This window comes from Bubalus kerabau, chromosome 9, assembly GCF_029407905.1.
Source record: "Bubalus kerabau isolate K-KA32 ecotype Philippines breed swamp buffalo chromosome 9, PCC_UOA_SB_1v2, whole genome shotgun sequence".
In the NCBI taxonomy this organism is placed as follows: domain Eukaryota; kingdom Metazoa; phylum Chordata; class Mammalia; order Artiodactyla; family Bovidae; genus Bubalus; species Bubalus kerabau.
The window spans coordinates 81287849-81359937 of NC_073632.1; the positions used below are offsets into that span (position 1 = coordinate 81287849).

Genomic DNA, 72089 nt, shown 5'->3' on the forward strand with positions numbered 1-72089 from the left:
GGGCAATAATCATCTAGCAAAAGGGCCTGTCCTTTCTGCAAGCTCATGGCCTTGCCGAGTGCAATAAAAACAAACGGGAGAAACATTGTCAGGTGTGTAAAGGTAAAATGGGAGACTTAAGCATTTTGGGAAAAAACAATATTAAAGACTGGAAGCATCTTTCAAGCTCTCTTTTGCAATCTCTGCCTTTTGAAGGTTTAGAATTTGGGGTTCATAAAAGTTGCCAACTGCCATACATTTGCTGAACCTGCCTTGCCCACTTTGTCATTTCATTACTCCAAGAAGCCCCTAAGCATTATTGTTGTTGTTTTGGTTACAATTTCTGTTGATAAAAGCTTGCTATTTTGTTGAGTGACTCTGAAAGCTGCTATTTTACATTTGTTACACATGTGGGAGAAGTATGGAAAAGAAGCAAGAATAGATGTGAGAAGAGATGGGAGAAAAATTACTTCTGTAAACTGGTTTGAAGGACTTTTCCCCAAAAGCTTTGAAAACGTAGGACTGTCACTTGGGGAAAAGTTAGTGATTCCATAGAGCAGATTTTTCCAAAGCAAAAAGAGGTGAGGCCTTTGTCTTTTCAACAGTGATTTTCAATCATTTCATTCAGTACCTAGGAGCAGGGCACAAAAACAACGTAGAGTCCCTAACCAGGATGTGTTTAGAATAGAATGGAATAGTATAAATAGAATAATTCATTGATCCAAAATGTTTGAAAGTCACTTCCTAATAAATATTTTTCTCTCAAAGTAAAGGAAAACCTTTCAAAATCAGTTGACAAAAAACAGAATTCTATTATAAAAGAAGAAAACACAAAAACATTTATTTATATGTATATATATATCTAGAAACCTTCTTTACTTCCCAACAGGTCTCTCCCCCAGGTCCTACACTGAGTCTCAACCTCATCTTCCAACCTCTTAAATATTCTTTGAAGACTTTTCCTTCCTGTCTATACAACCACCTATTAGTAAAGGCAGGCTATAGCACAATTATTGTCTTCATGCATATAACTCTTAAATATGGCATTCATCCAGTGTTGCCCTGGTAAACATTTAACAACCAGTTTTCCAAGGTAGGGGGAAATCCCTTATTTGTATTTGCCACTTTTTGTGGGGCAATACTCCAACCAGAGCCAATTTCAAGCTGCTTACATGACTTAACTGAACACAAAATTGGAAAGATATGTACATTCACATACATTACAAAGTATTTCCGTGATGCAGATATAATAAAGATAAATAACCTCAAGAGCACACCCAACAGTGAAATGAGGTAAAACAATTAGGAAATGATGAGTTTTGAATATTTATTACCTTTTAAAATCTATTTAATTGTAGGCTTATATAATCCAGGGTTTGATAGTGTCTCTGTCTAACAGCAGGCTCCCAGTTTCCTCCCAGCACACCACTGTCCCAGCTCAACCTCTCTCCTTCAGGCACAGATACCACACACCTGCTCAACAGTCCTACCCGGATCTCTTCCATAAGAAACCACAAACTTAACATACTGAAATCTAAACTCACTTTCCTCTTTGAATCTCCTTAGTGCACACTTCTCTTCCCCTCTTGACTTCCCTATTTCTATTAATGGTGCCTCCAATAGCCATCCAATCAGTTGCTAAGTCTCGAAGGTTCTGCCTCTCAATGTTCTTCAAATCCATCCCCCTCCTTTCCATTCCAAATAGGGTTACTGTCCTAATCCAGCCCAATTAACTGGCCTCTCCCCCTACTCTTTCTTCTCTCTCCAATCTATCTGGGATACTGTTAGGTTAATCTTCCAAATGCACCTCTCCGATAATGTAGATCTTCCATTCAAAACACATACATTCTGATCTGGCCTTCAGAGCTCTCCTTGCTCCAGGAAATCTGGCCAACTCCTTATTTCCTGTGCTTGGAATACATCTTGTGGTTCACAATCGTGGGCTTTTGCTCACACCTTTACATTCCTCTGGAATATCCTTATTTAATCACACACAAAAACCCCTCACACCTTTTATTCAGTCCTCAGTTCAAATGACAATGAAAATATGCAGGTTGGTTGTCATGGGAATACATATATGAGTTTATGAGAATCTAGAGGCTGAAAACAAACAGGAAATGCCAAACCCAGGAATCATTTAACAATAAAAATTTTCTGGTGGCCATCCTATATGGAGGCTCTATGAAACATATTACATTAAGCACTTGCCCCATTGTTATTCCTAAAAGGTTTGTTGTGAACCAACATGAGATTTATCTCAAACCTATGGATTTCAATTATACATGCTACAGCTGTCATTCATTAGCTGAAATGATCAAGAATTGTCTGTACTTTACCATTTGGTGTTTACTGTAATTATTTCCCTCTTAATGCTCTGAACCAAATTGGGTTGAGGGGGTGGGAGAAGGTGGGTGGTTAGAGACATTGGGCCCCTGGGGCCTGGTCTGTCACCACCCTTGATAATCCTCATTCATCTTTGGGACACTGTTCACAAGTACTAAAGATCTACCATGTGCCCAGAGTTTCTCAGCAGTCAGAGCAAAAATGCTAGAATATACATCTTTCTTCTGTCAGCCCTTCTCCAACGTTTAGCATAAAATAAAATGCTTTAAGGGTTGGCTTTCTGGAGGTAGAGAATCATGATGATGATCAGTAAGCAATCAAGAGATTCCTTTTCTTGCAAGTTGCAAATATGAGGCTGAAGTTTAATAGCAAAGGAAGAAAGAATAGGATGCCACAGCCCAGCAGTCACTGGCACCAACGTTTCCATGGACCTAAGTCGTCTAAGGTTTTCGAGAGTCTTGATTTCTTAGCCCAGGAGAGGTGAAAGAGAATGAGATAGAGGAAGGCCATGAGAGGCAATGGGCTGGGGGCTGGAGCGGGGGTGCTGGGGGAAAAGTGTTTCGAACCAGCCTGCTCTCGCTCTGATATTAAAATTGTCAATGACTGATCCAGAGACAGCTTCCATGAAAACAAAAAACAAACAAAAAAACCCTTTGGATGCTTGTTTAAAATGCAGCTTCCTGGGCCCTGTCTCAAACTTACTGAATCATCTAGTCTCTAGAGGGATGGCCTGGGACAGTGCGTTTTTCATGGGTACACACAGTGATTCGGATTCTAAAGACTGAGGATCACTGGATTAGAATTGGCCAACTATGGTCTGTAGACTGGATATGGCCTTCAGGCTAAAAATGGTTTTTACATTTTTAAAGAGTTGTTAAAAAAAAAACAAAACAGGAAAGTAGAAGAATAAGCAACACAACCAACAAAGTCTAGAACATTTATTATCTGGGCCTTTACAGAAAAGTTTGCTGACCCCTGTCTTCTTATTGTTTAGTCACTAAGTTCTGTCTGACTATGCAACCCCATGGACTGTAGCCCACTACGCTCCTCTGTCCATAGGATTCTCCAGGCAAGAATATTGGAGTGGGTGGCCATGCCCTTTTCCAGGGGATCTTCCCTACTCAGGGATTGAACCCACTCCTGCTACATGGGCAGGTGAATTCTTAAGCCACCAAGGAAGCTCAACTCTTCTTTAGTACATTGCAAAAAAAGTCTGCATCTGAATTTTTAGCTCTCACCCAGGCCTGCCACACTAAAACCACTGATGCAGCACAACTTAAGAAAAACAAAGACTTTGATACTAATGAAATATGCTCTCATCTAAAAATGCATTTGTAATAATTATAAGTGAAGGAAGGAAATGTACAAATATAATTATAGTAAAAATTCTGCAATGTCTTTGAAAATATATTTTCATCCATACAAGAACTTATAACTCCATCTGAGTCCATCCTTTTATATACTTATCAGGTGGCAATATATCCCAAATTAGCCTAGTAAAATCATTGTGTGCATACTTTTTGTCAGACTATACTTGTCCCCATACATATTTTTGTCACACATATGAGGGAAAAAATGTAAACTTCAAAATGTCTGGGAAATGAAAATATTATAAATTCTCAAAACAACATTTAGGAAAATGATGCACAAAAGGAATAAAGGAAATAAAATTGAATTTGGTGTTTTCCTACTTAAGAGGAGTTAAAGAATCATAGAGCACTTCCGTCTCCTAAGATGGAAAAGAGACTATGAGCTGACTTCCAGAAGGGTTCAGACACTCTTACTGTGCCAAAGAGCATTTGGGAATCATGCCAGTTAAATTCATAAAGTAATCCCAAAGACAGATGCAATTACTTTAAGGGTGGTATCTAGAAGTTTGTTCTAGATTTTTTTAAATTGTTTATTTTTGATATGGAGAAAGAAATTTATTATAGAATCTAGAAATGAATATTGTCTTCAAAAATATATTAACTTGTCTTTCAAGATTGTGACCTGAAGTATCTCACAATGATGTTGTTTCAGTGGTTTTTTTTTTTCCCCCTCATGGAGAAAGGAATGCTAAAATCTAACTAGAAACTAATACTTTTTGATAAGGTTTTAAACTATATTACAATGTTAAGAAACAATGTGTAAACTACCAGATAAAGTCTTAAAACCAAGCACGCTAACCATTTAATAAAATTATGACTCATATCAGTAAGAAAATGCTTTTTTAGTGAAAAAAAATGCTTTCTGAGCTAAGTTTGAACTGCCAGGGCACACGGGGCACCCACAAAACCCAGTCAGTAGAAGTCTCAAACTCCTATAAGATTAAAGGAAAAATAAATTAGTGTGTACAGAGAATGAGAAAAAAAAAAAAAAAAAGTCCCCAATGGTACAAGTGTATAAACGGAAGTAAAACTAAAACTCCCCTAAAATCCCCCAATCATCGATCCTTATAAATTCAGCATTTATCTTCTCCCTTTAATTGTTTGGGAGCCTCTAGTTAAGTGAACACAAGTCTTTTCGTGATTTTAATCTGGTAAAACAAGAGTCCTAAACTACCCTAAACGCGGGTGCCAATCTCCGTATCACAAACTGTTGAACTTTTAAAACCATGCAAGCACACGTGGGGCTTCCTGAGTTCTGCTGGGGGCTGCTGGGCTGTTTGGAACCCTGTGGATTTTGCAGGTGTGTAGTTCAGGGCGCGCGCAGCATTCTGCATGGACAGAGGTGTGTGGTGGGCACCGCCTGGGCCGGGCAGGGTGGGTGGGGCCGGGCGTGTGCCCGGGTGAGACTGAAGGCATGTGACAATGCGAAGGTGGCGTGTCGGCTCCAGGAGCTGGGTGGAGAGTGAAAACTCCGCTGGGGTGCCCCATGTGTGAACGATGATAGCTCCAACCCCACTCGTACGTAAGTGTCTCTTGTTATCAAGTTAGAGATGTTCTTTAAAAACAGAGCAGAACAACAAAAACAAACTCCAAGCAGCTAGCCAAATATCCTATGCAAACGTATGCTCCCATCCCCTACTACCGACCCCCCAACCCAACTCTCGCCCATCTCCAGGGAGCTGAGTTTTACACCCTGTCTAAATCCAATCTCGAATGCTGGAGTTCCCCTCCCCCCCACGTCCCCGTTCCTTGCCGCCCCCGCGACAATCAGGCAGAGCCTGGAGAGCTCATTTCTGGGGCCCTGGGGCAAGCCGAGTGGGGCGACGATAGTGCGGCCACCAAGAAGGGGAGGCAGCATCAGTGGGACGCGGCGCGAGCCCGCGCAGCCAGTACCAGGGAGCGGGGTTTGCTCAGGAAAAGGCGCCGCCGCGGCCCCCGGTCGCCCCTCCCTGGCCCCGGGCTCTCCGCCCGCGCGCCGCCCCGGCCTCGCAGCGCGCCAGGAGCCGCGCAGCGGCGCGAGAGTCGGAGGGGAGCCGCGGCCCCGCGGGCCAGGCAGCCGGGAGGGCGGCAGCCAAGGCGACCGCGGAGGCGGCGGACAGGGCGCGTGCGCACTGCAGGGGCGCCAGATTTGGCGGGAGGGGGAGTGTCCAAAGCTCTTTGTTTGATGGCATCTCTGTTTACAGAGTTTACACTTTAATATCAACCTGTTTCCTCCTCCTCCTTCTCCTCCTCCTCCGAGACCTCCTCCTCCTCCTCCTCCTTTTTCTCCTGAGAAACTTCGCCCCGGCGGTGCGGAGCGCCACTGCGCAGCCGGGGAGGGACGCAGGCGGGCAGCGGGAGGCGCAGCCCCGTGCGGTTCCCGCGGCTCCCAGCGGAGCCCGGCGCCCGCCGCGCCATGGCCCGGAGACCCCGGCACAGGTAATGGGGATCCCCGGTGGGCGGCCGTGGGCGGGGGCGCGCTGGGCTCCAGGAGCTTGGGAGCAGATGGGAATTCGTTCCCGGATCTTCTGCGGGGCTGTCATACTGCGAGGACCCGGAGCCCCTGCCTCGGCAGCAGAAGCCACTCGAGGGACGGATGAATGAAGAGTCGGTGCTGGAAATCCATTAGGACGTTGGGAAGCACGCCCTGAAGCTCATTTTGCAAGTTGCACTGGGTACCTTCTCTCTAGGGGGGGAAATAGCAGCACGCTCCAGCCAGGGGCAAAGCGGTGCCCACCAGCCCCGGGGAGCCCACTACGTTCCTGGCTTGATGCCGCGGGTGTCGGCGATCGAGTCGCAGCGTAATTGCTGGATGCATTGCGATATGTTTGGACTTGGAAGTGCAGAGCTAATGGCTGATATAGGGGAAATGCCGAACTGTTTAGTGGCTGCAGGTAGTTCATTTAAATTTCATTCATTCTTTATGGAGGCGAAGAAGAGTGTCAGCTGACAGGCTGCTGGAAAGAAGCTTGTAGGGGACGAAAGGGTCTCTACCTTTGCAGATTGTTTTAAGCTCTGGTTTTGAATGTTCGAATCCATATTCTCTGGGAGGCTTTTATTTCTAAAGCAAACATTGTACATCCACCCCCACGCGCCCGCGCCGCACATGTCAAGTGCACTTGGGGAGGCTCGCCGGGTGTCGGGAGTGAAGTGCTGTTACATTTTGGCGGATCGGAGGGAAACGGGGAGAGGAGAGGGGAGAGACTGGTCCGAACTGTCACTTGCTGGAGCTCCTGCTTCGACCAGTCTGTGGACTTCCCGGACTGGACGCGGCGGCGCTCCCATTGAGTGGCCGGGTGTGGGGGCTCGCTCGGCCGCCGCCACGGTTGCAGCTCAACGGAAAGGGACGGAGGCGGGCGGCACCCAACGCCGCTACCGCGCAACAGGGACGCAATCCCCGCGGGCGCTTCCCGTGTGCAGGAGGCCCCGGCGCGGCGCGCGCACGTGGACGCGGCCAAGGTCGCCGCTCCTCCCGGCGCCCTGCTCGCGCAGCCTTCGGTCGCCCCGGGCGGAGAAGGGGACGCGGGGACAGACCTTGGCCGAGACTTGCTGGGGGGAAAAGTCCCTGGAGGCAAAGCAAACCCACGCTTTTTTCCTCGGGTTGTTTGATTTTCTTTTACTTATTCGTTTTTGCATCGGAGGTCGCCTATCCTCTCGCAGAGCTAGGAAGTTGCAAAGAGCGTGGGTGTGGGCCCTGCAGCAGCACCCTCGGCCGGGCCTGGCCGGGCCGGGGAGCGGCGCCCAGGCAAGGCCAGGTGCTGGAGAAAAAAAGGGAGACGACTTGGGGCTGCCGCTGGTTCCCTCTGCCTCTCCCGGGTCCGGGCGCGCGGAGCGAGGGTGTTGCCTCTTGAGTGGTTTCACCTTCGCCTTTGGGACTTAACTGTAGAGCAGCCGGGGTCATCTTTTTTTTTTTTTTTTTTTCGGGAGCAGAAACTAGGAGGAAGAGGAGGAAGAGAAGGAGGGAGCTGGGAAGCGGTGCTGGGAGGAGGTGCGGAGGCAGGCTCCGCGCGCCCCGATCTTGACCGTCCCCGCGGGGCGGGGCCGCGCAGGTTCCCGGCGGCTCCCAGGTAGCGGCGAGGGGAGGTGGCCGGGACGGGCGGGAGCCTTGAACCTGCCTCAGGGGGAAGAGAAACCCGGCTGTGGGCTCGAAGCCGTTTCTTGCAAGGCGAGCATCGACTCGGCAGGGATTATTAACCAGGTCAGCGAAATGAGTCTGAACCCTTTTTCTAGAATCACAGTAGCGGCCACAAGGCACTTCCTCCCGCTCCCCTCCCTTTTTCCCAACCCCCAACACTTTTTTTCTTTTTCGTTTCTTTGCACGGTTTGTTTCCTTGACAGAATGTAACATTCATAGTCGTACTCTTGTAACCACACCAGGTCTAGCAGGTGGGGAGCCGGGGTGCATCAAGCTTGAAATCAGCCTTTGAAAGTCTTCTGACTGTTGGGTCTGAGATCTTGTCAGAGCAGATAAAGGAAAAGTTATTTCAGGTCCTTAGTAGAAATTAATCATCCTACTTAGACGACCGGGACCGTTCAGAGCGAGGAAATCGCATGCAAAGCTCAAAGGCAAGACCCGTGCCTCGCGTGCTAATGGACCCTGGAGCTGATAGTTTGACCAGCCCTGGGCTAGTAGCCCCGCTCCCCTCTTCAGTGGCCTCTTCAGGACTTGCGGAAGTCACACACCAAGTTTCCCCCAAGACTTTGCTTGTGCACATCTCTGATTTTGCACGTTTCTGCTTGATTTTTAGACTCAACGAAAGATCTTGAATTATCCTTTATTAGCACTGGAAAGTACCTTAGAAGTAGAATCCAAGCCCTTCTGTATAGGCGAGGAACTGAGGTCGTGAGAGAGGGGAAGTGATTTGTCCAAGTCACGCCGCTAGGTTGAGGCAAAACTGGGACTGGCACCTTTACCTCCAGAAGCCTAGTCCTATTTAGTGTCTATGCTCTCTCTCCTGATGTAGGCTGCCCCCTATGGGCGGCCGAATTTGCTGCTTATTCCTGAGTGTTCAGCTGTTGCCAAGACAGTGGTGTCGGATTACTGGTTTGGAACGAGTAGTTCTCAGTTCTGAAAACGTGATCTCCAGATCTAGCGAGACCCCCAAAGTTAAATTCAGCTGAACCTGTGACTCCACTTGCAGATGACTCAGGCTTTCTTGGTATCTCGGATACTTCACAAGGGTGCCACTTCATCTGGGGGGCTTTCCAAGGAGTTCTCTATGAACCTTTCAAAATTCCTGGGATTATAACATTTTTTTCACCTTATGATGCTTGTGTTTTTTATTAAAGGAAAGCTACTGTAATTATTAATCAGAAGTTGTTTAGAACCCTTTGTTGATAGTGTGAAACGGGATCAGGCTCTCCTTTAAAAGGATAGCCCCTAAATGAAAGATGGTTATAGATTATAAATATAGTTCAGTGGTCTTTTTTTTTGTGATGGCGTTTTAAATTTGGATCACATCCTGCTTGCTCACCATGAATCCTGGACCTTCGCGTTGTTTCCCAGAATAATAGTTTTAAATTATAAGAACCTCAAATTCAGGATTTGGGGGAAGTAATTTTGCTGGTTTGTAAGGGATGGGTAATATATACTTGTAAGTTGCTTCTGGAAGACCAGATATGAATATACATTTTATTTTTTATAATAATGATTTGCATATTACTTTATACAATTATTTTTATTGTTCTTAATTTGATGGAATTCTCAATATTGCAATGATAAATTTTTAGTAACCCTTTAAAGATAGTATAATTTTTCCTTGTAACTTAAGTTTTATATAAGTAAAATAATAACTAAAAGTAAACTGGCTGTAAAATGACTCATCTATTATAGGGATACATTCATCATTATATGATTAATAAATATTAAGTATAGAGTTAGTTCAAAAGACATCAAAATTTATAGTTTTGGTCAAGTAGGTAAAAGAAAAAGTTCTTTTGAAAACAGTAATGAGTTCCTTTTAAACTCATCTGGGGAAATCCCTCAGTTTTGAATTAGGTACATTTTAAGATCTTTCAAATACCATTCAGTCTGAGGTAGAAAAAACATGAGTAAGTAAGATTCTGACTACCATGTGGCCTAAATTATTCACTTGGTTACTCTGGAAACTGAGGATTGTAAACATGGCCACAAGTTGGATCGACCTGGTCTGGAGTTTTTAACTGTTTGATATAAATGTTATTTACAATGCAGTTTGATCACTTGATCCCTTATCCTTTCTCAGGTTTTTTAATCCTTTCCCTGTTAGATTCTCTTAATCTTCTAATCTTTAAGAGATGACTATAATTGTATTGTTGGGTATATTACTTCTTGAATTTTTTCCTCCTAATAAAACACCAGCCCCATTAAGATAACACAATTGAGTTGTTTATTGTATTTGGGAAATATTATTTAAACAATGTGACGTATGCCAAAGATTTTGAGTGTACTTATATAAAGGATGTGAGCTCTCGTTCTTTTTATTGTCTTTAACATTAAGTTTTAAACCTAAACCTTCATTGGTTGGAAGGTTGCCAATTGTGTAATTTGTCACTGGTCTAACATTAACAGCAGGTTTAAACATGCAGTGCAATAGAAAGTGCCAGGTCCTTTGCCGTATCTGTGGATACCAATAACAGCAAAACTCGTTTACAATCCCAGAGCAACAAAGTGCCAAAAACACTCTTGTTGTGCAACTTTTCCAAGTTTTATCTTTGTAGCCTTTGAAGAGATTGTTGAGGAGTTTTGGTGTGAGTTTTGCTTGCTGTAGTTTGGATCCTCTTTTTTCAGTCCACATCTGCCCACTTTTTATTTCTGCAGCATCTACAGTAGTGACGAGGATGATGAAGACATTGAGATGTGTGACCATGATTATGATGGATTGCTTCCCAAGTCTGGAAAGCGTCACTTGGGGAAAACTAGGTGGACCAGGGAAGAGGTAACTAATTATGTAATCAAAACATGAGGAAAAAGCATGGAGTGCTTCTATTTGTGAAAAACAAAATTTCAGCTAAACTACAGGTGTTCAAACTTACTAGCAGGCTCTCTGATTTCTTACCCTAGCCTGCCTGTGCAGTGTGCTTACCCCTCACCACTCCCCTACATGGACACCGTACCATCCTTTTTCAAACTTTTTGCAGCTGTTTGAATGTTCTTGTCTTCTCACTTTATCGTTTTTTCCTCTGCCTATTCTGTTCTTGTCATTTTACTCCACAACTACTTCTTCATCATTTGTGAGACATTGCTTCTTCTGTGACGCCATCCCTGGTTTCCCTAGACACGTTGGATGCATCCTCCAACCACTGGGTACACTTTCGTATTTATTGTTGCTGTAACATATATGCCTCTGCCTGTAGACTGTGAGTCTGCTGAGGGCAGGGCTAAATATCTATTCATTTTTGTGTTCTGAACCCAGAATTGATCACCACAAAGTGGAATATTAATAAATGTTCCCTGAACCAATGAATGAATTGCTATTTCCAAAAACAAAACAAAAGAATAAAGCAACACCCATAAAACTTGTTGTAACAGGTTCATTTAACATTCTTGGCATATAATGTTACACAGAGAAATATACCTGGGTGTCTGTTCTGAAAGTGTTAGTCGCTCAGTCTGCTCTGAGAGCGTTCAGAAATGGATGGAGATTTGTCTGCTTCTCACCTCTCTTTTTCTGCGAGCTTATCAAAAGCTTGATCTTTGTAGGAATGGAAAAATGCTTAGGGGGCAAAATTATTAATGTAAGAGAAAAGTTGCTTTTTTCTTTTAAGTCCTCCAAATTTGCAACTGATTGTAGAGGATTTTGTGTTAGAATAAATGATATTGACTCTTCTTCAGTTTCATTCTGCCCTCCTTTACTTAAACCAGATCTCTCATTGACAGGCAGGCAGGATTTCCAATGAGGTCCATGGGAAATGTATATTTTACCTGTGGAACTTGTGCACATGGATTATTCTTAGAGATTCAGAAGTTCTGATGGTAACCCTGGTTTCCTAATTCCTGTGTCTATGTTGTACCATGGGAGTCACATCATGTGTGAAAGTTACCTTGGCAGCAACATGGGGGTTCTCTTTTGCTTGAATATATTTAGAAAAACAGTTGTGAACTGAGAGATTTCACCCTGATGTTTAGTGTCTTCTGTGTTCTAATAAATTTGGTCTCATTTAAATTGTGAATATATTGATACAAAAACTAAATGATTTTCTTACATCATACCTTCAAGTTTAATTAAGAAAAGTGATCCTCCACTTTTTTAAATGAAGATATTGAACTTAGTAAATATTAGAGTAGAACTTGAACTGTTTCTTATTGAGATCCTGTCTAATGCCATAATTCAATGTCTGTTAAATCAAACAGTGGAGTTCGTATTTTTCCCATGAAGTAGAACTTTTAAAAGTCACCAAGTGTTAAACATTTTGTATCAGACATTATGCTAAATGTTTTGCATAATTAACTCATATAATTCTCAAATAATCCTGTTGACAGACACTATCATTCCCATTGTACAGATGACAATATTAAGGCCCAGAAAAGCTAAATGATGTACCCAAGCTTATAAAACTCATCAGTAGTTGAATCAAGATTCAAACTCTGATCTGAGTTTACAATAAATGACTAATATCCTAGGATTACCTTTAAATATCTTAGGATGAAAAACTAAAGAAGCTGGTGGAACAGAATGGAACAGATGACTGGAAAGTTATTGCTAATTATCTCCCGGTAAGTTAGTAATTTTTTCTTTCTGTAAAAGGAAATCCTCTCCCAAAGATTTAAATAAGATATCCTAGGAGATGATATTAAAACATTACACATGTGCTTTTATGTAAGAAGTAAGGGAGAAATGCCTATCCATAACTTATATTTCTATTGTAATGCATATAATTAAATTTCTAAAGATACTATTAATGGATTTTTTATAGCATATCTTAAATGCTTCCTTCTTTATCTTTTCATTTTTAGGATAATATATATTAGCAATTTGATTAAATTTGTTGTATGGTAGATGACTAAACTCATGATATTTCCCCCAAGTCTGCTTTTCTTCAATTTCGTATCTTTTCAATAGCCATAATTTTGGTATCCTGGTTTAGAATTTTGGAGCTCCTTTAGACTTACCCGCCCCCCACTCCCACCCCGTCCCCTACACAAAGCCAGGATTAAGGAATCTGGGATGCCTTTGTTCATTCTCCTCACTGTTTTACATGTTTGGCCCCTTTCCCTCTTCTCTGGACAACTGCATTGCCTTCATAACTGGTTTTCCAGCTTGTAGCTTTTCACTTTCTCACATGTCCCAGACACCATTGGTAGATGGAGCTTCATAAAATGCAGCTTTACCTTACTTCTCAAAACTAGCAACAGTGACTTCAAGTCTCACACATCAAGTAAACTGCCTAGACCTGGCACATGGAGGCTCTTCCATATGCCTCGACTTAATAGCCCCAGTTCTGTTTCCTACTTCCTCTCTGTAAGCAGGTTTGGTTGAATTCATTTCTGCTTTCCCTCCTGAGAACTTGTGTCCCTGGTGATGCCACCTCTTAAAATGTTGCATCCATCCTTCATAGTCTATGCCAAGACCTTTTCCAGACTATTTCTAAGGAAACATCATTTCTCCTTCTCAGGAGACACTCCTTTTTTCCACCCCAATATCATTTTGCTGTGGTCTCTTCTTGCCTATGAATCAAATTTCACCTTCTTAGTTAACTATATGTTCGTCTTTTACTACTTACATGATTATAAGCTCTTATAAAATAGGGCCCATTTTTTTTTTCATCTTTGTTTTTTCTGCAATATTAACATTTTGGTCCTAAATTGAAGCACATCTCTTAGCATGAATGAGAATCAAACTTATGTCATTTAGAGTGGTCCAACATCAACATAAAGGTCCAACATCAATATAAAATCTCTAAGAAGTCTTAATCCATGTGGGTACTTCCAAAGCAACACACTGAGATTAAGGTTAAGTTAAATTGACAGCCAAGTATGCTGTATGACGATCCTTTAGATCACGTAGCAGGACTATTTCCCTCAGGATGGAGAACTTCTAATTTTAGATACAACTTTGATGTATTCTTTTGTATGTTCTTTAGCTATAAGAAATGGGCTTTCCAAACATACCCTAAAATGTTCTTGAATGTTTTCATGGTATATTGCCCACATGTGATTTATATGACAACAGTATTCATGTGTTATCACATCATGTCTTATGTGACAGTGCTTGCTTCATCTTATTTGCCTAGAATCGAACAGATGTCCAGTGCCAGCACCGATGGCAAAAAGTACTAAACCCTGAGCTCATCAAGGGTCCTTGGACCAAAGAGGAAGATCAGAGAGTAAGTTCTTTATTCGTTGGTGTGTGAATCACAATTACGAATAGCCCCCAACATTGTTGAATATTTCCCAGCTTGAAGAAACAGGTAAAGTGTACAAACAGGAAGTTGAGGTCTCTATTCCCATATTTCCCATGAATGAAAGAAGATTTTTAGAAATTTTCTAAAGATAACATGAAGAATGATTACACTGACTCATTACATAACATTAAAACATAGGTTATTTTTGTGTGTTTATCTGAAGGTGATAGAGCTTGTACAGAAATACGGTCCGAAACGTTGGTCTGTTATTGCCAAGCACTTAAAGGGGAGAATTGGAAAACAATGTAGGGAGAGGTGGCATAACCACTTGAATCCAGAAGTTAAGAAAACCTCCTGGACAGAAGAGGAAGACAGAATTATTTACCAGGCACACAAGAGACTGGGGAACAGATGGGCAGAAATCGCAAAGCTACTGCCTGGACGGTAATAATATGTCAAAAAATATATTGATTGGGAAGAATGAGGGAACGGGTATGGAACATTCTGTTTTAAAATGTATGGTGAGTGAATTACGTTTTGTTGATGGTGTATGTTTCATTAGATAAACCAGATCCATAGCTTTTAAAAACTGGAAGAGACTTTAGAGGTTATCTGGTTCAGGACTTCCAGAATCCACCCAACGGTGAGCTTGAGCCAACTTTCCTCAGCCTCAATTGCCGCATTTGCAAAACGGGTTATAACCTACTTCTCAGGGCCAATGTTAGTACCAAATAAAATATATTGGAGCACTCTGTAAGCTTCAAAACTCTAAACATGTAGAAGGAAACCAAGGATTAATAGTTTGGTCTGAGTTCATACAGCTAGTTGTGACCAGAAGGAGTTCAAGTACCATTTTCCTGATACCATGTTCATTTCATTATACCACTTGGCTTCATTTTTTTCTTTTGAATAAAGAAAGGCTGTATCTCTAGAATTATCATACTGCTTCCAGGTTTTTAAATAATGTTGTTGTTATGCTTTCTTTTTCATGAACAAGGCATGAAAATGACCTCATTTTGAGGGATATCTTTGGAAGCTCATTTTTGTCCCACTTTCCCCATTTAAACAGTTTATAACAGATGTTTAATTGGGGAGATACTATTTATTATAAATCTTCATAAAAATATCATAAGATAGGAAATATTTTAAATACTTTTATTCTTCAGCTTCATGACCCAAAGTGGAGAAAGGGTCATTTCAAAGAAGGCCGTGACTCTGATGGTCTATTCAGTATTCCCTTGTGATGTTCTGAAGCATTTCCTCTCTCTTGGTCCAGTACAAGCTCAGAGAATTCAAGAGGTTGATAAAGGGAGCCCTTTTCTCCCATATGATCTGAGAGGATATGTTGTTGATTCTTTTAAAGTTTTAAGGGGCGATTGAACTTCCTCTTTCTTTAGCACGCATTCCCCCACCCCCACAGAAATAGTAAAAGAGAGGCTTAAAACGGTTTTGTTCTTTTTTTTTGAATTGAGAAACTGTTTTCCTGAGAATTGAAAAACTTTAGTAAAAATGCTTTGCAGTTTAAGAATATATTGGGAGTTAGCCTCTTTCCTTTCTGGATGCCATTTTACATTTTCATCTCTGCCCACTTTGGAACAATTTTAGGTGGTTTCTGAAATGTGGGAGGATTTTTTTACTCAAAATCTCTAGCTAGTACTGTTCTAGATAAAGAGTAGATACTGAGGCAGCAGCAACATCATTATTGCTCATCAGACTTCAGTGAGTGCCTAATGTTATGTGTATGTCGGTCCACAACTCAAAGGAGTAATTTTCTAGAACAACCAGGACTTTAAGTTGTATTAGAGTCTTGTACCACAGTCAGAATAAACATTGTATTGAAATTGTATTGTATTGAAAATACACTTAACAAGGAAAGACAAACGTCTAAAAGATTTCAAAATTTGTATAAAACTATATAATTTCCATATTATGTAGTTTAGAGAAATCTATGGATTTTTAATTAACTAATTGGGGTAGCATGCTTTTAAGGAGGTAGAGAAGACAGAAGCAAAAAAAAAACACTAGTACTGGACCAAAAGAAAAGTCTCTGTTAGAAACAGTTTTCTGTCAATTAACTGTAATCTGAGTTGAAATTGTTGTTTGTAAAATGAATATGTGATATATTTCTGTGCAGAACTGATAATGCTATCAAGAACCACTGGAATTCTACAATGCGTCGTAAGGTCGAGCAGGAAGGTTATCTGCAGGAGTCTTCTAAAGCCAGCCAGCCACCAGTGACCACAAGCTTTCAGAAGAACAGCCATTTGATGGGCTTTACGCATGCTCCACCTTCAGCTCAACTCCCTCCAGCTGGCCAACCCTCCGTTAACAGTGACTATCCCTATTACCACATTTCTGAAACACAAAACGTAAGCTGTTCCTGAGCATTCAGTTTAATGAAAGAGATGGTTATTTTATTACTAGTTCCAGGTAATAATGATAATTTCTAGTGAATACTTAGTTTTCACAGACATGATCATGATCAACTGAGAAGGGTAGGTGGTGTTATCCCTAATATGAATCCAGAAATGAGGATGTTAAGTGATTTGTCCAGGGTTACACAGCTCATAGAGATTGTCCAGACTAGAATCCAGGTTGTTTGGTTTTAACTTGCTGCTTCAAATCTAATTTGAAGTTAGCTTTTGAATGTAAATTTACTTAACAAGGTATTGCTGAAGAAGAATGAGGGCATGGAGGTGCAGTTGTATCTAGTACTTTTCTCTGCCAAAATAAAAAGTGAGTGTAATATTACATTTACAGGGAAATAGTTTGACACTGAAATTTAACAGGTGATTGTAAGTTCAGCTTTGGTAGTGATCTAGCTGAAAGGTCTTAATTTATTCATTCACTAAGTAAGTGTTTACCTTCTTACTGAGAAACAAGAGCAGTTTCATGACTGACATCTGATGTTTTTTATCCTCCTTTGAATCAGTGTGATTCTTTCTTCATTTCTTGATATTTATATTTATGGAAAGAAATTTTCATAATGGATAAGAAAAGAATAAAGAGAAAAAAAATCAAGATTGCAAGACTTGAATCTTAAAATTAACAATAATAAATGGTGAAATTTATCTAAGAATTCAGAGCTCATAAGCAAATTCTATGCAAAACATATTCCCAAGTAGTTTTTACTTTCTCTGTCTATTCTGTAAATTTGACTGCAGACTTTCCTAAAAAGTCTCAGATGAATGAACTATCCTAAGAGCTGCTGTACTCTTTACTAAAAAAACTCCTAATAATTCACAGAAAAATATTTTTATTTATAAACAGCTAGTGCCAGCTGTTTTTTGGCATCAAAACTTCATTCATACACTCATGAATGTGTTTCAGATTATATTTTTCTTTCTAGTTTTCTCTAAGGAATACGTCCTGTCATAATTAATGAGCATTTAATTTTTTTTTCACTACGTTGCTTTAATATTATTAAATGTTTGGCTAAAATTTCAAATTAGAATTGGATTTTATTTATTTTGCTTTGTGAATTTTATCAGAAAAGTGCTTTTTTTTTTCCTTAGTCTTAGAGTGAAACTTGAGGAAGCCAACAAGTCCCCTGAAGCATTTGTAACCATGAATGACTAGGCCTTTGTTTTGTATTTTTGATGTAGGTCTCCAGTCACGTCCCATATCCTGTAGCATTACATGTAAATATAGTCAATGTCCCTCAGCCAGCTGCTGCAGCTATTCAGGTAAGCCCACTGTAAGATCATTTCATAAAGAAGCTCATTAGATGCTCAAGGCACAGCTCTGGTTCTTTCATCCAAACACTTATTTCCACCTGATCCACTGAAGTTAAAAAAATGGGGGACAGTGAAAAAATGGGCGGAGTTCTGGCCAGCAGTCTACACTTCCGGATTGAATTAGCACGGGAATCTCTGGTTCTCGGATGTTGAAAGTTGAAACAACCCCTCTGTCAGCATCTCCTTGAGCCTCATGTTTCACATCCCTCCCTTATGTCTGGGATAACATTCACGAGATTTCTATAGTGGCCAGATTCGGTTGGCGTTGGTTCCATGCCAGGGTTCTTTGGGTTCTGTGTGGTCCCTTGTGAACCACAGGCCATGACCATTGTATTTACAGCTACCAACCAGGCCTTTGTGTTTTTTTCTTGCTTAACTTTTCATTTCAGAGACACTATAATGATGAAGACCCTGAGAAAGAAAAGCGAATAAAGGAGTTAGAGTTGCTTCTAATGTCAACTGAGAACGAACTCAAAGGACAGCAGGCGCTTCCAGTAAGCTGTCACTGCGTGCTTGATCCAAGCGGTGGATAATGGCTTGACCCCAGTGTTCTTCTATATCTTTTCCGTTATCTTCTAACAATCACACTAATCAAGACTCCATATATCCACTAACAATGTTTAAACACTAGAGGTTGCTTGTAATAAAATGCAATCGGTATCACAGTGTGTGTTGACTAACTTGGAAGTCGTCCTTTTGTGTTGCCGTAGAACCTCAATATCCATCTGTGAGTCTCTTCCTTAATTTTTTTTTTCTTCAGAAGGACTATAATCAATTTAGTGAGTAGCAGAGAAAAAACTGAAAATTTGCAATTTTTTTTTTACAAAGCTGTGTGTCTGGTGCCTATTCATTGAATTTTTTTCTATTACTTTTCTTAAGCTAGATTTTCATATTTATCATTTCAAACATAACTTGATGTATGCCCAGTATATCCATGTAAAAATTATATATATATATATATATCAAATCTCTCCATAAATAAGTGACCCTCTTTTGTTTGCATGCACAAAAGCCGTGTGGACCATTATTGAATTTTGACATCTTTTCTAGTGACTGGACGACAAACTGGGAAAGCAGCTTGTACTTTGTAACATATGTAGTTAACCAACAAAGAGAATAAAAGATACGATACCCAGTAGGTATCCTCAGGAGTAGATTTCTTTTTGGTTAAATAATAAAATGATTATGTGCCTTTGATAGTTCGACCACTTTTTAACTTTAGTTAATGTTTTGCAATTTCTCCTGTTGCGTGGTCATGCTGAAAGGAGACTTCTGTTAATTTGCTCTTCTGCTTTTGTAACCACGTTGATTTGGCAGCCCTTTACTGCATCAGTGCAATCTGTAGCATTAAAAAGGAATAGAAGACACAAGAATATACACAGATAAAAGAAACTCTAACTTTTGAATCTTCCAGCCCTTGTGTAGGTTAGGGTGAGAATAACAGCCCACTTAATTCACAACAAACATTTATGGTCCTTTTGGAAATTATGTTCAAGTAGATCTTTAAGACATTCCATGTGAGAGTTGTTCCTTGTAACAGAGTTCCTCTGTTTGCAGTTTTAACAAAATGATGGCAATGAAGGTCATCCATAGATGACAGGCTATATACCACTACTACAAAGTGGGGTCTTGCATTGATAAAAGGAAACATCTTGACAACTGTTTCATAGGCGCAAGTTCTGGATGATGCAATGGCTTTTATCTTTCCTCTAACAGCATCTGATACCTTATGCAACTTCATTGCTAAGTTCCTTCTCCCTTTCTTCTCCCTGCTCTTTCTTTATTCCCCCAACCCCCTCCTTAGACACAGAACCACACATGCAGCTACCCCGGGTGGCACAGCACCGCCATTGCCGACCACACCAGACCTCATGGAGACAGTGCACCTGTTTCCTGTTTGGAAGAGCACCACTCCACTCCATCTCTGCCCGCAGAGCCCGGCTCCCTACCTGAAGAAAGTGCCTCTCCTGCCAGGTGCATGATCTTCCACCAAAGCACCATCCTGGACAATGTTAAGAACCTCTTAGAATTTGCAGAAACACTTCAATTTATAGATTCTGTAAGTAGAATTTTTAAGGCAAGTTAATGTTTTGGGAAGAGGAATTAGGAAACCCACTTCTCAAATCGTGGCCATTTTCTGTAGTGAATATTGTATTATTAGCATATAGTAATGTAAACATATAAGTGTGACTTTAGTTTTTGTGTTTCTTCAATATCTGATTTCTTAGGCTACTCACATAAAAGGTAGCTTTTCACACATTTCCTTCAAAATGCATATTTATAAAAATAGTAGAGTCAATGACCTTTAAGTAGAGCTTGGGCTATAAGAATATTTGGATTATTTTAAACCTTTTTTTTTTTAACTTTGTTTATTCCTTTGTGTTTTCCCAGAACTGTGCTTTGCTTTTGGATAGCTCATTAAGAATTATGTTAAGAAATACTTAGAACTTAAAGCAGTCTTCCAATGTATTTGAAGTGCTAATAAGTTCATTGGTGGTACATGGCTTTCTCCACAAACATTGATTATTGATTACTGGTCCCAACTAGTTCACTGACACAAACCATCTCCGGTGAAACAAACTTGAATTCAGCATCAGAAAAGCTGACAATTCATTTTCTTTGTTTCCCAGTTGATTAAAAAGCATTTATTGCATCCCCATCAGACAGAGGATGAATATTGCCAAGATGTGCCACCCAAGAGGTTTTCTTTTTGCTTTGAACTGCATGCAAATGATAGAGTACTGGGAGCTTCCTGCAGCGCCCGGGAGGGCCAGCCTCGAGGCAGGATGGGAGACACACCATGCCCTGTGCCAGAACAACTGTTTCAATCTCCAGGCTGTTTAACAGGAAGTCTAGCAAGGGGGCCAGGTGTTTTCTTTGCATTCAGCATCTTTCTCAGTGCTGTGTTACAGGTGATGGCACACACCATGCACACACTGTCTCAAAGTTCTGTGCCTCCCACATTGTTTCAGGATGCTTCATCGTGGGGTGATCTCAGCAGTTTTGAATTCTTTGAAGAAGCAGATTTTTCACCTAGCCAACACGATGCAGGCAAAGCCCTCCAGCTTCAGCAGAAAGAGGGCAGTGTGAATAGACCTGCAGGAGAGCCTAGCACGAGGGCGAACGGACGCAAGTTGAGTGAGGGTTCACTTGACCTGCCCAAGCCCTTCCCTCCTGCGAGGCTCAGCACAATTCCACGGGTCATCCTTCGAAAAAAGCGGGGCCAGGCCAGCCCCATAGCCACTGGACACTCTAGTTCCTTGATACTTGCTGACGTCAGCAGTTCAACTCCCAAGCGTTCCCCTGTCAAAAGCCTACCATTCTCCCCCTCGCAGGTAGAGCACAATTTTTGCACAGCTGTTACTAATTTTCAACAGACACCTGAGCCTTAATAATCTAGAAACTAATCCTTTGGAACAAATGACTAATTACTATTGTCTTCACTGATTTCATTCCATTGTTGCCTCTAGCTATTGCTAAGTCATACTGCCTCTGAGAGTTTAGGCTGTCTGTAGACTGACTGATGATTTTGTCATAATTCTCTCTCTGACTTTCTGGTGATTTGAAGGATGGTTAGTTGCATGGGATGTGCATTTATTTCCTTCCACACTGGAGTTTAACATTTCTATTTCTTCCTTGTCTCCCATCCCTTCCCTCCCTTTAAAAACTTTAACAGATTTTCTGTCTCTTTGTTCACTTATTATTACATGATTCACTGACCCAGGGGAGGAGGGGACCAAATGTTTAGATAACATTTGAAGTGCAACTAGACAATTTAAAGGTTCCAATCCATCTTTAAGTGAAAAAATTTTGGAAGAAAATGAGGAACAAATGCTTAAGAAAAATAACGTATGTTTTAATTTCACTTTCTCAACATTGGCTCTTCTGAGTCATGCCTTAAGATTTTATTAGCACATTTTTTTTTTTGCCAATGAATGTTCTTACTTCATATAGATTTTTAAAGCATAGAAATTATAATTCTTATCAAAGATTTGTTCCTTAATTATGTAAACATTTGAAGTTAATTTGGCACTTTAAAACATTTTTCCAGTTATGTCTGTTGAGTCTGTTTTAAGAACAACTCTAAATGTGAGCAAATGATATGCCCACTAAAAAACCAATCTTATTTTTTCACTTGTATTTTCCAAATTCTGTTCTGGAGTATATTAGTTCTGTAAGACTTTAATGATATTCCAGAAAAATACCTAAATATACAAGTAGATAAGTTTGGGAAACACTGAATTGAACAAAATTAAGGCAGTTTCTTTACTGCAGGATCTCTCAAAGTTTTAAATACACTAATGTGCATTGTGAATTTCCAAGAGATTGCAATATGTTTTCCAAATTTGTTTTACCTTGAAACCATTTGAGGAACACCTATTACTTTCCCAGAACATCAGTGTTTTGAGAGATACAGGTTATTACTCAAGAATTTTCCACATAATGTCAATTTTATACAATAATGTTTCCTAGATGACTAAAGAGAAGAAAAAGTATGAAAGAAAAACAATGATTACTTTCCAAAAGATGTCACTTCCGCACTTTTAACATTAATAAAAAGTGCATCTCATTCTCTTTAATGACAGGTGTCATTTATTGAGAATGTTTTCTTAGGATTTTGCAAGTTTTTTTGGAAATCATATTCCAAATCTTGGGTGCAAAATTGAAATAAAACACTGTGTGCTTGTTAACATCATTATTTCATATAGTGGGTCAGTAAAACATACCTATTTGTTAACATCGATTTTTAAATTGGGCTGAGTAAAGAATCACTGTTTAACTTAAGTATTTTTTTCTTTCTTCTCATATTTAGTTCTTAAATACTTCCAATAACCATGAAAACTTAGACTTGGAAATGCCTTCTTTAACTTCCACCCCACTAAATGGTCACAAATTGACTGTTACAACTCCATTTCATAGAGACCAGACTGTGAAAATTCAAAAGGAAAATACTATGTAAGTCCTTGTTTCAATAAAAAAATTATTTATTTTATTTACTTATAGTTAATTAATAGAAAATAGTCCCCAAGTGTCTGATCTACTTATATGTGTATAATTTTACTGATCCACTTTTATGTACATTATCATGTGTATTTCCACATTGAATATGTCTGTCCTGGGCATGTTAGAGCTACCTAGAGGTGGAAGTGGGGGAGAATAAACTATCTTTTGTAGTTCACTTCACAATTTCCTATATATCTAGAGGAAGGTTTAATATAACTTTTCCATTCAGTTTTTCTGTTTGTTCAGTAAGTCTTTTTCATTGAAAACAAGATTTTCAACATCCTTTCCTCTCTAATTATAAACTTTGAAATAAGAATAAGTATGGTTCTTTACTTAGTTTATATTTTTAAATCTTATTTTTTCTTTCTGAAATTTACCTATCGATTGGACCTGTTTTGCCATCTCCAGGAAAAGTATATGATTAAAAGCCAAGGAATGGTTAAGCCATTGTTTATATTCAATAAAGGCTTAACCAATTCAAAAAAAATGCCAGAGAACATCAATATGAATTGTAATAAGCCTTTTAAAAATGCAATTTTATTATTTCTGATACCATAAATACATTTTAAAAATGGTTTTAAAAACCTTTTAGTTTTCAGAGGTTAGCATGTTTTCTGTTGTGGATAGATATAAGATAATGAATGGATAAAGTTGATTTGTAAATGACATCAGATCTTCATAATGCTTGTGTTCATTTTAAAGGCTTAGAGTCACTACATGTATTTTCAGAATGATTAAAGAAAGATGAGAAATATTTTAATGCTCTTAGTTTTGGGGTATGATAGTTTGAAATATTTGGAAATACATGATAGACATATTATCTTTTCCTTAATAATACATACATGATCCATCAGCATACCCTATTCTATATCAATAAGACTTTGTTGTATTTAGTAGAAGAATATTACATTTAACAGGTAGAGAAACATAAGGGACATATGATCTTTCATATTGAACCAATTCTTGTTTTCTTTTTAAAGCTTCAGAACTCCAGCTATCAAAAGGTCAATTCTAGAAAGCTCTCCAAGAACTCCTACACCATTCAAACATGCACTCACAGCTCAAGAAATTAAATATGGTCCCCTGAAGATGCTAGTAAGTTCTAGTAAATTTCTTGGGTTTAGTTGATGTATTAATACAGATAGAAAATTTCCTCTGATGGAAATGTACCCAATTTTTCCTTCAGCCTCAGACACCATCTCATCTAGTAGAAGACCTACAGGATGTGATCAAACAGGAATCTGATGAATCTGGGATTGTTGCTGAGTTTCAAGAAAATGGACAACCTTTACTGAAGAAGATTAAACAAGAGGTAAACATGGGATCCTTTGAAAAGAACAACCCTGCTGCCTTTGTTCCTTGTGGGCAGCTTGATGTGTCTGGCGTGGACACTGTGTAACACCATGTTTCATACAATATTTTCATATAAGATGCTGCTAAGAGGTACAGCCAGGCTTGGCAGCATATGCATGCCACCTTGTAATTGGGAAGCCAAGCCACTTCTATTTCCTTCCTGTTTGAACAGAAAAGATGCTAGAAAGTATAGAGGAAAGAGAAGGAAGCAGCTTTGTATTGTACTTTTTAAAATCACTGATATAAAGATGGATAGATGACTGACTGATACATAGATGTTTAATTGTTGGATATCATGGAGAAATGAAACTAATTAAATAACGGTTTCTTTAATTCATAGTGTAAAAGAAAGGCAATCTAACTTGTCAAGATCAAAGTTTTAGCTTGGTGTCAAGAAGCATTTCCAGCAGGTTAGATACCGGGCCTTTTGAATTTATTTCATATAAGGATAAGAGGTTGAGAGATTGGCCAGAGACTGACTTTTTCTTCAGCTTTACTGAGATATAATTGACAAATAAAGTGATAAGACATTTAAAGTATACAATGTGATGTTTTGATATACATGTACTTTGTGAAAGGATTCTCCCCCATTGAGTTAGTTAACATATATCTATCACCTCACATATTTACCTTTTTTCCAGTGATAACATGTAATTAAGTTCTACTCTTAGCAAATTTCAACTATACAATATTGTATTATCAGCTGTCCTCACCACGTTACCCATTAGATCCTCAGACTTTATTCATCTTAGGGAAATTGACTCTTGAATGTAAGTGTTTCTTGGGAAGTTCTAGCTCTAGAAACAACAAAGCACTTCCTGTTTGCTTTTAGGTGGAATCTCCAACTGATAAAGCAGGAAACTTCTTCTGCTCAAACCACTGGGAAGGGGATAGTCTGAACACTCAGCTGTTCACACAGGCATCACCTGTGGCAGACATGCCAGTAAGTACACGCCCATGTTATAAGATGTTGGTGGCTCACAGAATTCTGTGTGAGGCATGTGGGGCCATTGTGGTTTTGGCACTCTTTCGTGCATCATACTTCTCAGTATTCTCTCACATAATTATTTTCTTATGATCATTAATGTTGAATATACGGTGAGATTTTGTTCATGTGTTGGAAATAGATTCTGTTCTACTGCAGACTTGTTTGTTGTTTATTCACTCATGAGTTGAGAGTCCTGGCCACTTAAAAAATCTACGGCATGGAAATACATATTTTCATGAAAACAATTTTTACCTTATCTTTTCATTTACTTATTTTTCTTCTAAAAGTAGTACAAGTGTCTCCTACTATCTGAAAGTAGAGCATTCCTGTGAAACCTTTGGTGGTGGTTCAGTCATAACGTCATGTCTGACTCTGGTGAGCATATGGACTTTAGTCCGCCAGGCTCCTCTGTCTATGGGATTTCCCAGCCAAGAATACTGGAGTAGGTGGCCATTTCCTTCTCCAGGGGATCTTCCCAACCCAGGGACAACCCAGGTCTCCTGCATGGCATGCGGATTCTTTACCACTGAGCCACCATAAAGCAAAGAAGTAGTTTACCTTAGGACTTATCTTACTAACAGGTGCAAAAAATAAATCGAATTTTAGAAAACAAAACAAAGAAACAAATAGAAACAGACTCACAGATACAGAGTACAAGCTAGTGGTTGCCAGAGGGAAAAGGGGTGGGGAAAAGGATGAAATAGGTGACGAGGTTTAAGAGGTACAGACTCCCAGTTATAAATATTACAGGGATATAATGTATAGTACCTGGAGAATCCCATGGACAGAGGAGCCTGGTGGGCTACAGTCCACGGGGTCACTAAGGGTCGGACATGACTGAGTGACTAACGCTTTCATTTTTCACTTTCAATGTGTAGCACAAGAAAGATAGTATTTTATAATAACTGTGTATGATGTATAATGTATAAAAATATCTAGTGTTATACAAGTTGTACATCAGAAACTAATATAATATTTTAAAGCAACTATGCTTCAGTAAAAAAATGAATAAAAATAAATAAATTGAGATGAAGATGCTCATACCAGTTCTAAACTGTGGCACTTGGTGCTGAGATGCTGAGTGTACTGCCTGGGGAAGGAACTTGGTGGTGCCACTCTAACTGCTCAGGGTAGGTGCTGCCTCTATAATAGTTGGCTGCAAAACAAAAGCAAAAATTCTCTTTGGATTTCGATTGGTTAGCTGTTCATGAAAATAACTACTAATGTAGGACTTTCATCAAAGTGAAGTGGTGTGACGTGAACTTTTGAATAGCAGGGGATACCTGTATTTCCTCCTTGGTAAGTTGTCTCCTGTTTGGTTTTATGTAGCATCTGAGTGTGTGCATGCATGCTCAGTCCTATCCGACTCTTTGTATGTAGTAAATGCCCTTTATCATACACAATGTTGCATTGCTTTGGTTACAACCATTTTTTATTTTATTCTATTTTTTAACCATTTTTTAAAACAGATTATTTTTCAGAGCAGTCTTAAGTTAGTAGCAAAGTTGAATAAAAGATACAGAGATTTTCCATGTATCCTCACCCTCACATATGCACAGCCTCTCCCTTAGCAACATCACCCACCAGGTGGTTACATTTGTTACAACTGATGAGCCCACATTGACACATAGTCACCCTAAATCCATAGTTTACCTTAGAGTTCACTCTTGGTGTCATACATTCTATGTATTTGGACAAATTTATACTGACGTTTCGGAGGAGGCAATGGCACCCCACTCCAGTACTCTTGCCTGGAAAATCCCATGGACAGAGGAGCCTGGTGGGCTGCAGTCCATGGGGTCGCTAAGAGTCAGACAGGACTGAGCGACTTCACTTTCACTTTTCACTTTCATGCACTGGAGAAGGAAATGGCAACCCACTCCAGTGTTCTTGCCTGGAGAATCCCATGGATAGAAGAACCTGGCAGGCTACAGTCCATAGGGTCGCACAGAATTGGACACGACTGAAATGACGGAGAAAACGATGGCACCCCACTCCAGTACTCTTGCCTGGAAAATCCCATGGATGGAGGAGCCTGGTGGGCTGCAGTCCATGGGGTCGCTAAGAGTCGGACACGACTTAGCGACTTCACTTTCGCTTTTCACTTTCATGCATTGGAGAAGGAAATGGCAACCCACTCCAGTGTTCTTGCCTGGAGAATCCTGGGACAGGGTAGCCTGGTGGGCTTCCGTCTGTGGGCTTCCGTCTATGGGATCACACAGAGTCGGACACGACTGAAACGACTTAGCAGCAGCAGCAGCAGCATACTGATGTTTATTCACCATTATAGTATAATAGAACGTAGTTTCACAGCCCTGAAGGTCCTCCATGTTCTGTCTAGTTATCCTTCCCTCCCCCTCAGCTCTGGCACCCACTGATCTTTTTAGTCTACAGTTTTGCATCTTGCATAATATTATATAATTGGAATCATACAGTATGAAGCTTCCTGACTAGCTTCTTTCATTTAGTAATATGCTCTTAAATGTTTTCTGTGTCTTTTCATAGCTTGGTAGTTGTTGTTTTGTTTTCCTTTTTTGTTTTCCTCTTAGTTAACCATTATTTTAAAAGTTTATAATTTGTGAATGATTACCCTTTTCTCTTATGAAGAATCAGAGGTAATAGCAATTGCTAATATTTATTCAGTGTGTACAAAGTGGTGATTAATATTCCCAGAGCTTTAGATGCATTAACTCAGATATCTAACCCTCACAAGTACCCTACAAGGTCGGTAACATTGTCATTTCCATTATACTAGTAGGGAAACTGAGGCATGAGGAGGCTTAGTCACTTGTTCAAGATTGTATAGCTTATAAGTGGTGGTTCTGGGTTAGAACTTTGGTTCTAAATTCCATTCTTTTCACCTTTAAACTATACTACCATTAATCTGTAACTCGAAAAGATTTCTTACCATTATATGAAATGAACAGTTCTCTCACCAGAGCTTAGTAAATTTTTCATTTTAAAGATGTGTCTTTATTGAACTCATTTAGCAGATGTTTTTGAGTGCCCTGCCTTATTCCTGGAACTGTGTGGGACCTCAAAGCTTTTTGTTTTAGTGATGTTTGCCAGTGGGATGAGGGTTAGTGCAGAGTTGAGTTCTCCATTTAGCTCATTGGGAAGAGAATTTCTGGCAGATACCTGCATTTTTTTTCCTGCCAATGTGTGTCAACTCATAGTAATCTACTCTTTCAAGTGTTAGAATTCTGTCAGTCCCCTTATTATCCTACCTCATTTCAATTTCAAATTATTCTCTTTTCCTTTAGAATATTCTTACAAGTTCCGTTTTAATGACGCCAGTATCAGAAGATGAAGACAATGTTCTCAAAGCATTTACAGTACCTAAAAGCAGGTCCCTGGCAAGTCCCTTGCAGGTAATTACTATTCCAGCATTGGTATCTAAAAAGTCATTTACTATAAAACTTAAAAAAAAACAAACATTTTACACGTAGTGGAGTGATGCTTTTAAATAATTCCCAATGTCTAAAAGACTCCTAAAATTCCTTGTTGCCACTCATAGGAGACTCACTGAAAATTTTTTTATTAGAGCAAGCTTCCAAAGAATGATGAAGTGAAGCATTTCTTACTGTGACTGAGACTAGGATTGTTAATCACATGTGACAGTATCTCTTTCTTCTGCTTTTAAAGGTTTTATTAAATAATTGATATAGTTTACTTTTAGTTTCAAAATTTTTACTTTTTTGTTCCCTCACTAAGCCATCAAAGCTCAGACCTTGTTTAGATTTTCAAAGAAGTTTGAAATTAGATAGCTAGAAAAGAATTACAACGTATTTGACTATCAGAATGAGAAAGTCAACTGTCAGTGTTACGTGGCTAATCTCTAGCTGAACATCTGCTCTCGGGTTTTAATATCAAAAGAGATTTCCCTTTTTCTGAAGTAGGTGTATGTTGATAAAATACAACAAATTCCAAATTAATCCTGAACCAAATGTAAATAAGAATGCAAATTTGCTCCCTTAAATTATTTACAGCGGTTCCCAACATTAAATAATACAATACCCAGTCACCTGCAGAGCCCTCCCCGCCACACTGAGGGAAAAACCATAAACCCTGGAGCATATAGAGAACCTGGATTTGGAAGTGAAAAGTCATATTTGTCCTGTGAGGGAAGGCACCATGTGAGATGGTATGATCTGAAAGAGTGTCCTGTTCCTGGATGGGCTTTCTTGTCACTGCGGTAGGCCTGCACTCTCCAAATTATGAGAATCTTAAAACTACCCCCTTTAAAGCATTTGTGATACTTAGCATTATTTTTAAGAAATGCAAATACAGCTGGAAGGGCTGTAGGCACACTTTGTGGTTTAATTCCATCAGATTGCTCTCCTTGTGGCTTCTGTCTGATCCAACTGCTTTGATGAAAGGTGACCACTGACTGGAGTGTGGGCTAGGGAAAGACAGTCCTTGAGGGGATCCAGAGTCTTTCCTGAGTTGATCAGGCCTGGGAAGAAGTGTGAAGAAGTCTCAGAATATGGCACAGAATTGGGAGATGAGGAAAAGAACAAACTCTGCATAAGAGGGGACCCAGAAAGGAGATTAGGAGAATGCAAAGGTCACCCATTACAAAATTTTACCTACAGCTGCTCCTAGATCCAGAATGAAAACGCTTTTTTTGTTTGTTTTTCTTGCTTTCTTCCTCCCTGAATTTTTTGGCCCTGGGTTTCCAGAGGATAAGGATTTGGCTAGTGCTATTAGTGCATTAATTAAGCTGTTTTATGTAATTTTGTAACCTAGGCTAGGATCTGACTTATATTTATAGTAGTAAGAAAAAGTGCATTCTAAGTGCTAAATTGCAACATGTAAATATATTTGGAGACAGTTATCATTATGAAGTTGAAAACCCCTGGTTCTTTCCCTAAAACTAAATCCTAAAGCTTTTGGCCTAACCAGATAGTGTTCAGCAAAACCTAAATCTAAACTTTTATGCAAATATAAAATATATTGAGCCAAACACAGTACAGATATCAAATATGTATTATATAAAAATTTGGCAACAATATCAGTGTTTATAAAAATAGGTTGGCTAATTCTTACCTTAAATGTTTTAATGCTATTGAGTTAAAAAAATAATCAATATGGAACTTTATTATCATTATATTTTATTTAATGAAAATATTGGGTTGGCCAAAACGTTTATTCATGTTTTTCCATAACATCTGATAAGCAAACTTCTTGGCCAACCCAATATTCCTCATCCTTGAAGCTCAGTATTAAGTAGTAGCTCTGTTTTTATTAATCTATATTTTCTAGCATATCAAATGAGTCATATTTGGTACTCTTCAGATTCTATCATTGTATACTGAGATTAAGCCACCTACATACATCAAATGGTGAAGGTAACAGTTGTCAACTCCACCCACCTAAAGAATTGACACCACAAGCTGATTTTGGAGTCAATGCTTTCATATACACTATATGGTTTTACTGATGTACACCACTCAAATATATTTTAATAACTTGCTATAATAGATAACTAATTCATTTTAAGAGCGAACGGCACCTACCAAGTATCTCCTTCATTTTGTGTCATGGAAACCTAGCTTCTAATACCATAGAAATATATGATTTCTAAAATGTTTCAAATTAGAAAATGCATCAGGTCATTCTAAATATTTAAGCATATATTGCCTATATTTCATATAAACCTGACTCAATAATATTTGTATAGATTTTTAAGCAATTTGGTAATCTTTTCGTTAAAACCATTATGATCTATCATATATTTCCATTGATAATTCAATTTGACCTAATTGGACAGATTTTTCATGCATGGTACTATTGACCATATTGTGCATTTGTTAAATGACCTGGCTATTCAACTTGAGTACTTTATATAATCTAGAAACTTTATAATTTGTACCTTTAATAAATATATCAAACGTTAAATGGGATTTTATCCAAACAACCTAGGCATTTTGTTAGAGTGCATTTAATTAAAACAACTAAATTTGACTCCTAAAATATTTTAAAATTCGGATACTTCTAAAATATGAAATGTTGAAATGATTGTCCATCTAACTGACTAAATACATTTGCTTAGGCACAAGAAAAGTTTACTGAAGACTACACTAAGAGTGCGGTTCTGTGTTCTGTCATTTCAGTGTTAATGATCCCTGGCTTAATTATACCCACAACACTTTAAATAGAGCAGTTATTGTCTTGAGGCCCCAAATATTGGAATTTTATAGTTAAGATTCTAATGCACATGTAAATGCATACGCTTATACATATGTGCCTGCATGTGTGTCAGCTCACTTCGGCCATGTCCGACTCTTTGTGACCTCATGGACTGTAACCTGCCAGGCTCCTCTGTCTGTGGGATTCTCCAGGCAAGAATACTGAAGTGGGTTGCAAGGCTGTCTTCCAGGGGATCTTCCTTACCCAGGGATTGAACCTGTGTCTCTTATGTCTCTTGCATTGGCAGGAGGGTTCTTTACCACTAGCGCCACCTGGGAAGCCCTGCTTATGCATGAATACATGTAATAGCTACATTTCCTTCCTCTCCATTTCCCCAAGGTACTGTGATCTTTTAGTGGGAAATGGTATGTAGAGACCAAACTCAGGCTGCTAGATATGCCCATGTGTTATGTGGCATATTATGTGTTATGCCACATAACACATAGGCATTAACATATGTTAATAGCTTGAGCTTTCCGTGTATCCCCTAGTCCATAAGCTATAATGTTTAGAGGCAAGTGTAAGCCATTATGCACAAACAATGTTATATTTGTTTTTGAAATTATTTATGCTTGATCTTTTTTTAAAAGGAATTTGCAGCAGCTGCAAAATAGTATAGTTGGAGTTCTTCTTTTTCTTTTTTTTAGTTGCCTTAACTTTAAAAACAAACAGGGACAGGACTGATAATAAAAATGTTCTGAGACTTTTTTGATATTTGTGTCTTTCAGGTAGCTCAGAATATGTGAGATTTTCAGATTATTGTGCCATTTTCTCCATGTTGTATGGTAGTAGAGAATGGAGTCTAGAAGCTTATAAAATGATCACAAATGAGGAAATAGATATTCAGCTTAGAATACTTGCAGTTTGGGATGGAAAAGGCAGATTCACTGTGGAACCCTTCTGGATCCTGCTGTTTGAAAGTTACTCTGAAAGAGCCCAAGACTGGCAGACAGACAGACAGACAGACACAGACACACACACACGCGTGCGCACGCGCCATACACAGAACTCCCTCAGTAAGGAGAAAAGAGCTGCCGGTGCTTTCGATTTGCTTTACATTTTGAAATAAATACATTTTTCTAATAAACATTTCCTAAGGTAAACATTTTCATTGGTAGATCTGAAACTACACTTAAGTTAAAAGCCTCTGAACTTGTGTATTTTTCTCTTAAATTATAATTTTCTTTTATTCCTGTTTAAAACCTAACTGTAAAAGATGTGTTCATATGCTTTTTACTCACTCTCTTTCCTCTTTTTTGTAACCACAGAGTGACAGCCTTAAATTTTAATTTCCTGACTTGGCTTGTCTTCTTCGCCTTACTTTTTTAAAAGTGAGTTTAAGTAAATTTCTCAAGCTATTAATACTTAAACACATTTGCACAGTATCAAAGAATCTTACGGTATTACTGCAAGCAGCTGAAACTCACTTTTCCAGTTCCATGTGCTTTGGATTGCTCCTAACTTCATATGAATTGTTTATGAATTTTTCAAACAATGAGGCAAACCCTTTTTGCTTGATCGGCATGGCTAAGAAGTATAATGCAGTAGCATGCACACAACAGGCACCTGGGTTCTAATCCAGACTTCCCCAGTTTCTAATTGCATGTTTTTAATTCATTAACTTCTTAAAAAAAAAATGCTCATCTGTACATTGGGGACTGTAGTTTGTCCTCCATGTATCATACAGGGTTGCTGTGAAGATCAAGTGGATATAATGTTACTTTCAAAAAGACAGCACACTTGCCAGTGTACATTGGTGGTACCTGTTTTAGATAGTCCCTGTCCATAGAATGGAGAAGGAAACGGCAACCCACTCCAGTATTCATGCCTGGAAAATCCCATGGACCGACGAGCCTGGTGGGCTACAATCCATGGGGTCGCAAAGAGTCGGACACGACTGAGCGACTTCTGTGTGTGTGTCTGTGTGTGTCTTTAGAAATGTACGCAAGGAGGCGTCACCAACAGCAGGTCCACTTGCACTGAGGTGTATTATTTCCTCTCACGTGTTCTTTCTCATTCCTTCTTCCACTCTGGCAGAACTGTGTCAGTGGGTCACCAAAAGAGATTGCTGATTCAACTGATTCCTGAAAAAAAAGTTAGTCAGATCTCTTCGGTATTATGGAGATCAAACAACTGATTTACTGGTCTTCTCTATTTTTCTCCTGCCCTTGTTGGCATGTCAACAGACAGAGAAACAGTCCGTCTCCGTGTGACATAGATCTCCAGGCATTTCTTAGTGTTGGTACGCTGTTGTTGACCTGCTTCCCTGGATACCTCTGTGTTCACTTAGTTCTCCCTTGGGTCACTTTTTTTCCACTTGCCCTGGCAAGGTTTCATATAGGTGTTAGTAATATTTCAGCAGCCTGCTTTCAATATATCTTATAAAATAACTTTGCCATGTAGAATTTTGGGATGAACTGGAAAGGCTAAATGAGTGAGGAAGGAAAGTTGAGCTCAAATTCAGAGTGCCCTACCCCAGAGAGTACAAGACCTGGATTTTTTTTGTTTGGTTGGGTTTGGTAAACACTGTGATATTGGATTTTCCTTGGGCCAACAAAGGTATAATTGCTTTAATTGGCCCTTGCTTTAATCTTAATAGTTAAAACCAATACGTTACTAAGGAAAGAGGTTTTCTTCCAAAAAATTGTGACACCTGAGTTTATGTGATTAAAACTGTTGGAAAATCTATCAACAAGTAAGATGAAAAGATCCCTAGAGACACTGGGGACAAACTCCAAATTTGGAGAAAGACCATTCTTCGTAGTAATTGTTAACTTAGGTCTGGGTGGCATGTGGAAGCATGTGGATGGGGCACCCCCTGGCACCATCTGCACCTTTGATCCCTTAACTTTTAGGGCTCTTTTCTATGAAAAATTATCAATCCTGAAGTTGGGCACATTTGATTGTTTTGGCAGCATTTATGCATAGGAAAAGTTTGATAACAAACTAACCTTACCTCAGTGACCCTTCATCTCAGGTTTATTCTTGACTTTCAAGATACAACTAAAGATTTCTACATTATCTCTTATAACGAATACATTTTAAAAGATGCCTCTTTGAGAATGAGTTCTGATTTTTAGAATTTTAATTCTGTGGCTTCCATAATAGCTCAGTTGGTAAAGAATCCTCCTGCAAGGCAAGAGACCTGGGTTTCATCCCTGGGTTGGAAAGATCCCCTGGAGAAGGGAAAGGCTGCCCACTCTAGTATCCTGGCCTAGAGAATTCCATGGACTGTATAGTCCATGGAGTCGCAAAGAGTCAGACACAACTGAGCGGCTTTCACTTCACTTTCACTTTAAAAGTCTTTTCTATGGATAGATTAAATGGAAAAATAAAATAATTCTTAAGTCTTTTGGACACCATCTATGTCTGCTATTATTTAAAAAAATGAAACAGAGAAATGTAAAACCATCTCATAAGTTGCTTTGGTTTTACAAAATCATTCTTTTATGACTTCCACAAGTTTCTTAAGGGCTTTGTAAATTGTACAGCACATACCCTGCCAAGGCTGTTGATATCAGCAGTTATTGTGTGAAGTTGCTCTATGAATGTCACAACAATAGTGGTTCTTGTTTAGCATGATGAAAAAAACCATTCATATTCTTAGTGAAAAATATGAAGTTAATCTAATTCCGACAGAAAATCACCTGTGGACATGGTTTTATCTCATTTGATTTCTTCTGTTTTCTGCCGAGGATCAGAGTATTTATTTAAAGTGCTTCAGCAGGATATCCCAGTTAGAGCTCTGACAGTCTGTTTACAGTTCATCTCTGCCCAGGGGCGATCAAAGGTACATTGTGGATAAGTAAGATGACTCGCAGGCAAGAGGAGGAGGATGTGTGGCAAGATTATTAACTTTGAAATGAATTAGGGTAGAGTGACATGTCTGCAACAGCACCATGGTTAGTCATTTAACAAGGATTCATGTGCAGAAATTCTTACCAATTCTTTAGTGTAAGTGAAACTAACATTTACGGAGAGGGAATAAGGAGGATGCACAAGGATCTATTTGACAGTATTAAAAAAAAAATCCTTCTAGCATGAAGACATTTAATCTTCCTTTGTCAAAACTATTCTGTCTGCTTGAAAAGTTGGCCTAGGACTCCAAGGCTTCAAGGTAAGGAGGGAGAAAGAAATCACAAGAAGGGGCAGCTGCCCTTTTGGGTGGTGGACTTCAACATTTCTTTTCTCACCCAGTACTTGACCTTCTGCTCTTAATTTGCTTTCGTGAAGTAGGTTTGTGATTGCTCTGACCAGTTTTTCCGTTCATGGTTGCAAAAAGTATTAGCTTTGTACTTTCATGATGCAGAAAAGGAGCTGTCCACTCAATGTGGTTGCCTTTTTGTTCCGGTCTGTTTTTCTTGCACAGAATGGGTACTGTGTCCTGGTGCCTGTCTACACTGGGAGATTTAGGTGTTCCAAGTCATCTTGTCCGCTTTAGGCTATGAGCCTCAGGATTTAGGTGCCCCTGAAATGCTCTGCTTTCTGAAATTTGGATATTTCAGTTAACTTGATTTATTTCTTCATAAATTTCATCTCTACTTGGGAGAGGCTGATTGAATTTTTTTCAAAAAATTAATTTAAAATATAGGGTACATTCTTTGTATTGATCTTGTTTTAAATATCTGGTCTTGGAGGAAGAGCCAAACATGAATAAAATGATGAGCCATCTGGGAGATCCAACAAAACACGACATTCAAGTTGAAAATGTACTAGGGGGTGATAATTGTATTAGATTTTCCTGAACAGACATTGGGAATTCTGAATTAAGTATCATATTGTCAAAGGTCAGAACTTGACTTTTACTAAGAGACATTGTAAAAGCAAGCATGTTGTTATTTAGTCGCTAAGTCATATCCAACTCTTCGCCAGCCCATGGACTGTAGCCTGCCAGGCTTCCCTGTCCACTGGATTTCCCAGGCAAGAATATTGGAGTGGGTTGCCATTTCCGTCTACAGGGGATCTTCTCAACCCAAGGATTGAACCCATGTCTCCTGCATTGGCAGGCAGATTCTTTACCATGCAGCCAACCTGGAAAGTCCAAAAGCAAGCATAAGATTCTTTTAATATGGTACTTTAAGATACTTAATTTCATTTAATATAGAAACTTATTCTGTATTAATTGAAGCATAGCTAAGTAGAAAAATTTTTAGCTAGAGAAAAACATAAACAATCCTTTCTTCCTTGCTCCTCACTTTTACCTCCATTTTCACTTTTATTCTCCTTTCCCTCTCATTTGTTTGTCTGTATTCTTTCAAAAGGGACTTCCCTGTAGCTCAAATGGTAAAGAATCTGCCTGTGAGGCAGGAGACCCAGGTTCAATCCCTGGGTTGGGAAGTTCCTCTGGAGAAGGGAATGGCAATCCACTCCAGTATTCTTGCCTGGAGAATTCCATGGACAGAGAAGCCTGGCGGGCTACAGTCTGTGGGGTCGCAAAGACTCGGACACGACTGAGTGACTAATACAACAACAACAACATCCTTTCAAAACATACATTTTTGAGTTTTGTGTGTATCTTTATTTTATGTTTACATATAAGATTAGTATATTAAAATATTCTGCATCATTTTTAGTCATCTGATTTTATGATCAGTGTTCTTTGTTCTGTGTACATCATCGATTCTAAGCCCTGCATAATACTCATGGTGGACAGCCATCATCTTTAATTATTCACTCTCAAATGGTAGTTATTATATGTCATATTGTTATTTTATGTCACATTGTCCTATGTTATGATGTCACATTGTTGTTATATGTCACATTATCATATATGTTCTATGCGTGTCACTACAAACACAAGCTCAATAATTACAATGATTCCATTACATTTTATTTTGTTAATTGGGATTCTTGTGTCATTTTGGTGTTCCAGTACTGCACTGAAAAATGTTAGCAACAACATGTGAGCAGTCAGCTAAACTAAAATAGGGGATTTGAATGGACAGATTTACACCAGAGAGATATGTATATTTAATCCACTTCCTTCAAACTAGAGTTCCTTGTTGTTGAGTCGCTAAGTCATGTCCGACTCTTTGCAGCCCCACTGACTGCAGCACAGCAGGCTCCTCTGTCCTTCACTGTCTCCTGGAGTTTGCACAAATTCATGTCCGTTGAGTCAGTGATGCTATCTAACCATCTCATCCTCTGTTGCCCGCTTCTTTTGCCTTCGGTCTTTCCTAGCATCAAGGTCTTTTCCAATGAGTCAAACTACAGAAACACCATTTATTCAGAACTGTATCATAGAATGCTGAAACTTACCCTGGTGATTTTATTTAGAAAACATTAAATGTGACTCAGTATCAGAAGTCAGCCCAGAACAGATGTCATCTTTGTCCTGTCGTTTTGTGATTCACAGTTACAGGAAAATATTATGATAATCAGTCTTGCTTATGTAGTATTTCAAGTTATGTATTCAGCCTCTGAGCCTTGAGAGTAAACATGTGTTAACTTGGATGGTGCCTTTATGTTGGCAGTGAGGTGGCACAACAGATTGGGCAGAAACTGGGAAATCTAGTTTGTGTCCTGTGAAAGTTTACAAGTTAGAAACATGGCACTGTAAATCTTATGTTGCTGAAACTTTGTTTCAGACCCTAGGCAAAGAAGTCCCATCACCATACAAATACCACGTTCATTCAGAATTATCCTACCTCTCTGTTAAATAGTTTGATGACTTTAACACCGCCTCTCAGTGTTTCTTCCTGCATTCCCTGCTGACCAGACCACACAATTCCCACTCATAAGAACTCTAAAGGAAACAGCAACTTATACTCATTAGAGCCTGGATTCGCATTCCTACTTCATCACTTCTTAGCTGGATGACTTTAAGGATGTTGCCTAAGTTCTCTCTTCCTGTAAAATTGCCTGCTCTGTAAAACAGATGTAATGAGCCTTACCTAATCCACAGGTGTTTTTGAGAATTAAATGAGATGATACATGCAAAATACTTAGAAACATGAGTGGTACTCATGTTTAATCCACTTATTCCTTCCTTTCCGTCTCCCAGTCCCTCCCACAAGCAATGTACAAATTGCAGCTTCCTGACTCTTTCATGTTATTTTGCCACCTGGGTTACCCTCTTCACCACCTGTCGCTCTCAATCCTGCCTATTCATGCCCTTTGCCTAGAGCATGGCCCTGGCTGTTCCTTGGCGTCCTATCCCCTCTTCATCTGGCTGTGGCACCTCAGACCTCTCATCTGCCTGTCATCACTTCACCCGTGTCAAGTGTTCGTTTGTCTCTTAAGCAGGGGTCTCTACCTCCGGGATCTCATGCTTGATGACTTCAGGTGGAGCTGTTGTAATAATAGAAGTGAAGTGCACATTAAATGTTATGCGCTTGAATTATACCTAAACCATCCCCCCGCCCATGGTCCATGGAAAATTGTCTTCCACGAAACCAATCCCTGGTGCCAAAAAGGCTAGGGACCACTGTCCTGAGGGACACTTGACGCTCTAAAGAGCAGAGGGCTTTCTTTTCTTATTCTTCTTCTGTCCATGAGACACATCCCACTTGGATATAAATACTAGGAATAGCTGCGCTTTTTCTAAACCACACTTTTGAGCTTATGGACAGCAAATCTTACAACTGCTTGTGTTTCTGTTTCCCTCTTTGGATTGACTGCTAGAAAGCTCAGAGTTAGTTTTGAGATTTACATCTTGTTGGTGCATTTTGGTTCATGGCAAGTATTTTGAATCAAAATCTAACCTCATCTTTGTATTGTTTATTTTTTCCACATTTCTTGGTGACCTACCTTTATCTATGTTTTAAATTCTGTTCATTTATATTCATTTTGTAAGCATCTTCAATACTCTTGGGAGCTAAGTAGGGCAAACTTAATGCTGTAAAGAGCAGGCCTTGTACAAATATTACATATTTTGGTTTGAAACAACATGGAGGGCAGGTGGCTTCCCTGGTGGCTCAGCAGGAAAGAATCTGCCGAGGACGCAGGAGACGCAGGAGACCGGGGTTAGATCCCTAGGTCGGAAAGATCCTCTGGAGGAGGAAATGGCAATCCACTACAGTATTCTTGCTGGAAAAGTTCCATGGATAGAGGACCCCTGTGGGCTACAGTCCATGGGGTCAAAAGGAGTCGGACATGACTAAACACTCATGCATGGAGGGCAGGTAGGAGCTGGGGCTAGGCAGAAGACAGACACAGGTTCAAAACCATTCCACAACTTCCCCATAGATTGGCTTTGGGCAAGTTTTCTGCACTTTCTGAGTCTCCATTTCCTGCTCAATTAAAGAGAGAATGAACCCCCACCCAGGGTGGCTGTGCTGTGTAAATGAGATCATATGTGTGAAGAATCTGGATCCGGATGCTGCCTGTGAGATATTAGTTCCATCCTGTATCTTTCAATGCATCTTTAAAAAGTAAGCTATTCTAATAAATAGATATTAATTAATTGGTATTGATCAATATCCATTTTAGTTGATACATTTAAATGTTCATAACTAAATTTAAATGTAATTAACTTGATTAAAAATATGTACAATGTTTAGTAAGTGTTGATCAATTCTAGCACCTATGGGAGCTTCTTCATTGGGCAGCTCAAGCACTCACCAGTTCGCTCAAAGAGTAAATGCCCACAGCTCACCTTAGGTATGTGGGGGACTGGACTCATTCCTGTCTCCAAGTCTGTAAAATCTGCTAATAGACAAAAGGCACTCAAACATGAAGATACAGCTGGATCTTATCATACTGCTTGGAGTGGGTTTTCTCTCTTCACGACAAACAATTTCTGATAATTAATATCACTTAAGAATGCTGAATTCCTGGTTGTCAGAGTGAAGATTTTATCTGACAAAGGCTCCCCTGTGTCTCCTACTTGCTATCTGGAGGTCAGCATTTTTTTCTGCTGGGCCAGGTGGGGTTGGGAGTCCATCCGTGGGCTAAAGCATGTGCTTCCCGGTCTGACCTTGCCCTTACCCTCTCTCTCCCCTTCCCTGTTAGCCTTGTAATGGTGCCTGGGAATCTGCATCCTGTGGGAAGACAGACGATCAGATGACAGCTTCCGGTCAGTCTCGGAAATATGTGAATGCCTTCTCAACCCGGACTCTGGTCATGTGAGACGTTTGCAGACAAGCATTATGGTTTTCAGAACACTTCAAGTTGACTTGGGATATAGCATTCCTCTACATGAGACTTTTCATGAATGGGAGAAGAGCCTATTTTTGTTGTGGTACAACAGTTGAGAGCAGCACCAAGTGCATTTAGGTGGGTGAAATCGTATGAGATTTCACCCAACTAAACGGATTTTTAAAAAAATTAATGTTTAACAGTTTTACCTAAATTATTAGGTCATGGATTGTAGTCAGTGGTTAAGTATCTTAAGGCAGATTTAAAAAAAAAATACATGAAATGATTTATCTGTATTTTAAGAGGATCCAACAGACCAGTATTTTTTCTGTGATGAGGTTTTTGAAATTTAACACACAAAAAGGTACTCCAATATTTCACTTTTTTCAATCACTAAACACAATGCATTATTATAAATGTTGGCTTCACACCGTGGAATAAGTAATCAATATTGTAAATGTTCACTTATGGTCAATAACATTGGAGGTACGTTTATTGTACCAAACCATTTTATGAGAGTTTTTTTTGTTGTTGTTAGCTTGCTTTAAAAATTATTACTGTATGAAATAGTTTTATAAAAAATTATATTTTTATTCAGTAATTTAATTTTGTACATGCCAAATGAAAAAAAAATGTGTTTTGCTGCTATGGACTTAGCCTGTAGACATGCTGCTAGTATCAGAAGGGCAGTAGTGCTTGGGAAGGAGAGAAAAGAAACTTGGTGTTAGGTAATTGACTATGCACTAGTATTGTCAAACTTTTTTATTTTATATATATATATATACACACACATATATATATATATATATATACTTTTTTCCTTTTGTAATACATTGGAAAACTTATTTGGGAGACTTTGCATTTGTGGTTGTTTCTTGTTTTTTTTTTTTTTTGTTCTTGTTGGTTTATAAGAGGATGCATTGCACTTCTTTATTGGGAGATCTGTGTTGTTGATGTCCTGTGTTTTGTTTTGAGTTCAGCCTGACTGTTCTTTAATTCAGGGCTTATGTGTTAATCAGCATTCCCCAGAGTCCTTAACTGTATGGTCTCAGAACTGCCACACACAACCTATGTGTTTGCAGCTGGGGTCCATAGCCAGTTGCTGCCTTAAGAACCTTTGGTGCAAGATGGCTGGTACTGAACTTTTGATATGACAGTGTACTTACTGCCTTGTAGTGAAATAAAGCTGTGCCCTTATTTTACTTACTTTTGACTTCTGTCTTACTTTTGATTGTGGACAGTAGTGACACTTTTAGGAAAATGAAGTGAACGCAGAGCACTTTCCTCTGTTAATAATTGGCATACCATCTGAACTTGAAGGATTCAAGAATTGTAACTTTGGAGAAAGAACAAGCAAGCCAAGTTAGTTCACAGATGATCATGTGCAGAATGACAGCTGGGAGGAATCTTCCAGAATCTAGTTCAGAATCTTCTAGAATCAGTCAAGGTTCCAGAAGCATTTAAATTGGGATAAGGCAAAGAGAGTTCATTTACAAAGGTACCAATACCACAGATGTGGGCAGTGGGTAGGAGGACAGCAAAGGTAGGGCCTGCACACAAATGCAGGCCTGAAGGATAATGTCATGTCGGGGGAAGAGTCACAGGAAGAAAACAGGAGCCCTTTTTAAAAAATGTATTACTTATTTATTTGGCCATATCACACGGCATGTGGTATCTTGATTCCCCAACCAGAGATCAAACCCAGGCCCTTGGCAGTGAAAAAACAAATTCCTAACCACTGGACCACCAGGGAATTTCTGTAAGCAGGAACCTTTAAGAGGAGCAGTGACCTCTGGAATCCTCACAGGAGGAGAGCCAAGGGTAAGCCTTAACTTTACATCCCCATATCCCTCCCATCAGACTTCCCTGGTAGCTCAGCAGATAAAGAATCCACCTGCAGTGCAGGAGACCCTGGTTCAGTTCCTGGGTCAGGAAGTTCCCCTGGTGAAGGGATAGGCTACCCACTCCAGTATTCCTGGGCTTTCCTGGTGGCTCAGATGGTAAAGAATCTGCCTGCAATGCAGGAGACCTGGGTTCAATCCCTGGGTTGGGAAGATCCCCTGGAGGAGGACATGGCAACCCACTCCAGTATTCTTGCCTGGAGAATCCCCATGGATAGAGGAGCCTGGCAGACTATAGTCCATGAAGGCAGACACGACTGAGTGACTAAGCACAGCACAGCGCATCCCTCCCTTCTCTACCAAGGGTCCCCATTGGTAGAACCAGCCAGAAGCAAGAAGGCATGGGAGCACCTGGATATAACAGCTGGTCAGTCACTTAGGGCAGAACCAGAGGACATTTTTCTGTTGGGGTAAGGACAAGGCAACCCAACTGAGTCATCCATTCTGGGCAACTTCCTGTTTTATGGGTGAATTTCCACTGGCTTCCATCTCTCAGCTCGGTGTTCTCACTGTGGTACAATATCCCTTTTATACAGATTCCTTACAGTTTTCTTTAGTCACTCCTTTTCAGCTCAGATTTTGAGTTTTCATAGGAAGTGATGCCGGAGAAGGCGACAACACCCCACTCCAGTACTCTTGCCCGGAAAATCCCATGGAGGGAGGAGCCTGGTGGGCTGCAGTCCATGGGGTCGTGAAGAGTCGGACACGACTGAGCGACTTCACTTTCACTTTTCACTTTCATGCATTGGAGAAGGAAACGGCAACCCACTCCAGTGTTCTTGCCTGAAGAATCCCAGGGACGGGGGAGCCTGGTGGGCTGCCGTCTATGGGGTCGCACAGAGTCGGAGATGACTGAAGCGACTTAGCAGCAATAGCAGTAGCGGGAAGTGATGCAGTTGGTATTCCTAGAGCCAAGGATTTGTTGCCCCTAATTACTAGCCTTTAAGACTACTTAGTATTCTTTGGTTCTCTTTCTAATACATGGTAACACATCATCCCAGGAAGATTATTATAGTCATGCACCCTCAGAGTATTTTCAGGTGCTAACTCTGCCACTTACTAGGAGCTTGACATTGACAAGTCACTAACCTCTCTGAGACTGTTTTCTCCATCTGTAAAATGAGTTCATTCCTACATGCACTCTTGTTAAACGTGCACTATATAAAAGTTTGTTATTACATAAGCTTTCCATAATTAAGTGATGCATGCTGTGTGATGTGTCAGATGTTCATCTGGTCCATAATGTGAATTGGCAGTTGTAGAGTTCAACTTAGGGGTCATTGGATATCAGTTGAAATAAATTAGTGGCAAGATTGAACTCAGCATTATATAGAACTAAAATAAATATTTACTTTTGCAATAAGTACATAACCTAATAACTAGAGACTAAAAATCTAAACTAATGAAAAGAAGTGTAAATTCAGGTTTTATGAACAAATAATACACATTTTGCAAGTATCTCTAAAACCTTTATCTATCCTGGACATTTTTGAAATCCTCTTGTTCTCTATAGCAGAGATTCCAGTAGTTAAAATAAATGGAAGCAGCATTACTTACTCTCCAAAAACTGGTTGTCCCTTTGAGCCACTACATGTAAAGCTTGGATCCACATCTGGAGAGTAGGAAAAACATTGAGAATATTTTAAACTATCTCCCAGCCACTAATGGGTCTGCTAATTCAAAGTAAGTAAGATGTACAAGAGAAACTTCTTTTTCTCTTTAGAAGTTATGCAAAATTAGAACTGCAAGCAAATTTAACATCATAAGGAGCATCCAATAAGGGATTCTCCACATTACATTTTTGAACAAAAATCAGTTTTGAAGCCAACCAATCTTGGCTTAAGTTCAGACTCTGCCCTTTAGCAGCTCTGTGACTTGATCAGAGTTTTACTGTAGCTCTCTAAACTTCATTTTACATATACTGAAAATAACAATACATCTCAAGGTTGAGGAGTATTGTGAAGATTTTGTGAGATAGTAAATGCATTCTTGCATCTTTGTAAAATATTGCCATTCTTATTGATGAGGTACCAGTGAGGCCCACATCCTTGATTGTCTGTTGAATCTGTCCTTTGCATTAAGTGAAAGTGAAACTCCTTCAGTCATGTCCGACTCTGCGACCCCATGGATTGTGCAGTTCATGGAATTCTCTAGGCCAGAATACTGTATTGGATAGCCTTTCCCTTTTCCAGGGGATCTTCCCAACCCAGGGATCAAACCCAGGGCTCCCGCACTGCAAGTGGTTTCTTTGCCAGCTGAGCCACAAGGGAAATATAAGTTATATTTAAAGGGAAACTTTAAATGTATATTATACTCTTTTCAAAATATTCCTAAATATATTTAAATATATGTTTATCCTCTTGTACAAATTATGTGGGAAATATAAGGTGTATTTTCCTTAAACAGGTAGGTTTCTAATTTGAAAAAGAAAAGTGTCTAGAAGATAAAATGTGATGGGCAGATCCGTTACACTACACTGAAAATATAAGTTTGGTGCTTATTTTTCACCTTTCATCTTGCTATTATAAAATTAAGTCTTCCCTATTCACCATTTTAGAAGGCAAAGGAAAGCAATCAACTAAAAGGCAAAACTTCTGGGAAATAAACTTGTATACAATTATATATACTAATTTTGGAAACAAGCAAGAAAAAGCTGAACTGTAAATCTTAGGAAACTTATCACTGTTTTAGCAATAAATAGGTTAAAATTCTTTTTAATCAACACAACACAAATGTTCTTGGTGCTAATGTGGAAACTGCAGAGACTGATATCTGTCTTATGGACCATATTTCTCTTATTCAGCTAGTATATGTTCAGCACCTATTGTGTGCTAAGTGCTGTGTTTGAAGTTGAGGTTAGAACAACATAGGTTAAAAAATATCTGCCTTCTGTGAGCTTATGTTCAGATGGGAGGTAAAGATGCATAAATATGTTCATCAGTTCAGTTCAGTTCAGTCTCTCAGTCGTGTCCGACTCTTTGCGACCCCATGAATCACAGCACACCAGGCCTCCCTGTCCATCACCAACTCCTGGAGTTCACTGAAACTCATGTCCATCGAGTCGGTGATGCCATCCAGCCATCTCATCCTCTGTCATCCCCTTCTCCTCCTGCCCCCAATCCCTCCCAGCATCAGAGTCTTTTCCAATGAGTCAACTCTTCGCATGAGGTGGCCAAAGTACTGGAGTTTCAGCTTTTAGCATCATTCCCTCTAAAGAACACCCAGGGCTGATCTTCAGAATGGACTGGTTGGATCTCCTTGCAGTCCAAGGGACACTCAGGAGTCTTCTCCAACACCACAGTTCAAAAGCATCAATTCTTCAGCACTCAGCCTTCTTCACAGTCCAACTCTCGCATCCATACATGACCACTGGAAAAACCATAGCCTTGACTAGATGGACCTTTGTTAGCAAAGTAATGTCTCTGCTTTTGAATATGCTATCTAGGTTGGTCATAATTTTTCTTCCAAGGAGTAAGCATCTTTTGATTTCATGGCTGTAGTCACCATCTGCAGTGATTTTGGAGCCCCAAAAAATAAAGTCTGACACTGTTTCTACTGTTTCCCCATCTATTTGCCATGGAGTGATGGGACCAGATGCCATGATTTTCATTTTCTGAATGTTGAGCTTTAAGCCAACTTTTTCACTCTCTTCTTTCACTTTCATCAAGAGGCTTTTTAGTTTCTCTTCACTTTCTGCCATAAGGGTGGTGTCATCTGCATATCTGAGGTTATTGATATTTTTCCTGGCAATCTTGATTCCAGCCTGTGCTTCTTCCAGCCCAGCGTTTCTCATGATGTACTCTGCATAGAAGTTAAATAAGCAGGGTGACAATATACAGCCTTGACGTACTCCTTTTCCTATTTGGAACCAGTCTGTTGTTCTGTGTCCAGTTCTAACTGTTGCTTCCTGACCTGCATACAGGTTTCTCAAGAGGCAGGTCAGGTGGTCTGGTATTCCCATCTCTTGAAGAATTTTCCACAGTTTATTGTGATCCACACAGTCAAAGGCTTTGGCGTGGTCAATAAAGCAGAAATAGATGTTTTTCTGGAACTCTCTTGCTTTTTCCATGATCCAGTGGATGTTGGCCATTTGATCTCTGGTTCCTCTGCCTTTTCTAAAACCAGCTTGAACATCTGGAAGTTCACGGTTCACATATTGCTGAAGCCTGGCTTGGAGAATTTTGAGCATTACTTTACTAGCGTTTGAGATGAGTGCAATTGTGCAGTAGTTTGAGCATTCTTTGGCATTGCCTTTCTTTGGGATTGGAATGAAAACTGACCTTTTCCAGTCCTGTGGCCACTGCTGATTTTTCCAAATTTGCTGACATATTGAGTGCAGCACTTTCACAGCATCATCTTTCAGGATTTGAAATAGCTCAACTGGAATTCCATCATCTCCACTAGCTTTGTTTGTAGTAATGCTTTCTAAGGCCCACTTGACTTCACATTCCAGGATGTCTGGCTCTAGGTGAGTGATCACACCGTCGTGATTATCTTGATCGTGAAGATCTTTTTTGTGCAATTCTTCTGTGTATTCTTGCCACCTCTTCTTAATATCTTTTACTTCTGTTAGGTCCCTACCATTTCTGTCCTTTATCGAGCCCATCTTTGCATGAAATGTTCCCTTGGTATCTCTAATTTTCTTGAAGAGATCTCTAGTCTTCCCCATTCTGTTGTTTTCCTCTATTTCTTTGCGTTGATTGCTGAGAAAGGCTTTCTTATCTCTTCTTGCTATTCTTTGTTCATGGCAGAGGTAAATAACAGAGACCATTAGAGAGCACCTGATCTGGACTTGGAGGAGCCACATGGATTTCCACAGAAGAATCTAGCAGGACTGACAAAGCCAAACTAAGGAAGTGCAGCAGGATGAGGGTAGCATCTGAAGACTACATCTGAAGATTGGGTGTTTTGGGGAGAAAAATACCCAAATACGTGACTTGTCTTACTTTAAAATTCATGATGACAAATTTCAGATGGGCACTTAGGCAGTGGTACTGCCTAAGGATATTCTCTAGTATATGTTTTTCCCTTCCTCTGGACAACCATTTGATACCACTTTCTTGCAGACCTCTCCATCCATCACATCTCCATCCAGTTCCCAGCTGATACCTTGACTCATACATCAGTGACAAAATAGAAGTGTTCTTCCCATACCAAAGCCATCCACAGACCTGCTCATATCCTTCCTTCCCTGTTAGCATGGATGAACACTCCTGGCTGCAAACATGGCCTAGTCCTTCTATTTGGTCTCTGTAACCCTTGTATCCTCCAGATCTCATCCTGCAGATACTGTCTTTCACCTATATGCAAGTGTCTTCCTCGCTCCTGAATCATTCTTATCATGTTAACATGGTGTATATCTACTAGCAGTAAAAAAATAACACTCCTTTTATCCTGCATCATCATCACACAGCCCCCTTTATCTGCTCCTCTTCTCAGCAAAACTGCTTCAGTTCAGTTCAGTCGCTCAGTCATGTCCTACTCTGTGTGACCTCATGGACTGCAGCACGCCAGCCTCCCTGTCCATCACCAACTCCCAGAGCCTACTCAAACTCATTTCCATTCAGTTGGCGATGCCATCCAACCATCTCATCCTCTGTCATCCCCTTCTCCTCCCACCTTCAATCTTTCCCAGCATCAGGGTCTTTTCCAATGAGTCATTTCTTCGTATCAGATGGCCAAGGTATTGGAGTTTCAGGTTCAGCATCAGTCCTTCCAATGAATATTCAGTATTGATTTCCTTTAGGATGGCCTGGTTGGATCTCCTTGCAGTCCAAGGACTCTCAAAGAGTCTTCTCCAACACCACAGTTCAAAAGCATCAATTCTTTGGTGCTCAGCTTTCTTTACAGACCACCTCTCACATCCATACATGACCAATGGAAAAACCATAGCTTTGACAAGACAGAACTTTGTTGGCAAAGTAATGTCTCTGCTTTTCAATATGCCATCTAGGTTGGTCTAGACAAAGTCTAGGTAAGTTTTCTTCCAAGGAGCAAGCAAAACTGCTTAAGGGATCTTATACGGTTTTGGTCACCACTTCCTCTTGTTGCCTTTTCCCATAGCCCAGGCAGCATGAATTTCCATCACCCCTACTCCCCTACTCCTTTTCATTGTCACCAGTGGCCTGCATGTAGCCGAATCCAGAGGTCACTTCCTAAGCCTCATTTTACTTTGCTTACTGGCAGTCTTCAACAGAATTGACACCACGCTCTTGAACCACCTGCCTCTCCTCACTCTAGGGTACCACTCTTCTAGCTTTCTTCCTTCCCCACTGGCTTCCTCTGCTGCTATTCCTCCTCCCCTTGGGCCTGAAGTGGCCCTTCCCACCTCTCTCTACATCATTCTCTCCAAGGGTTTTCTTTGTTGCTGTTGCTTTTTTTTTTCTTTTGGGTCTTCTGTGTGGCATGCAGGATGCAGGATCTTAGTTCCCTTACCAGGGATCAAACACATGCTCTCTACATGGGAAGCATGGAGTCCTAACTACTGGCCTGCCAGGGAAGTCCCATTACTGCTGTTGCTTTATTTTTTATTTTTTTTACTTTTTTTTTTTTACTGCTGTTGCTTTAAATATCTTTAAATATATCTTTAAATACATCCCATTACTGCTGTTGCTTTAAATATCTTTAAATATATCTTTAAATACATCCCATTACTGCTCTTGCTTTAATTATATCTCTATCTTCAACTCTTACCTGCTTCTGGAAGTCCAGACTCCTGATTTCTATTCCATGTTAACATCTCTTCCCCCCAACCCATGAGCATCTTAAATTTAGCATGAATAAAACAAAATGTGTAATCACTTAGGGCTTTTTTGTTTTCTCATATGCAGTAATTGGCCCTAACTTTTAAATTAATTTCTTCATTTCTCAAGGTAAAAATTTAAGCATCATCCTAGATGTCTCTCTATACCTTCTTACCCCTCTTAAACCTATGGGCTCAGAAAGACCAGTTTACCTTGAAAATATATCTTAACGTGCACTTTTCTTCATTGTCAGTAACGATAATATTAGTAATAATACAATATGTGTTAAATGCTCACTACGTGCTAGAGAAGAAGGGAGAAAAAGGGAATGTTGCTGGCAGCAAGAAGAAGAATGGCGGTCTGAGAAGGAGAAGATCTGAAAGGTCAGAATGAGCAGAAACTAAAAGGGAAACCTGGGGGGAAGACATAAGACTGGAGAAGGAAGTCCTGTGAATATTCTTCAAGGCTTTGAACCTTGTCCTTAGAGATATGGGGGGGTCATCAAATGATTTTAGTCAGGGAAATAAAGTGATTAATTTACACCTGATTTACAGAAATCATTCTGTTCAAATCCCTTTTTCATACATGGTATAAACTTAAACCTCAGGTTTCCAGGGGCCAAATGATAGCAGAGTCTGAATTTTATACCCCGTTAATTGGATTTTACATAGTACCTTTCCTACTGCTTCTTAATTTCAAAGGAATGTGCTTTAATCCCAGAAAATCTTATTGAAAAATATCCTTTGATCTGAGTATATAAAAGGGGTTTACATATTTTATCATATAAAAAGTAGTTCAAAAGAATTGTTTGCATAAAACACTTTTCTCCTTTAAGAGCAGAATATTTTCAACCAACAATTTATCTAATGTTTCCCTGCTGTTTTCAAACATCAAAACTTCAATTGACTTTAAAAAAAAATACTTATTGTATTTATTTATCCACTTGGCTGTGCTGGGTCTTAGTTGTGGCACGTGGGGTCTTCGATCTTCGTTTCAGCATACCAGGTCTTGTGGTTGCAGCATGAGGCATCTTCAGCTGTGGCATATGAACCCCCAGTTGCGGCATGTGGGATCTAGTTCCCTGCTGCTGCTGCTGCTAAGTCACTTCAGTCGTGTCCGACTCTGTGCGACCCCATAGACGGCAGCCCACCAGGCTCTGCCGTCCCTGGGATTCTCTAGGCAAGAATACTGGAGTGGATTACCATTTCTTTCTCCAATGCATGAAAGTGAAAAGTGAAAGTGAAGTCGCTCAGTTGTGTCCAACTCCTAGCAACTCCATGGACTGCAGCCTACCAGGCTCCTCCGTCCATGGGATTTTTCCAGGCAAGAGTACTGGAGTGGGTGCCATTGCCTTCTCCGCTAGTTCCCTGACCAGGGATCAAACTGGGTCCCCCTGCATTGGGAGTGTGGAGTCCCAGCCACTGGACCACCAGCAAAGTCCCCAAGTGACTTTTAAAAATAAGACATAATCCTTGACTTGCCCGAGATTTTTGCCCTTTAAGGAATCCTGCCAATATTCTCTTGAGGGCGTCTTCAGTTCACTTTTACAATTCTTTTATTACACTCTTTAATCTAGAACATATTCTTTTTTTTTTAAGTTTATTTATTTATGTCCCACCACACACTTTACAGGATCCTTAGTTCCCCAACCAGGGATTGAACCCGGGTCCTCAGCAGTGAGAGTGCTGAGTCCTAACTACTGGACCACCAGAGGATTCCCTATTCTTGCAATCCAGTGGTTTTCAAACTGGAGGTTTCAGAAACACACTGAGAACTTATTTAAAATTAAGATTCTTGACCTCACCCAAAGGGATTCTGATTCATGAGTGAGGTGTAGGCCTAGAAATATTTCAACAAGCTTCCAGATGATTCTAAGGCAGGTAGTCTGAGGGGTTCACACTAAAAACCCCACCTTAGGAAAAGCCTTCTACTCCCCCAAACCTGTGCTTTCCTTCTAACCCTCCCCATAGCTTTCAATTCCAGTGGAATCCATAATTCTTCATTAAGATGCCCACTGGTCTATAGAATATTAGAAAAATACTAAGCCCATAACTATAAGAGTTTCTGAAATCTGGAGAATTACTATGTGATAGATACTGTTAATTAAGGCTAACTTTGGCCTTCAAGAGCTATCTTTTGTTTGATTTTTACAACATGTAGGAAAGCATAATTTTATACACAGTGTATCTGAATCTCTTTAATAATATGATTCTATTGCACATAATCTATCAAAAGGGATTTTACAGCTCAAGAAGTTTAGCATATTAACAAAACAAAACAACAACACTATTTTAATCCAGAAGCCCCTGGTTCTAAACCAGTCTCCAATCAAGTTACCGAAAATTCTTTTTCAAATCACTTTACACCTCTGTGCTTTGGGATTTCTATATAAATGGAGGAAGTATTTAATCCTGTATATAGTTACAAAGCACACAGAGGTCCTCAGATCAAAGACAAATACAATTCAAAGAATGCTTTAGTAACCCAAAGACTCTGGAGCACTTAGGATAGAATTGTTAGGCTTTCCTGCTAGAAAACATCCTCTGAATTGAATCTAAAAGTTAATGAATCACCTTTAACCTGTTTCTAGGAGCGGATGTTAAGGACAGAGCTAAGACTTTTTTCACTTACCTAAAGAATGTAAATTCATTCACCTATTTCTTTCTTTTTTTTTTAAACCTGAAACACTGTATTAGTTTTGCCAAACATCAAAACGAATCCGCCCCAGGTATACATGTGCTCCCCATCCTGAACCCTCCTCCCTCCTCCCTCCCCATACCATCCCTCTGGGTCGTCCCAGTGCACCAGCCCCAAGCATCCAGTATCGTGCATTGAACCTGGACTGGCAACTCATTTCATACATGATATTACACATGTTTCAATGCCATTCTCCCAAATCTTCCCACCCTCTCCCTCTCCAACAGAGTCCATAAGACTGTTCTATACATCAATGTCTCTTTTGCTGTCTCATACACAGGGTTATTGTTACCATCTTTCTAAATTCCATATATATGCATTAGTATACTGTATTAGTGTTTTTCTTTCTGGCTTACTTCACTCTGTATAATAGGCTCCAGTTTCATCCACCTCATTAGAACTGATTCAAATGTGTTCTTTTTAATGGCTGAGTAGTACTCCATTGTGTATATGTACCACTGCTTTCTTATCCATTCATCTGCTGATGGACATCTAGGTTGCATCCATGTCCTGGCTATTATAAACAGTGCTGCGATGAACATTGGGGTACACGTGTCTCTTTCCCTTCTGGTTTCCTCAGTGTGTATGCCCAGCAGTGGGATTGCTGGATCATAAGGCAGTTCTATTTTCAGTTTTTTAAGGAATCTCCACACTGTTCTCCATAGTGGCTGTACTAGTTTGCATTCCCACCAACAGTGTAAGAGGGTTCCTTTTTCTCTGCACCCTCTCCAGCATTTATTGCTTGTAGACTTTTGGATTGCAGCCATTCTGACTAGCGTGAAATGGTACCTCATAGTGGTTTTGATTTGCATTTCTCTGATAATGAGTGATGTTGAGCATCTTTTCATGTGTTTGTTAGCCATCTGTATGTCTTCTTTGGAGAAATGTCTATTTAGTTCTTTGGCCCATTTTTTGATTGGGTCATTTATTTTTCTGGAGTTGAGCTGTAGGAGTTGCTTGTATATTTTTGAGATTAGTTGTTTGTCAGTTGCTTCATTTGCTATTATTTTCTCCCATTCTGAAGGCTGCCTTTTCACCTTGCTAATAGTTTCCTTTGATGTGCAGAAGCATTTAAGTTTAATTAGGTCCCATTTGTTTATTTTTGCTTTTATTTCCAATATTCTGGGAGGTGGGTCATAGAGGATCCTGCTGTGATGTATGTCAGAGAGTGTTTTGCCTATGTTCTCCTCTAGGAGTTTTATAGTTTCTGGTCTTACGTTGAGATCTTTAATCCATTTTGAGTTTATTTTTGTGTATGGTGTTAGAAAGTGTTCTAGTTTCATGCTTTTACAAGTGGTTGACCAGATTTCCCAGCACCACTTGTTAAAGAGATTGTCTTTAATCCATTGTATATTCTTGCCTCCTTTGTCAAAGATAAGGTGTCCATATGTGCGTGGATTTATCTCTGGGCTTTCTATTTTGTTCCATTGATCTATATTTCTGTCTTTGTGCCAGTACCATACTGTCTTGATAACTGTGGCTTTGTAGTAGAGCCTGAAGTCAGGTAGGTTGATTCCTCCAGTTCCATTCTTCTTTCTCAAGATAGCTTTGGCTATCCTAGGTTTTTTGTATTTCCATACAAATTGGGAAATTATTTGTTTTAGTTCTGTGAAGAATACCGTTGGTAGCTTGATAGGGATTGCATTGAATCTATAAATTGCTTTGGGTAGTATACTCATTTTCACTATATTGATTCTTCCAATCCATGAACATGGTATATTTCTCCATCTATTAGTGTCCTCTTTGATTTCTTTCACCAGTGTTTTATAGTTTTCTATATATAGGTCTTTAGTTTCTTTAGGTAGATATATTCCTAAGTATTTTATTCTTTCCGTTGCAATGGTGAATGGAATTGTTTTCTTAATTTCTCTTTCTGTTTTCTCATTATTAGTGTATAGGAATGCAAGGGATTTCTGTGTGTTGATTTTATATCCTGCAACTTTACTATAGTCATTGATTAGTTCTAGTAATTTTCTGGTGGAGTCTTTAGGGTTTTCTATGTAGAGGATCATGTCATCTGCAAATAGTGAGAGTTTTACTTCTTTTCCAATTTGGATTCCTTTTATTTCTTTTTCTGCTCTGATTGCTGTGGCCAAAACTTCCAAAACTATGTTGACATTCACCTATTTCTTAATGGTCCCAAGGACCTAACAAAAGGAAGACTCTCTTGCCTTCCCTTCGTTGGACAGTTTCTGAGTCAGTGCGAGCACTGACTGATGAACAGCCTGAAGCACAGCGTAAAAATAGTTATTATGTAAGGTAGTAGCCACTTGGCTTTACTCAGATCATCCCAAACCCATTTCCCTCCCCTGTTTCAAATCTTCCAGAATAAAAAGACAATAGAAACATGTGTTCTGGTTAAATATAGTGTGCTGAAGACATGAATTAATGACTCTCCACCAGGAAACTCCACCAAATGACAATGAGTGGGAAAACAGGGGCATTAAATATACAAGTCAGAGAGGATAAAAAACAACAGGTATGAGACATTCACCAATAATCTAAGTCACTCATTCAACAAATATTTATGGAACTTCTCAGGTAAGACAGAGTTCAAAACTATACATAATTTGATATATATAATTTTCAAATTACTGGCAGAGCAATATTATCTTGGATATCCCCAAAGTACTAAGAAAATGGCCTGTTTCAGAGTCTTCTCTAAATCTTCATAACCATAATCTTATTTCTCTAAATCTAAAATGTCCTTTTTTCATGTTTTAACATTTTACATCAGGATGTATCTTTCACATTGTCTGATTGTTTTCTTTTTTTGAAAATTGCTAGTAAATCCATATAGCCATATAGCTGATGATATCATAAAATAAAGGAAGAAAGCAAAAGTTTCAGAAAGAACTCCCTAGCTTTAGAGTTGAAATTAGAGATGAAACAACAGATGTTCAACATCCCCACAAACTTTGTCCGCTTTTCCCAGGCACATCAACACTGCATGCTTAACTATGGCTCATGGGTGGGTACATGTCTAAACCACTCCATGACGGGAACTCCCTTTATCTCTAGCATCTAACCCAATGCCCAGCATTGGGTTAGATGTGGTAGGCGCTCAAGAAATACTTGGAAAATCCATGTAAGAACATGAATCAGCATCCTGACACCATCTTACCTCTGGCCTATTGGTATGACTATGGTCACCCACTGCATCTCTCTGGGTCTGTTAGCTTAGCTACAAAATGAGTTTGGATAAGCTCAGCTGCAGGCTCCTTCCAGCTGTAACTATCCCTGAGTGAGACAAGTCATTAGGATGTGGCAAATGGGAAACTACAGTGATTTTTTTTAACTTTGTATTTTGTATTGATATATAGCCAATTAAGATGTTGTGATAGTTTCAGGTGAACAGAGAAGGGACTCAGCCATACATATACATGTAGCCATTCTCCCACAAACCGCCCTTCCCATCCAACCTGCCATATAACATTGAGCAGAGTTCCATGTACTGTACAATAGGTTGTTTATCCATTTAAAATATAGCAGTGTATATATGACCATCCCAAGCTCCCTAACTATCCCCTCCCCCTGGCAACCATAAGTTCATTTTCTAAGCCTGTGAGTCTCTTTCTGTTTTGTAAGTAAGTTCATTTGTATCATTTCTTTCTGGATTCCACATATAAGAGATGTCATATGATGTTTCTCCTTCTCATTGGACACGACTGAAGCGACTTAGCAGCAGCAGCAGCAACAGAGACTACAGTGATTTTAGAGGAGAACTTACTTGACATGTGTATTGGTCATGAAGGTAATGCATTTGATAAATGTTATGGGCTGAACATATGCCTCCACTCCCATTTATGTGCTGAAGTCCTAACTCTCAGTACCTCAGGATGTGTCTATATCTGTAAACAGAAACTTTAAAGGGATAATTAAGGTCAAATGAGGTCATACCAGTAGATCCTAATCCAATCAGACCTGTGTCTCTATAAGATAAAGAAGAGATGAAGACACACACAGAGAGATCATGTGAAGACCCAGGCAGAAGATGGCCAGTGACAAGCCAAGGTCTTAGAAAGAACCAACCTTGCCAACACCTGGTTCTCAGACTTCTAGCCTCCAGAATTGTGAGAAAATGAGTTTTTGCTTTTTAGCACAATCTGTGGTTCTTTGTTACGATGACCCTAGCAAACTAAGACAGTAATATTTGCTAAACATTAATTGTATAGGAAGGGAAAAGTACTTTCCCACACTTTGGGACTTCTCCCATCTCTGTCCCCACACCTCACAACTGCCACTTAAATGGGAGCTTCTATTCCAAGGAACTCAACAACACTGCACTGTAGCACTTGAAAACTGCTTGACATATGGAGGCTCTCTTTGTGTCTTATAGCTAATTTGTGTAACTTTACTTAAGTCAATAGGCAGCTGTTTTCATCATGCAAAAGTCTTAACTTTTATCTGACACTGTTATAGAAAATTCATAACATAGAACTGGAGGTGGCAAATTATGGCCCCTGGTCAAATCTGCCTGTTTTAGTAAATACAGTTTTCTTGGAACACAGCTGTGCCCTTTTGTTTACATGTTGTCTCTGGCTGATTTCCTACAACAATGGCAGAGTTTAGGAAAGGTACGAGACACCGTGTGGCCTGCAAATCCTAAAATATTTGTTATTAGGTCCTTTGCAGAAAAGTTTGTGACCCCAGCTCTTGGGAAAAGTAATCAAAAACCACAGTAGCAGTTCCTTTTTTTTTTTTTGCTGTGCCACACGGCTTGTAGAATTTAGTTCCTCTGACCAGGGATTGAACCCAGGCCCCAGCAGTGAAAATACAGAGTCACTGCTGCTGGACCAGCAGGGAATTCTCAGCAATTCTATTATTAATGGTGAAGATAATGGATTTTGCTTCAGTTGACCAAATTGAGTTTATAATAATTTCTTTATTCCTGAGCCCTTTGATTGGGTGTGCTGACTGCTTTTTTGGGGGAGTTGAGAACATTCAATACATTAAACTACATATAATTACCAATATTTGACAGAGTTTGACCTATAACTATGGCAGCTTCATGTGACTCAATCTAAAACTTCAACCTTCTTCAGCATGCTCAGTTTCAATTCCTCTTCCAACTATCTCAGTGGTTCTCAAGCTTGACTACATATTACAATCACCTGGAGAACTTTTAAAATATTATTGCCCAGGTCACAGGCAGAACTAATTGAAGCAGAGCTTCTAAAAGAGGAGCCCGGTGTTCAGCACGTTTGGGAAACACCCCAGCGTGACTCCAGTGTGACTGAGCACACTGAGTTAGACTTTAGCAGCTCAGAGTTACTAAGAGCTGTTGGCAATACTCAGGTGCTGGGCATTAAGGACTTCTTCCACTGAGATAGAAAAATGGGGGCAATGGAATGAACGACTGATGTGATCACTACTACAAACCTGAACCTGAGCTAAATCACCTGGAGGGCTTGTGAAAAAACAGACGCTATGCCCAACACCCAGAGTTTCTGATTTCTAGGTCTGGGGCCAGGCTCAAGAACTTGTATTTCTAACAAGGTCCCAGGTGATATTGATGCTTTTGGTTCAGGATCCACACTTTGAGAACCACTATACCATTCATTATAGGGGCTTCCTTGGTGGCTCAGCGGTAAAGAACTCGCCTGCCAACTCAGGAGATGCAGGTTCAATCCCTGAGTTGGGAAGATCCCCTACAGAAGGAAATGGCAACCCACTGCAGTATTCTTGCCTGGAAAATCACACAGACAGAGGAGCCTGGAGGGCTACAGTCCATAGGGTCACAAAGAGTCAGACATGACTGAGATGACTGAGCACATACTGTTACTATCTACCATGGCACAAAGCCTAGGTTGTAGTAGGTCCTTTGTTAATGCTTGCTAAACCAGATAAATGGGAGAATTGTGACAGAAGGTACAGTTGATGATTTTTCTCTGTGCTAGAGGCTAAAGATATAGCAATGAACAAGTTAAAAAGCCTCTGTCCTCATGGAGCTTCTACTCTAGGGAAAATACAGATCTTCAAGAGCAAACATGAGTACTACAAAGAAAAACATGGACTACCGTAGCAGCACACAGAAATTCTCTGCATAATGGTTCCTAGACCTCTGAAAACCCCTTTTAAATTCCATGTTGCCAAGTTCTGAGGTCAGCTGGAAAAGATACAAGAACACAACACTCACTTGGGAAGACAGATGGAGAGAGGGGGAAAGTCCGAGAAAGAGAACAAAAATGAAAGAGAACTGGTGGATACATTTTTAAAAAGAGCAAAAAAATGTATTTGACCAGGAGTCAGATCTAGGCTCCTCCTTTGGTCTTGTTCCCACTGTATTAGTCAGCTCAGTCTGCCATAACAAATGCCACAGACTAGATAGCTTAACAGAAATTTATTTTGTTTGAAGTCTGGAGGCTCCTCACAGTCTGGAGGCTGAAAGTCTGAGATCAGGGTGCCAGCATGGTCAGGATTTGGAGGTCCCCTTCCCATGTTGTCAATGGCCACCTTCTCATGGATCCTTCCAAGGCCTTCCAGTGTGTGCACAGGGAGAGAACAAGAGGTCTCTTTATCTTCCTCTTCTGAAAAGGCCACCAATCCTGTTAGGACCCTATTCTGAAGACTTAATTTAACCTTAATTAACTCCTAAGAACCCTGTCTGCAAATACTGTCACAAGGGGGCTTAGGGCTTCAACAGATACATTTTATATAAACTTTGAGTGCACATGATTCAGTCCATAGCAACCACTGACTACAAATACAGGTTTATAATAAACCATAAAATTATATTGTCTCTAATATATCTGAGATCCTAATACTTCCTAGGAGGAAAAACACAGAGGTATGAGTGATACGGCTCATTTCTCTGCTCCTCTCACACACATAGAGCTTCTGGGATGCTTAGAATGAGAGATGGTCATCATTTTTCAGTTGTCTGAGCTGCTTAAGACTATAAAGACCAGAGACTTACTTCCCTGGTGGTCCAGTAGCTAAGACTCTGCACTTCCAATGCAGGGGGCCTGGGTCTGATCCCTGGTCAGGAAACTAGATCCCCCAAGCTACAACTAAGACCTGTATAGCCAAATAAATAAATAAATATTTTTTAAAAGACACATTCAGACTCAGATGCTTCAGAGAGCTAGATGGTTATGGGACATCAAGGCAGTTGTGATGGTCCAATTGCCCTAAGTAGCCTTCCATTCCCAAGGTTCAGTGGCTGTTCTCTCCCAGCCACTCTGGCTCTATAGTCCTTCCTACCATGAATGTCTCTCCAAGCCCTGGTCCACTTTTCTCACAACAGATAGAGCCTCATATTATTTCTGTAAAAATAAAATGACATGATTTTTTTTGTCTTAGGCTTAATTTTTGAATTATTTTCTGCTGTTATCAGAAACACTCATTTTACAAGCTAGGGTCCAAGTAATCTTGTGCTTGGTGAAATCCATAAATAACAACCACATCTATAATAACCTTGGGTCAAGAAGGATTTTTCCTTACTCTTCATGCTGTAAGACAGTTGATCAGGTTCCTCCAGATCCTTCTTTCTAGTCCTCTAAACACTCCCGTCTGAGTGCTCTCTTGGTAAGCAGTGACATTTGTTTATCTGTTTATCCCCCCCAAAGGATGGTTGTGGTTTTAGTCGTGGGGGGAGTCAGTGGGCTTCACTTACTGGAGAAGTTCCCAGAAGCCAGGGTCATGCAGCCACAAAACTTCCCACAAGATTTATAAAAATTCTCTGCATACAGTAGAATTTCTGGGCCTCCCAAAGCCATAGATTTCAAATCCATTTGTAAGACTGGTTCCCTTTGGTTCAATACTTGTATTTAGTGAATAGAACAAAGTATAAAGTAGCATGTTCCAGGGACAAAAAATAATAATTTACCAGCCTATGTGGGCATTATGGTTTTAAAACAATAGTGGATGGAGTATTTCTAGGGCCCTTCTTCCAGACTCCTGGCAGCACATATTGACCACTTTTGCTTAACCTCCAGCTATGTCACTCTTCTGGAGTTGCCGCTCCTCTTTTCTCCAACACTATGCATGTTTGTTTTTTTTTTTTCCAGCTTTCTGTGTTTGGTGATCTTTACCCTTAATCTCAGGGATCTGGCCCATTTGGCAGAGTCGGGTGTTCTCCTGTCCTTCTATATCCTGTGATTCCATGATTCCTTCCATGGTTTTTTATTTTTGTTTCTATCACTCTTGAGAAGAAAGTCCAAACTTTCTCTAAGAAAGTCCCTTCTTAGAGAAAAGTCTTTCTCTAAGAAGAAAGAAAGATAAAAAAGAAGGAAAGAAAGAAATGAAGGGAAAGAGCCAACATATGACTCAGGATTAGAGCTGCAGGAAAAAACATCCTCTAGGCCAGTGGGTTGGAGTTGCATTCTTGCCAAGCCTTCCTATTAGCGGCAGGCAATGCCTCCTTCAGACCATGTAACTCATTTTGAAACTGACTGCAGTTGGCTCTTTTATTGGCATCCTTCCTTCGAAGTTGGCTTTCAGATCATCAGTGGTTTTGTCTGCAGACCTTGGTGCCAAGGTGAGATGACAAACCTTTGCTCACAAAGGAATGTTCTTAACAGTGTTTTGTCTTGGGCTTCAGAACCATCCTTTTAAAGGGGAATACACAAAAATTGGTTGGAGGATGGGTAAGAAAGGATAACTGAGTAGATGATATGGTAAAGCAAGTATTATAAAATGTAAATTATAGAATCAAAATGGGTGATTGCTTTAAAATTTTTTCAACTTTCCTGAATGTCTAAAATATTCACAAACCAAAAGTTGGGGGTGGGGAGATGAACACAATTTTAGCAGTGAGGTTAGCCTGAAAGATTATTATACAGGTGGTTTTTAAATTAAATGTTATATTGTTATAATAATTATTTCTCTATTCAATATTTTCCAAATTAAAAAATGGATGTTATGGAAGAAGAAAAGTTATTAACATTTTAAAGATCTTAAGTGAAACATACTGTCAAATTTCAAACCACTCATTATTTATTGGGTTTCCTAAGTGGCTCAGTGGTAAAGAATCCAATGCAGGAGATCCAGGTTCTATCCCTGGGTCAGGAAGATCCCCTGGAGAAGGAAATGGAGATCCCCACTCCAGTATTCTTGCCTAGAAATCCCATGAACAGAGGAGCCTGGTAAGCTACAGTACATGGGTTGCAAAAGAGTTAGACGTGACTGAAGCAACTAAACAACAAACAACAGCGATCATTTATTAACATGTGGGAAAAGCCTGGGTTTGGGTGTCAGATGGTAATGGGAAAATAACATACCAGTATCATTAAGCCAAGTGACTTAATTTCTCCGAGCCTTGTATCCATATGCATAAAATGAGCTGGGAGGGCAGGAGTGAAGAATAATGCCCACATCTTACAATTTAAAAGTTATAAATGTTACTTAGAAAAAGAAATCCACTGTTAGCATCACAAAAACTAAAGTGACATTTATGTTTTTCAGATGTTTTAGACACCATCCCTCCTCTAACCGGCCCCCACTCCCCCCCGCCCCCCAGTGTGACCAATGCTATGTAATGTAATGGCGCTGCTGGAGCCTTTGGGAAGCCTAGACATTCAGGAGACTTTTAATTAAAACTTCATTTTTCTTCTGAAGTACCTGGAGCTTACTACACATTTAATGTGGTTTTTTTTTTTTTCACTTTTAGAGAAAAAAAGAGGGAAATAAAATACTGTGATGTTTAGCTGTAGTTCTTGAGTAAATTACCCAGAATCTATGTGTATCTATCACAGAAAGAAAATTTGCACATTATTGAAACAAATGAAATATTTTTGCAAAGCTCCTGAAAGAAATCTTTGTCCCAGATCCCTATGTAATACTACTACTAAAGAACAGGGAGTGACTTGCCCTTTTAACCTGCCTCAGAAGAGAAATGGAATTATAGTATAACAAAGCAATTCCAAACTTAGTGTCTTTAAATAACAGCCACTATTTTTTTTTTCTTGGGAACCGACACTTCTGCGGATCTCAGCTGTGCTTCCTCAAGCACCTGAAATCCAGCTCTGTTTCTGGATTTGGCTGCATGGGGTACAGGACTTGTTCACTTGTGGTTCCAGAAAGTTCCAAAAGAGCAGGCCAGCAGGCACAGTCTCTGGAGACCAGGCATGATGTCACCTCTTTCACATTCTATTGATTAAAGCAAGTCACAAGTTCAGCTGAGAATCAGGGAGAGGGAAAATAGGCCCCCCATCTTGATGGGAAGAGCTACAAAGTCACATTGCAAAGGGAGCCAAATAATTGTAGCCACATTTGCAATCTGTCAAAGCAACCAACACATCCATCACTTTTACCCTGAGAGATGCTGCTGAAAGGGTCAGCATATCTTCCTCTTTAAAGAGGATGTGCAGTCATGAACCAAATCCTCTGCTTCAGGACTGACGATCAAAAGATGAGAGCCCTGAGCTATGAAAAATCAATGTGCTCACATCTGCCAGAATGGCTACTGTCAGAAAGACAAGGAATAAGTGTTGGCAAGAATGTGGAGAATAGAGAACTCAAGTGCACTGTTGATGGGAATGTAAATTGGTGAAACCACTGTAAACAAAAAGAAAAGAAAAAAAAACCCAGCATGGAAGTTCCTCAAAAAATTAAAAATAGAGCTGTCATATGATCCAGCAATTCTACTCTTGGATATAAATCCCAAGAAAATGAAAACACTGATTTGAAGATACATGAACTCCAATATTCACAGCAGCATAACTTGCAGTTATCAAAATATGACAGAAAGTTAACTGTCCATGAACCAATGAATGGATAAAGAAGATGTGGTATGTGTGTGTGTGTATATATATAATGGAATTTTACTCAACCATAAAAGAGAATGAAATTTTACCATTTGTGACAGTGTGGATAGACCTGGAGAGTATTATGTTTAGTGAAACAAGTCAGACAGAAAAAGACAAATACTGTGTGTTTTTCTCTTATATGTAGAATCTGAAAAATAAAACAAATGAACAAATATAGCAAAACAGAAGCAGACACAAAGAACAAACTAGCTGTTACCAGAGTAGAGAGGACTAGGGGGGCAGGCAAGACTGGTGAAGGGGATTAAGAGATACAAACTACTTTGTATAAAATAAGTAAGATACAAGGACATAATGTATACCCCAGGGACTATAGACAATATTTTATAATTGCATTATATGGAATATAATCTATAGAAATATCAAATCACTATGTTGTACACCTGAACTATGATACTATTGAAAGTCAACTATACTTCAATTAAAAAACAATGTGATGATATCTGGATATTTTGTATTACTTTAAACAGAGATTAATAAACAATAGATAGCCTTATGGCTAGTCTCTTGAGTCTCCTGATGTCATGAAATTGATGTCTTGATGTCATGGTTTACCTTTTAATAATCAAAATTAGATCTAATGCAGAAAATAGGCTTATACCTGCATTAGACACAAAAGTTATCTTTAATAGTTTGCCAGCACATTAACACACATGTTACAGGGGGTACTCCATCAAGGTCTTGAAAAATGTTTTGTCCCTAGGTGAGATTGCGAAAGGCCTGGGATGCCTGTTTTCCTCAGGCCTCATCTCATGAGCAGTATTCTCATGGAATCTTCTGGATTGTTTAGCTAGAAACAATCTTTCTCCCCTCCCATGCAAAACATTTTATTTTTATCTCTTTTAACACAAATTTTTCTATTATCTTTTACATACATAGCTCTTCTTCCTCATAAGACTTGTCACATCTTTTTGTATTCATCTTTGAGTCTCTCATAGCAATTTATAACATACCTCCTTGATATTAGAGCATACACGTGTATTCAATTGCTTCAGTCATGTCTGACTCTGCGACCCTATATAGCATGCCAGGTTCCTCTGTCCATGGGATTCTCCAGACAAGAATACTGGAGTGGATTGCCCTGCCCTTCTCCAGGGGGTCTTCCTGCCCCTGGGATTGAACCCATATCTCCTATGTTGCCTGGATTGCAGGCGAGTTCTTTACGCACTGAGCCACCACGCTGCTGCTGCTGCTAAGTCACTTCAGTCGTGTCCGACTCCGTGCGACCCCATAGACAGCAGCCCGCCAGGCTCCTCTGTCCCTGGGATTCTCCAGGCAGGAACACTGGAGTGGGTTGCCATTTCCTTCTCCAATGCATGAAAGTGAAAACTGAAAGTGAAGTCGTTCAGTTGTGTCCAACTCTCAGCGACCCCATGGACTGAGCCACCATAGCAAGGCTGTTATTTAGCTGTACTGGGCATTCATGACTGGAATCCATTCTGAATGCTCAGTAACCATGCTGTATCATTGATAAGTACACACACACATATATAATTAAAGAATCTGTGGCCACTTAATGCATCATTATAAGGGTTATCTACTCCAAAATGCCTTTCTATTAAAACATAACTAGATCCTACATAAATTTATACAAACATAATTTTTAAAGAACTTTTTAGCCTCAAAAGAAAGTAAATGAAATCTCTAAACCTTCCACAAAACTCAAAGAAGACATAAATAAGATGAAGAAGTGTAGCAGATAAAAATCCAAACAGTGAGCTGCAAATAACTCCAAAAGCTGAGCTTGCCCTAGGAGAAACTACACATCCCAGCTGTGAAAGTTTCCACATTAATCCAAGACCCTCAAAGAGGCTGCGGGGCTTCTAAGTTGGTAGCCGTGGTGGACAGAATTCCAAAGATGGCCTCTCCCTCAGGATGCCTGTGCCCTAGGTGTTCAACCCCACGGTCACCTAGGTGTTGCTCTGAAAGGATTTTGCAGCTGCCATTAAAACCCCAAGTCAGAGATTCTATTGGTGGGCTGGACCCAGACAGATAAGCCCTTTAATAGCAGAGAATTTTCTCCAGAAAGTGGCAAAAGAACAAGTCAGAAAATGCGATGGGGATTTACACTCCTGTTGGCTTTGCAGATAGAGCAGGGCCTCATGCCAGGGCCAGAGAGAAGTTGCTAGAAGCTGAGAAAGGCCTCCACCTGACAGCCAGCAAGGAAATGAGAACCCCCAAGCAACTGAATTCTGCCAACAGCCTCGATCTGCTTGGAAGCAGATTCTTCCCCAGAACCCCCAGATAAAGCCGACTTGGGCCAACACCTTGACTTCAGCCTGTGAGGCCCTAAGCAAAGAACCCAGTCAGAACCTCCTAAACTGCTGACCGCATAACTGTGAGCTAATAATTAGGCGTTGCTTGAGGTTGCTAAGCTTGTGGTAATCTGTTGTGCAGCAGCATATGACTCTGTAGTTTAAAGGTGTGAAGTTTAAAGAGGAGAGGGAATATGAGTATTCTATTCTTGAAAACTGGTTATAAGGAACACTGTCATCAGGCAAAACCAAGTTTCAGTTAAGGCGCAGAGGTGGAGGCAGCCTTAACGTTTGCCATATGCGTGTCAAAATGAGAAGATGATGTGTTCAACAGAAAGATGCTGACAGGCACCATTACCAAGTGTAGAGTCTGACTTGTCCTCCTTTCTTTTTTTTCCTCTCTCTTTTTTTTTGTAAAATCAATGGATAGGCAAATATAAGTTTACTTATTATAAAGATAGGTTTTCTGTTGATTCCTTTCAGTTTTATTGAGATATAATTGACACACAGCACTTCAGCATAGCAATTTGACTTCCATACATCATGAAATGATACCTCAATAAGTTCAGTGAACATCCATTATCTCATACAGATATAGAAAAGAAAACTAAAAAAATATTTTTTTCTTATGGTAAGAATGCCTAGGATTCACTGTCAACAATTTTCCCACATAAAATACAGCATATTATAATATTCAATATGTTGTACATGACATCCTTAGTACCTATTTATCTCCTAACTGGAAGTCTGTACGTTTTGGCTGCCTTCATCCAATTCACCCTCTCCACCACTCCAAAGATGGGTTTTCATAAAGCAGAAGATAACACAGTCAGAGGGAAATAAAGTTTCCCAGATCCCCAAAAGTTTCCCAACTTTTGTTGGGAAACAATTTAGGGACATTTACCTACAACTGTAGAAGGTGATTACCATCTTAGAGTGACGATTCTGCCAGGCATGAAGAACTCCTTTGTCCCCTCTGCCTAGCCCTGCTTTCCAAGGTCAAGGAACTAGTGCAAAATGATCCCAGAACATTTTTGAGTGTTTTCTGTAAGATGATGGGATTTCAAGGTAAATGTCCCAAGGGAACCCCTCGTAGACTCAGCTTCCGGCTACTCTGACATCCACACCCAGAGGGGCTTCTGGGACAGAGGGGCACCTTAAAGGGCTCAGAGAATAGAGTATGAGGTACATCTGAGCACAGGTCCAGGACTAAAACAAACCTGTAGATATTTACTGGATGCTGCCACTATGGGCCTGAGAATGTTAGGCTACTTAATCTTCCTAACACAATGTACTGTGTGTAGCATGGGGACAGGGCTGCTGAAGGGTGCAGAGCAGGCAGAAGACAGCAGCTTGCCCAGCTGTCCTGAGAAGAATTTTTTTTTTCATTTGGACACATGGCAGAACTGATAAAATATGCCAAATCAGGTAAGTGAATTATGGAGCATACATTGTAATTTCACTGATCTTGCAGCAGCATAAAATTCTATCAGAGAAGTACTATTACTTAGGTAATGCTCAGGGTCAGATGATAGTTCAAGGATGCCGTCTTTCTCTGTTTTGCCCACTTGTTTTCATGACCTCTCTGTTCATGGGGACATTTGCACAGCTACAAGTAGGTGCTCCACTTGGCATGCACTATTTTTTTTTTTTTTTTGCTTCCTTATTTATTGACTTTATAAGCTGTGATTTCTATATTTGTATATGTGTTTACTTGGGAAAAATCCAAACAGAAGAGTCCTGGTTATTGTTTTTCTCACACATGTCTAAAGGATTATCCATCAAGGCAAGCACTATTGCCAGGATGAGTAATAAACAACCTGTGAGCATTTAACCTTCATAAACTCAAAGTGCTGGGATGACGCTAATAGAAGGTGGGGTTGAGCCATAAAGAATTCATGACTGTGGCTGTGAACCCCTGAAATTATATACGATGTTTGGAGTAACTGTTGCTTCCCATGGAGAGGGGCTTTAGCCTTTGAGGGTTCTTCTCTGGATGATATTAGTTGAGATTTTCTTTGTGCAAATGGCAAGGGTGGAATAAACTATCTGAACCACAGCTTCTATCTCAAGCACACCTTGGAAGTTTCTGAGATGTCTCCAGGACACCTTAAGGTGGAGACTGGCCTTTCAGGGTTGCCTTCCCAGCTTCCTGTGGGTCAGCTTCAGGCTCATCCTAACAAGCTTCCTACCTCCCAACCCCATGTGTGAAAATCTCAGAGAGAAACTCATGGACCCCAGGGGAGTCCATGCTGGCTTGGGCCAGGCTCGCTAGGAGCAGAGCCTGTGAAGGGGCTCTATGTTCAAGTCATTTATAATGAAAGTGCCCTCAGGAGAAAAGGAAGGAGGGAGCAGGACATGGAAGAGGAAGGAAGCCAAACAAGGATACAATTTCAGACAAAATTCCAGCTTTAGCTGGATCCTACGGGGAACCTCTGGAGTGCAAATGGCATTCAAGCTTTGTCCAGATAAAGGGCAAGTTTGTCGCACTTTTAAACTCGCACAACAGCTGGTCATTGGCTAAAAGCCACACCATTCCAGATGCTTCTGACTCTCTGCACTTGCTTGCAGATGTATGAAAGCAAAGTATCTCCAGTAGCCCATACAGGCCTCAGAAGAGAATCACAGATGCAAGCTCTTAGAGGCAAAGTGCACCAAAGCCAGGACATGGGCACACAAAAATAGATACCAGAGAGGATCGGTGCAAAGTTCCAAGAATTTCTGTTACATGCGGCTTTCCCAGGATGAAGTGCTGCACTCAGTGTCTTGGGAGTCGATGCCTCTTCATTTGATTCAGGGACTTTCTCTTAAGCAGTCACTGTGGCCAAATGTATGAGGTTACATAAATGCTGTCTGCTGCTATTTAGAGCTCGTGAGCAGAGACGGGGGAAAGAACGTGTGTGCATGCTAAGTTGCTTCAGTCATGTCCAACTCTTTCTGACCCCATGGACTGTAGCCCACCAGACTCCTCTGTCCATGGGGATTCTCCAGGCAAGAATACTGGAGTGGGTTGCCATGCTCTCCTCCAGGGGATCTTCCCAACCCAAGGATCGAACCCAGGTCTCCTGCATTGCAGACAGATTCTTCATGTGTGAGCCACCAGGTAAGCCCGAGAAGATGGTATTATAAAGGACGCAACAATCTCTTCTTTATAATACTTGCTCCTTTAAATAATAATTACTTATAGAGATGTCATTTAGAATGAAGAGTTTCTAATGGAAAGAAAAGGCTCTGGAAATTGTCAAAAACATTCATAAATAAAATGTATTTAAACTCATAGAGATGTTTGAATAAAGACCGATTTCTGTAGAACTGATCTGGCATATTATTTTCATTATCTTGATCTACGTTTCAGGAAATAAAACATGCCTGAAATTTGTTGCTGAGGGTATTTTATTTCTTAGAAAATGATGTTTGTAGCCAAGAGGGTATCACACACCTTTCTGATTTTAAAAAAGGCAATTTTGAAGTTGGAAAATAAAGGCCACTATTATGACTTACTATCGATTTCAAGAGTATACATTTCAAAACTAAATATTGCAAAATATCACAAAGTAAATGGTTCTTCAGCTTATTTAAAAATCTGTACTAAGAGAGTTCAGTCAGTTCAGTCACTCAGTCATGTCTGACACTTTGCAACCCCATGAACCGCAGCAAGCCAGGCCTCCCTGTCCATCACCAACTCCCAGAATCCACCCAAACCCATGTCCATCGAGTTGATGATGCCATCCAACCATCTCATCCTCTGTTGTCCCCTTCTCCTCCTGCCCTCAATCTTTCCCAGCATCAGGGTCTTTTCAAATGAGTCAGCTCTTTGCATCAGGTGGCCAAAGTATTGGAGTTTCAGCTTCAACATCAGTCCTTCAAATGAACACCCAGGACTGATCTCCTTTAGAATGGACTGGTTGGATCTCCTTGCAGTCCAAGGGACTCTCAAGAGTCTTCTCCAACACCACAGTTCAAAAGCATCAATTCTTCAGCACTCAGCTTTCTTCACAGTCCAACTCTCACATTCATACATGACTATTGGAAAAACCATAGCCTTGACTAGATGGACCTTTGTTGGCAAAGTAATGTCTCTGCTTTTGAATATGCTATCTAGGTTGGTCATAACCCTCCTGCCAAGGAGTAAGCCTCTTTTAATTTCATTGCTGCAACCGGCATCTGCAGTGATTTTGGAGCCCAAAAAAATAAAGTCAGACACTGTTTCCACTGTTTCCCCATCCATCTGCCATGAAGTGATGGAACCAGATGCCATGATCTTAGTTTTCTGAATGTTGAGCTTTAAGCTAACTTTTTCACTCTCTTCTTCCACTTTCATCAAGAGGCTTTTGAGTTCCTCTTCACTTTCTGCCATAAGGGTGGTGTCATCTGCATATCTGAGGTTATTGATATTTCTCCCGGCAATCTCGATTCCAGCTTGTGCTTCTTCCAGCCCAGCGTTTCTCATGATGTACTCTGCATAGAAGTTAAATAAGCAGGGTGACAATATACAGCCTTGATGTACTCCTTTTCCTGTTTGGAACCTGCAATGAAAGATTCATTGAGAATTTGTATAAGATTCCTGCAGAACACATCAAACATTCTAGAAATCTGACAGATGCCTGGATTTTATTGACAGTTCACAGGATTATATAAGCTTCTTTCTAATTTATAAAATGCATGGCCAGGATCTCGATGACAGTGCTGACACAAGGGCAACTCAATGAACTTGTAGAAAAATAGCAAGAACCAAGAGTCTGGTGAGATACCCATGGTTCGGCTAAGTCTGTTAACTGCTTTATTCTTGCTCTCCTGGATCCTAGATTGCTCAGTGCCAGATGCCATTTTTCGACTTTTCAAGGCTAACTCAGTCCCCTTGGACCTGATTCTTTACATTTTCCTTGAATATGGATCTGGAATCCTCTCCTTAGCTATACTTTCTATCGGCTTCTTAGTTCATGTCTTCTTCAGGTTGTCCAGAGTAAAAATATTCACTTAACCCAGTTTAATTCAGGATATCTGTTACTAAAATACCCCAGTCGTCACATGCTGCTTTATCTCAAGTATTGCAAGAAAGAATTTCTCAGGTGTAAGGAAATTCCAGCATGATGATTTTAAGTCTGATAATATAATTTTATTTTTGGTTGTCCTGGGCCTTCATTGCTATGAAGGCTTTTCTCTAGTTACTGCGAGCTGGGGCTCCTCTCTAATTGTAGTGCCCAGGCTTCTCATTGTGGTGGCTTCTTTTGTTGCCGAGAATGGGCTCTAGGGCGCACAGGCTTTCATAGTTGCAAGTCCTGGGCTCTAGAGCACAGGCTCAATAATTGTGGCACAGGGCCTTAGTTGCCCCACGGCATGTGGATTCTTTCTGGACCGGGGATCGAACTTGAGTCTCCTATATTGGCAGGCAGATTCTCTGCCACTGAGCCACCAGAGAAGTCCTGATAATATATTTTAAACTTTTCTTTCAAAGAAGGGCCAGGTAAAAGTATAAGAGAATATTATACAAAAGAAAAAGACTAAGAAAAGAAGCAGCACTGCCCCATATTAGCCACAATAAATACATGTGTTAAACTGGGCTGTAATAGCTTCATGGCGGTAAGAATTTAATATGTCACAAGGCAGGTCTCATGAAGTGACCAGGAAGAAAACAGATAGTGGTTAGTGGGTAGTGATTGGAGCATAAAATCCTTTTGCATCTGAATCGTGCACTCAATAATACAGTAAAAAACTAAATATTTTACTTTATGGAAAAAGAGTTTAATATTTAACAAATATCTAAATGTTGGATTGCTTTTGAAAAATATTTATTTATTTAGCTGATCTGGGTCTTAGTTGCAGCATGCAAATTTTATCTATGGCATGTGGGATCTAGTTCCCCGACCAGGGATCGAACCCAGGCCCCTTGCATCTTAGCCAATGGACCACTAGAAAAGTCCCTGGATTGCTTTTGATTACCTTCGAAGTAAAAGATGGAATTGAAAAACTGGAAGTCTATAGATTAAGCTAAAGAGACTTTGCAAATCTTTACATCTTCATTAAAAACACCTTTCTCAACAAAGAGCTGTGAAAAGGTGCATAGACCACATGTGATAAATATAGCATATTCTTTATGATTGAAAGACTTCATACAAATTGGCAAGAAAAGCAAGCAAAAACTCCCAATAGATAAATAAATTGTTTGAACAAGAGGAAACATAATTAGCAAGCAAAAGACTTAAATTTTGAACCTTGCTAAAAATTTTAAAATATACATAAAAATAACAATTAGGATTTTTGAACGATTTAAACATACTATCAAGAGAGGCTTATGGAATTTGATACACTTATCTACCACTGCTGGCAGTGTGAATTGCTACAATCATCTTGGAAAACAAGTTAGCACTATATATAAAGAACAATAAAAATTATCATTTACCTCACATAGTAATCATATTTCTGGAAACTCGGTGTAAAAAAAGACTAAATAAAAAAGAAGCGATGGGACTTGCGATAGGTAGAAAAGAAAGAGGAAAAGAGAGTAGGAAGTTAATTTGGAAAGAAGAAGGAAAGGAAGAAAACACTAAGGCCTTAATTAAATTATAGAACAATGTGGCCTATGTTCTATGTAACCTACAAAAGATAAGTAAAATGCTTACTATGCAATGTTCAGTAAAAGAAAGTAGCGCATATTCTTTGGCACGTATTAAACCAATGCTAAATCGCTTCAGTCGTGTCCGACTCTGTGCGACCCCGTAGACAGCAGCCCACCAGGCTCCTCTGTCCCTGGGATTCTCCAGGCAAGAACACTGGCGTGGGTTGCCGTTTCCTTCTCCAATGCATGAAAGTGAAAAGTGAAAGTGAAGTCGCTCAGTCGTGCCCGACTCCTAGAGACCCCATGGACCGCAGCCTACCAGGCTCCTCCATCCATGGGATTTTCCAGGCAAGAGTACTGGAGTGGGGTGCCATTGCCTTCTCCACGTATTAAACTAACTACCATGCAAAAACAGAACATGCATATCATTAGCATTAGAAGGGAATTTTAAAAAGTGAAAATAGTTGGGATTTGCTCTATCTTTCAAATTTTCTTTACTGTTAATTTTTATTTCCTTAACAATAGTACTAAAGCATAGGTAATGTTGAGGAGAAAGCTGATGCAATCACCAACTCTTCATTGTTCATAGAACAGCTTTTAATTGATCCTAGAAGTTTCTGGAATAGGGATAACAAAAAAATAGGAAAAAAATAAAAAGAAATAGATTATTTTATTTACTTATTTTTTTTTAAGCCAGGAGATGCCTAAGTGCATGGACTTTCTATATACATATGAAAGAAAAGGTAAATAATTGTTCACATCTCTCTGCAAGCTTCAGGAAAGGACTTGATAAAATCTTCTGAAAGAGACTGAGAATTGAGT

General features: G+C 39.8%; 1 protein-coding gene and 1 non-coding gene across 4 annotated transcripts; one reads left to right on the top strand and one right to left on the bottom strand.

Moving 5' to 3' along the window:
- The first annotated feature begins 5998 nt into the window (after positions 1-5998).
- Positions 5999-41552, top strand: MYB (MYB proto-oncogene, transcription factor). 3 transcript variants are annotated; one of them, XM_055535694.1, is made up of 16 exons: positions 5999-6110; positions 10471-10588; positions 11530-11625; positions 12295-12366; positions 13884-13976; positions 14218-14438; positions 16129-16363; positions 17600-17680; positions 18121-18225; positions 19536-19790; positions 22545-22687; positions 23716-23830; positions 23922-24047; positions 24921-25031; positions 28340-28447; positions 40221-41552. In XM_055535694.1, the coding sequence occupies exons 1-16, from the start codon at positions 6088-6090 to the stop codon at positions 40335-40337; spliced, it is 2019 nt and encodes a 672-aa protein (XP_055391669.1). In that variant the 5' UTR covers positions 5999-6087; the 3' UTR covers positions 40338-41552. The 3 variants fall into 3 exon arrangements, with proteins under 3 accessions (XP_055391669.1, XP_055391671.1, XP_055391670.1); XM_055535696.1 differs by lacking the exon at positions 11530-11625 and adding an exon at positions 20704-21066; XM_055535695.1 differs by lacking the exon at positions 11530-11625.
- Positions 41553-50631: 9079 nt separating this feature from the next.
- On the bottom strand, positions 50632-50705 carry TRNAE-CUC (transfer RNA glutamic acid (anticodon CUC)). The gene has a single exon. It is a non-coding gene; the product is annotated as a tRNA-Glu (tRNA).
- Positions 50706-72089: the final 21384 nt, after the last annotated feature.

What these genes read in the sequence shown, in the direction of transcription:
- MYB (XM_055535696.1), top strand. Translation starts at nt 6,088, where the DNA reads ATGGCCCGGAGACCCCGGCACAG. An exon ending in CAGCTGCTGCAGCTATTCAG is followed by an intron (nt 17,681 to 18,120) that starts GTAAGCCCACTG and finishes TTTTCATTTCAG; the next exon opens with AGACACTATAATGATGAAGA. An exon ending in ATGGTCCCCTGAAGATGCTA is followed by an intron (nt 23,831 to 23,921) that starts GTAAGTTCTAGT and finishes TTTTTCCTTCAG; the next exon opens with CCTCAGACACCATCTCATCT.